This window comes from Pinus tabuliformis, chromosome 2_2 (genome assembly GCF_031772625.1).
Source record: "Pinus tabuliformis cultivar Carrire ecotype Pingquan chromosome 2_2, CPIR1, whole genome shotgun sequence".
Lineage (NCBI taxonomy): Eukaryota > Viridiplantae > Streptophyta > Pinopsida > Pinales > Pinaceae > Pinus > Pinus tabuliformis.
The window spans coordinates 1,039,604,752-1,039,676,840 of record NC_142300.1 but is presented as its reverse complement, the minus strand read 5'-3'; the positions used below and the strand labels follow the sequence as shown (position 1 = coordinate 1,039,676,840).

General features: G+C 37.4%; 1 protein-coding gene across 1 annotated transcript; it reads left to right on the top strand.

Moving 5' to 3' along the window:
* The first annotated feature begins 32,014 nt into the window (after window positions 1-32,014).
* Window positions 32,015-57,157, top strand: LOC149196921 (alpha-bisabolene synthase-like). Its single transcript, XM_089405683.1, has 13 exons — window positions 32,015-32,384; window positions 32,578-32,887; window positions 52,747-52,933; window positions 53,365-53,591; window positions 53,845-53,965; window positions 54,056-54,168; window positions 54,246-54,475; window positions 54,583-54,695; window positions 55,327-55,425; window positions 55,536-55,751; window positions 55,911-56,049; window positions 56,384-56,641; window positions 56,761-57,157. Exons 1-12 carry the CDS (start codon window positions 32,103-32,105, stop codon window positions 56,573-56,575), a joined length of 2,229 nt encoding a protein of 742 aa, XP_089261809.1. The 5' UTR covers window positions 32,015-32,102; the 3' UTR covers window positions 56,576-56,641; window positions 56,761-57,157.
* The last annotated feature ends 14,932 nt before the right edge of the window (window positions 57,158-72,089 follow it).

The window sequence follows — 72,089 nt, the reverse complement described above, 5'->3', positions numbered from 1 at the left end:
TGCAATTAATGTTATTTATCTTTGTTTAAATATTTGTTGCAAAAGTCTCAATTTCTGGTGGTTTGGTGGGACCTGTTAGCCTTGGAGGCGTTTGGCCCAAAAATGGACCCAAAACGCTCCCAAGGTCTCCAAAGTTTGCTTAAAATCATGCCAGAAGATCCAAGTATTCCCCAAAAATCTTCAAAATCCTCTTAAGGATCATTCAAAGTCAAAACCATAGCGTGCCAAGAGCCCTTAGAAGGACAGAAATACACTATCGGGAGGAAAAAACCAAAGAAAAACAGTGAAAAACCAGTATCGGAGGCTTAAAACTCAAGAACTCACAACTGTCGTTAGATCTGGCCGATCAATGGCCCAAATCTAAGTGGAAAATCGCAAATCGGTGGTCACAGGCAGTGGAAATTGGCGTCGGCACCGCCGATCAGCGATCGCTAATGATTGGATCGGCGAGTCATAATTGGCGAAGGCAAATCGGCGGTATCAACGCATACAATATGGAAGTTGCGACTGCGATCAGCGATTAAACGTGGACCATTGATCGCGCATAGATCGACGACCCACGTTATATCGCTGGATTGCTATTGGCGGAAACCAAAGTGGCAGGGCCTTTACATATATATGCATGTGACCCGATAGGCCAAACCCAACGGCATTATAAATGATTTCTAATAAAATTTCAGGTCTGCGCCAAAGCCTTGTTTTAATGCATTTTTATATAAAGAAATACAAAGGAACCTTGAGGCAGCACCGATTGTGATGAAGCCCGGACCCGAAAGGGTCTGAGAAGGAAAATACATAACTTTTGAAGTCCGCCAAGGCCGATTTTTCATGGTTTTTAGTGTTTTTAGCATATTTCATAATATGATGAAAATACACAGGAGTAGGCCGAGTGCGACAGGAGAAAATGACCGAAGGGTGGACCCGATAGAACAAAAATCCATGTTTAAGGACTTTTTAAAGTCTGGAAAAGCAGAGATTAGTGGGTTTTTTGCTATATGCAATGTTTTTCTCTGTTTAACAAAGAAACAGTAGTTCTAAATATTCAAAGGGAGACAAAGACTAGAAAGGAACTAACAAAGGGTGGAAGGGGAATAGAAAGAGCCACAGCACGCGCAGATCACCCCCAAACCGACAAAGCAGTCATGGAGCATCAACAAACAGCGCAACTGGCCCGAAATAGAAAGATCAGGGAGCATAGACAGCGCATCAATAGCCCAGCACAGCCACAACAACGAACATTATGGGGCATCTCTGGCACGAGAGAGCTCCAGATAGCACAGAAAGCTACCCAAAATATTTGAAGGCAATTACTCTGTTGTCAAAAGGATAATCCTCCAAGCCCATGCTTTTCTATAGAGGGAATCAAACAGTTAAGCAATAGATTAAACAAGATTAAGTCTTCGAGCCTCTTAGAGCTCAGGAGCATTGCAAATAGGCTATAAATAGCTTAAAGTAAGATATAATACGCGTTCAACTTCTAGAGATTATTCCTCCTCTGTTCCTTCAAGCTTCTCAACTTCATTCTAGAAATATAAGCTTCTTTTTCGATTATATGTTCATTGTCCATTCTCTTCGCTGTTCTATGCTTGCAATTGAACAATTTGTTCATGTTTTCTTTGTGTCTAAGGCCAAATAACTGTCATCTTATCTCTACTTTGATAAATTAGATTTGCAAGCTTCTTTGCTACCTGTAGCTCACCATCCATATGTGGTCATACATGCATCTACCAATACAGTCAATATTCTCTTTTGCTACCTATATCTAGCCATTCATTTATGTTTATATATACAATATGCTGGTATAGTCAGTATTCTCCATCTATCCACTGACTTTATAATTTATTGAGCATTAGTGGTCTAAAGACTTGTATTGGTGAGAGCGTTCATGCATATCTTGAGTGAAAACAGAGCTGAAATGGTTATCTAACTTGATCCAAACCATCATTTATTCCAATAGTTCAGAGAACAATATTGAAGATTATATGTTACCAGGCATCTCCGAGATACAACCTAGGAGAGTTTCTTGGAGTGTTTAACATAATTGTCGTTGTTGCCGGGGAGAGGAAATTGAAGCTCAGCTTCCCTGGGAAACGACATAGATCCAGCTTTGATGATAGATAAAGTCTAGGCACTTTTTTGGTTGTAATTATCTATCTGATGACTCTAGTGGAGGCTGAACCTCTTGGCGACTCCACATCATAGTTCTGGCTCAGTTTTTGAGGCATACTCGGAGAAATCCTTAGAAGTCACAATCTAACCCAATACCTGACCCTAAAAAGATCATCAAAGAAGGAAAGGTATTGAAAAAATGAGCATCAAGTTCCGGTAAACCTAAATAATCTCCTATATCTCTTTAAGAAAGGCCTGTAATAGAATAAATACATGTTGAGAGTATAGCTTCTAATACTAGCAGTGAAGAAAAACTCTTAGAGATTCATAAAGCTCCTTATTCTCTAGGTTTTCCTTTTGTTGTATGCCCAAAGGAAACCTCACCTCCTATCCATCATACTCCTTTAGTCCTGTTAGTCACTCCTCAGCCCTCTATCATTCAGATTGCTAGTACTCTTTTAGCCACCATAGCTATGGTAGGTCCATAAGAACCTACCAAAATGGAAAGGATCATAGCTGCTAGGTATGGACCTCTAATATTGCCCACTCCTTTGAATGCTATGCCTACTGGAGAATATCAGAAGTATATGCCTAAGTTCACTGGAACTGAAAATGTTTCAGCTAAATAACATCTTGAGTCATTCTATAGCTATGCTGATAATCTGGACACTAGTGAAGATGATGTGTGGATGAGAGTCTTTGTCAAAAGCCTAGATGGAGAGGCTAGAAAATGGTTCAAGGAACTGACCCCAACATCTATAACAGATATTGAGGCCTTAGATGATGCATTCCTAAAGCATTGGGGGGATAAGAAGGATCTCCTTTACTATCACATTGATTTTGGGAACTTACAAAGGGAAAATGGTGAGCTGCTGTCTAATTTTAATAAGAGATTTAACCGCATGTATAGCAAGATACTAGCTGAAGTAAAACCCACCACTACCTCTGCTAGACTCATCTATGCTAATACCATTGATTCTGACATATGTTTATTATTGAGGGAGAGGCGATGTGCTTCTTTGGTTGATATGAAAGATGCATCCCTGGAAGTAGAATCAAACATCATGGTTGTAGAAAATCTCAAAGGTAATGCTGATAGAAGGAGACAGAGGGGTGAGCCTTCATCATCTTCACATCACAAGATCGATAAAATGGCCAAGATGATAGATTCATTAGCCTCTAAAGTTTCCAAATTAAAGGTTGAGCAGCATTCTGGGAAAGGAAGGGTTCCTAATACCTTTGCTCCTCCAAATCCAAATCCATATAGAAGAGCAAATGAGCAGTTGCAGATTTTGCAAAGAAGCAAAGAGGCCAATGAAGACCAAAGGGTGAAGGTCCCTTTTCAGAATACAGTCATGGAAGAAGAGCAGTTTGAAGAAGATGATGAGATCCATTGCATGGAAGACAAAGGCAGTGCCACATTTTTAACCAAAGATGCCTATCATAAGTCATTATTCAGTGACCAGATTAGCCAAGAATGGGATGGTGAAGCTGTTCTACAAACTAAATATCAACACCAATATAATTTGAGGTCAAAAATGAATAATGCCAAGGAGACTTCTGTTTATAAAGATGTTGTCCCTGCAGAACAGTAAGCTAATAAGCAAAAGCAGCCAGCAGTTGATCCTATCATCCTCAAAGCTCCAGCCATAGAGGAAAGAGGCCTTGACAAGTCCCCTTCTTCTTTCAGTTTTCAATTAGAAATTCAGAAGCTAAGAATAACTATGCCTCTGATTGAACCAGTAAATAATGAGTCCTTCAAGAAATCTATCCTTGAGGCTCTTGAGCCTAATGCCATCCAAGCTTCCACTGACTATGTAAATCTGCAAGATGACCAACCAACTGTTATTCTCAGCCCAGTGATTGAAAATTATGAAGACATCTCCCCATCATTCTATGTTTCTCTGTCTATTTATGATAAAATCCTTCATAATTGCCTTCTGGACACTACAGTGAGCCATAATCCAATGCCCAAGGTTGTTATGGATAAGCTCGGTCTTAACATTACCAAGCCTGATCAATTGGGCTCTACATAGCTTAAGAAACTAGTTTTCCAGATCACAGAGGAAGAAGGCCCACAGATTTGGGACATGATCCTTGATGGGGCTGGCTCTAAGGAACTTGTAGGAATAGGTGAAGTCCTTGTGTCCCCCACAGAGGAATACATTGATTCATCTTTTGTATTAACTTTTCAGGTCACAAATGACACAACAGAGTATAAAGCAGACTTTATTATTCAGCAGGTGTGCCAAACCTTCCAAGCAAAACATCCAAGGCTGAAAGCACACAGAGATGAGGTGAAATATAGACCATCTCTGCCTGATAATACCAAATGCTGAAATTTTTTTGAAGTAGGTGATCAAATCAATAGGCTTTTGCAAGTCTTTGATGATTTTGCTGATATGCACATTGACCAAGACAAAGAAACCTTTGATAGAAAGGTAAAAAGGGTCAATTTTCAGTTTGGTGACTGTTTTCTCAAAAGGGATGCATCAAAGGAAGGATATGTTTTTGATGGCCGAGTCAATGTGTTGTTCCTTGAACTTTATTTTAGTTAAGGCTTTCAAGCCTTGGTATTGTAAATATGTTGCTTTCAAGTTTTTATTTCGTGCTAAATAGACTCCATGCCCAATGCAACACTAGGAGGAAGATTTGATCTTGTTTTTTACAAGAAAAGCATTATTTTGTAGTTATTGAAACCTCACAGGGAGGATTTCATCCCCAGAAGGAGCCAGTGTTAGCCTTGGAGGCATTTGGCCCAAAAATAGACCCAAAGCGCTCCCAAAATCTCCAACGTTTGCTTAAAATCATGCCAGAAGATCCATGTATGCCCCAAAAGTCTTTAAAATCCTCTTAAGGATCATCCAAAGTCAAAACCGTAGCATGCCAAGAGCCCTTGGAAGGGCAAAAATACACTATCAGGAGGAAAAAACCAAAGAAAAATAGTGAAAAACTAGTATCGAAGGCTTAAAACTCAAGAACACAAAACTGCCGTTAGATCTGACCAATCAATGGCCCAGATATAAGCGGAAAATCGCAAATCGGCTGTCGTAGGCAGTGGAAATTAGCGTTGGACACCGCCAATCAGCGATCACCGATGATCGGATCGGCGGGTCGCAATCGACTGAGGAAAATTAGCGTTATCAGCGCAGACAATAGGGAAGTTTCGACTGTGATCAGCGATTAAACGTGGAAGATCGATCGCGCACACAGATCGACGACCTACTTTACATTGTTGGATCGCTATCAGTGGAAACCAAAGGGGTGAGGCTTTTACATATATATGCATGCAATCCAATGGGCTGGACCCGACACCATTATAAATGATCTATTATAAAATTTTAGGTTCGTGCCAAAGCCTTGTTTTAATGCATTTTTCGTGTATTTCGTTATACAATGAAATACAAAGGAACCTTGAGGTAGCGTCGATTGAGATGAAGCTTTCGGGTCCGGGAAGGGAAATACATAATTTTTGAGGTCCGCCAAGGCCGATTTTTCATGTTTTTTAGTGTTTTTCGCATATTTCATAATACGAGGAAAATACACAAGAGCAGGCTGAGTGCGACAGGCGACAGTGACCCAAGGGCAGACTCGATAAAACAAAAAGCCATGTTTAAGGACTTTTTAAAGTCTGGAAAACCAGAAATTGGTGGGTTTTTTGCTATATGTAGTGTTTTTCTCTGTTTAATAGAGAAACGATAGTTCTAAATATTAAAAGGGAGACAGAGACCAAAAAGGAAATAACAAAGGCCGTAAGGGGAATAGAAAGAGCCACAGCATGCGCAGCTCACCCCAAAACTGACAAAGCAATCATGGAGCATCAACAGACAGTGCAACTCACCCGAAACAGTAAGATCAGGGAGCATAGACAATGCATCAATAGCCCAACATAGCCGCAAAAACAAACATTATGGGGCATATCTAGCACAAGAGAGTTCCCAGACAGCGCAGCAAGCTACCCAAAATATCTGAAGGTAGTTACTTTGCTGTCAGAAGGACAATCCTCCAAGCCCATGCTTGCCTATAGAGGGAATCAAACAGTTAAGGGACAGATCAGACAAGATTAAGACTCTGAGCCTCTTAGAGCTCAGGATCATTGTAAATAGGCTATAAATCGTTGAATGTAAGATGTAAGACGCGTTCAACTTCTATAGATTATTCCTCCTCTGTTCCTTCAAGATTTTCATCTTCATTCTAGCAATATAAGCTTCTTTTGCCATTATATATTCAATGTCCATTCTCTTCGCTGTTCTATGCTTGCACTTGAACATTTTGTTCATGTTTTCTTTGTGTCTAAGGCTAGATAACTGTCATCTTATCTCTGCTTTGATAAATTAGATTTGCAAGCTTCTTTGTTGCTTGTAGCTAGCCATCCATATGTGGTCATATATGCATCTGCCAATCAGTATTCTCTTTTGCTGCCTGTAGCTAGCTATTCATTTATGTTTATATATGCAATCTACTAGTATTGTCAGTATTCTCCATCTATCCACTGGATTTATAAATTATTGAGCATTAGTGTTGGAAATTTCTGGTAATTTCAAACACAAATTAACTGAACACAGAGCAATGCTCTGTTTTTCTCCTCAGGATCTTTTGCACAGGGAAGCCCCAAAATAATTGAGCAAGACAGAGTTTCTAAGCCAAAACAAACTTGTATTAATTTATAAAAAGCTTAATACAATTTTCTTCCTCTTTCTCAGACGGATTTACACAAGAACTTTCACCAAAACAAAATACTCTGTCCCTCTTTTACAAATGAATTTTACACTGCTGTGTAAAATCTTCATACACTTTTACTGTTGTAAAAGGAGCTTTTACATTTACTGTTGTAGAATAAATTTACATGGATTTACTGTTGTAAAAGAAATCCTTCACATTCACCCCTGTGTGAAATTTTCATTACATTCAAGCGGCTGATCATTCACAATACATATTCAATTAAGAAAAAAATTGCACTAGCACCATACATTTCATTTCAATGCATTTCAATTGTTGTATCTCTGATACCACTTGTTATAGATCTGATCCAAATGATATATGAGAATAGAAATAACCCAAGAATAACAAGATCAAAATAGATAGAAATTCTTCTTTATTATCAAAACCCTTATGGTAGGGAAACACCATACATTCACTCCTTAAGGAAGGAAAACACTCCACAAGCCATATGCCTGTTGTAGCTCTGATACCACTTGTTGTAGCTCTGATACCACTTGTTGTAGCTCTGATTCCAATTGTTGTAGATCTAATCCAAAAATATATGAGAACAGAAATAACCCAAGAACAATAAGAATTGTTGTAGATCTGATCCAAAGATATTATAGCTCTGATACCACTTGTTGTAGATCTAATACCAAAAGATATATGATAATAGAAATAAACCCAAGAAAGAACAAGATCAAAATAGATAGAAATAAGATCTGAATAGATAGAAATGCTTCTTATTATCAAAACCCTTAAGGTAGGGCAACACCATACATTCACTCCTTAAGGAAGGAGAACACTCCACAAGCCATATGCCTGTTCATACAAGAATATTTCTCTTCATCTTCATGTGGAGTCTCTAGCCTTTATATAGGCCTCATACATACAATACCATGTATCATTACCATGGTTTCCTCATACCATCAACTAATACCGTGGGCCCCTTACATTATTATTAACTACTTGTGGTCCCTTACATGACATGGGTTAACCACCTTATTTATTACTATGGCCCATCCCATTATTACATTATTACCTTGGGTACCTCCCTTGGTACCTCATATTATCCCCCCTAGGTACATAACATCAATGCATATGCTTTACAATCATTTTGTTGGCACTGCTGTGCTCTTCTGGTTTGTTATTGGCTGCAGCTGAAAACTCACCTTCATCCCCGTGTGTTTTTTTTCAAGTTACGAAGTCAACACTTCAAAACCAAAACATATCACTTACGATACCTTACCCATACTTCCGTAAATTTAAAAAAACAATAAAATTAAAAACGTTTACCAACTTTTACCTATGACTATGACAGTGCATTAAATACATTAAATAAAAAAACGACGGTAAAAACAAAACTAATGTTCTGGCAGGTTGAATAAGATCTTTGTCTGTTGACCTGATCGGACACAATTCGCACACCAACCTCACACAAGCCAAACAACTTTTAACGTCTGGGGAGTTGGTGGTTTCGGAGTTGTACATTGGACGCGTGGCAGCAACGGATTGTGTCGGAGGCCCTCTGACGAAAACAACCTTTTGCGAATGGTGGTGTGGGGAAGTCTGGGTGGTTTTTCCAAACCACGCTGCAGTAAATGCGGTTGAAATTAATATTTCAACACTCCCCTTTAATTTCAACTGCTGGGTTATCAGTCATACCCAAACATTTTCTCAAAAATTCAAAACTTTTCTGATCCAATGGCTTTGTCAAAATGTCTGCTACCTGTTCTTGAGTCCTGCAATGTTCTAAGATAATTTCTCCATTTTTCACCAATTCTCTGATGTAGTGAAACCTTGTATCAATGTGTTTCGTTCTCTTATGAAACATTGAATTCTTTGACAATGCAATAGTTGAGCTATTGTCACAAAAAATCACTGTTGCTTTTGCCTGCTCTTGGCCTAAACTCCTCAACATTCTTCTCATCCAAACTGCTTGACATGCTGCTGCTGTAGCTACCACATATTCAGCCTCTGCTGTAGACAATGCTACAATGGACTGCTTCTTAGAAGCCCATGAAATGGCTCCTGAACCCATATGAAAAACATAACCAGAAGTGCTTTTCCGATTATCTACACTTCCAGCCCAATCACTATCAGTGTATCCAATTAAATCTGAACTTTCTGAGACACTATATAATATACCAAACATTTTGGTACCTTTGACATACCTTAAAATTCTTTTTGTTGCCCGCCAATGTGTCTCCTTTGGCCTCTCCATGAATCTGGAAATTAAACTAACAGCAAACATAATGTCAGGCCTAATAGCTGTTAAATACATAAGGCTGCCAACAATACTCTTGTACAAACTAGGATCAAAATCCTTGTTGCTGTCCTCTCTGCTGAGTTTTAATCCCATTACTGTGGGAGTGATCGCTGATTTGCATTCTTTCATGTTAAATCTGCCCAACACTTGATTTACATATCTAGCTTGTGAGATAAAAATTCCTTTTTCATTTTGATCTACTTCTATGCCTAAGAAGTATCTCAAGAAACCCATGTCAGTCATTTCAAATTCCTCTTTCATGACTGATTTAAAATTCTCAATGAGCTGATCATCATTACCTGTGAAAATAACATCATCAACATATAAGACAACAATTAAAATTTTACCATCTTTTCCTTTGATGTAGACGGTGGGTTCTCCTTCACACTTGTCAAACTCATTATCCAATAGATAGGAATCTATCCTGTTGTACCATGCTCTTGGCGCTTGCTTCAGCCCATAAAGAGCTTTCTTCAATTTGCACACTTTGTGCTCTTCACCTTTCTTCTCATAGCCTAGAGGTTGTTCAACATAAACCTCTTCCTTTAACACTCCATTTAGAAATGCTGACTTCACGTCCATTTGGTAAACTTTCCATTTGTTTTGAGCTGCTATAGACATCACTACTCTCACGGTTTCCATTCTTGCAACCGGTGCGAAAGTCTCCTCATAATCTCTCCCATATTCCTGCTTGTACCCTTTGACAACCAGCCTTGCCTTGTGCCTTTCTATCTTGCCTTCAGCATTGCTTTTGGTCTTGTAGACCCATTTAACTCCAATGACTTCTTTGCCTTTTGGTAGCTCTACCAAATCCCATGTTTTGTTTCTCTCTATGGCATTCATCTCCTCATCCATAGCTTCTATCCATTTCTTATCTTTAATTGCATCTTCGAAATGAATAGGATCATCAACATGACAATACAAGGCAAATAAGGAATTCATTCCTTCATCATAAATATCACTTAAGTTTCTGAATTTGTTACTGTTATAGCTCCAAATCTCACTCTTATGGTTTGTGATGCTGCACTCATGGCCTAGGGCAACCCCTCCTTCCAGACCTGGTCCAAAAATTTAAAAAACAGTGTTTTATTCCCTATACGCAACATTGCCCTGAGTTAAACGCGTGTACATGCGGGTCTGTGTATACCCAACCCGCGTGTATGTATTAAAACACTTAAAAATATATATAATTCCTTATTTTCAGGCGGTGATCGCGGGTTTTACCTGCTAGATCACCTGTTAGTGCCCGTGGCCCAACTGTTCCCAACCAACTCCTAACTAAAAAACTACTTTGGAGATGGTCTAAAAAGACATCAAAGGGAAGGCCAAAGGGAGAGAGAAAGGAGAGCAAGATTATTATGCTGAGATTTTCCCCTTAGACCAGGTCTGAAGTCCTTGGTGCTTTCTGCACTTCCCCCATTTTGCATGGGAAACCCTTGTTTCCATGTGTATTGGTGATCATTCATCCTTGATATCATCATTGAGTAAGACTTGGAAGGAGCTCTTGTTGGAGGCTTGAGGCTGGAACGAATCCGGGAGGAAGCTTTGCTTGGAGCCTGCTGAAGGTGTTCAGGTGATATCTTTCCGTTATATGTACTTTATTTGCCTTTATATATAAAGAAACACGTCTTTGTTCCCGAAACAATCTTTCTTTATGCTTATGAGATTCTTGTTTTGAATTCTTGTGCAAGTAGTTACTTAAAGGTTTTTATAACTAACTTTATAGCATAAAGATGGTTTATACATAAGTGTTTGTACATGTACTGTTGTGTTCTTTGATTTGTTTGTCTTGCAGGTCAAAGAAAGAAGAAGGGAACTCCAAGAAGGGTTTGGACCCTAAAGGCCTTCTCGAACGTAGGACCTTAGGTACGTACCCTTAACATTAGAATTTGCTTAAAAGTAAAAATGATGGTTGTGTGTGTGTTTCTTTGAATAAGAAATTTTCAGTCTGGTAGAGTCTTAGCCCAAAGGACCCTAGGGGTACTTTCCCTTCAACTAGAATTGGCGACTCCACTGGGGACAACACTCTTGTTGTTCCTAGTTTGGGTAGTCTTCAAGCCAATCAAGGCTCAGCCCCTCTGTTTGTTGGCTCTGACTGTCTGATCTGTTCTTGAACTCCAAGCTTTTCCAGTTTTTCAGTCTGTGTTTTTTATTTTTCTTGAAAGACTTCATATACGCTCTTTTTCTGGATTACAGAAGCGTATATACGCAAGTTGCACTAAGTGAACCCGCGTATACGCAGGTTTCCTTAGTTACAGTCGCGTGTACACGCATTCTGCACATAATTGCAGAAGCGTATATTACATAATTTTCAAGATTTATAAATTTTCTTTTTGATGAATGTTTGTCTGGTGGTTTGGGTCAATTTCAAGCAGTCATTTTCCAGTAACAGTCCTCTTTTTAACAGGGGGCATCTTGTTCTGAAATCTCTCTAGTCATAAGGAGTATTAGTCTTGTTTTCGTTGATTGCAAGCGTCATTGATTTTTGACACACAAGATTTCGGTTTAGAAATCTTGATTGCTCTGTTTCGGCAGAGTAGGAAGATTGGGTTCAATCTTTGTGTCCATTTTGCTTTCATGACACTTTTGTTTGCTTAACGAAATCATTTTTGTGACCATTTGCTCCTTCGTTTCAGGAAAGTTGTTTGTTATCATTTTCTTGAAACTTGTCTTTTGATCTTTTGGACTTTCATTGCTGCCTCTGATTGTCAAAAGCGATTTCAAACACATTTATTTTTGTTGAGTTTTCATCATTTGAAAGGTGTCAATTCACAAAAGTGTTTAGTTGCCTATTTATCAATCATTGGTGTCAGTATTTTTGAGAGCTTTCCTTTGAAAAAGACTTTTTGATTTGATTGAAAGAAAATCTTTTGAAAGTTTTTGAGTTTCGCTTTCTTAAACTTGCTTTTCATTTGATTTCCTTTTTTGCGAAGTGAAAGTGTTTTGTTTTTATCTTAGAACTTGTTTTTATTGTTTGGACGAAATGATTGGTAACACATCATCTTCTATCTAAGCATTTTAGTGGCAAGACAAAATTTGGTAAAGCAGCAACTTTCCTTCTTTGTTTTTAGAAGTAGTCTTTAAATCTTGCATCCACATATAGTTCTTGCATTAGGATAGATTTGCATCTCTTTTTAGGCATATTTAGTTTTGTTAGTTTTTGTGAGTGTGGAGTCTGAAAAGAAAAAGAAAATTTGTTTATATTTAATACCTCTGAACCTCATAGAAATTGCTCTTCATCGAAAACAAAAGTGCATGTGCATGTAGCTAAGTTTTATTAATTTCTTTTGCGTCCATAAAAACACCACAAGTTTCATCTCCATTACCTTGTGACTTAAAGAACAGCCTAATAAAATCAAGCGCTAAATTAAAATCCACTAGAACTTTTTTGTTTTAGTTAGTTACACCAACAAGTTTAGGATTTTAGGGCCTTGGATTAGGCGAGTGGAGAGTTAACTCTCCAAGGCCACATAAAACGTCAAACATAAGAGTCTGATTAACGAGAGTAAATCCAATAGCGTTAGGAAGACCAGGAAAGCTCCGGATCTGGGAGTTAAGCACGAGGGTCTGTGAAGACAGGGAAGAGAGATACCCCCTCTCCTACTTGTCCGAACTTACCTCACGACTGTTTCGCCTGGCTTCTGCGACGAGTTGGTACCCATAGTTGCCTCTCCTAGGGATCTGCATAGGTGGCTGCGGAGGGGAATCCCGTGGCACCTGAGGTCGACGTTGCATCACTCTCGACAGTACTACTGGAGGGCACCCTTGCGAAGCTTGGGGGCTTGCACCGGCGCAGGCTGTTGTTAGGAGGTCAGCGTAACTTCCTCTGATACCTTCGCTGATAGGACTGGGCCCTCATCATCCCAGACTATCTTCGGAAGGCCCTTTGATTCACTTTCTCGTATTTTGGTGTCCGGTCCTAATCACCCGGAGCGGAAATACTTGGAAGTTGTTTGACTGGCTGTATCTTTAGGAACTTTATAGTGTGTGCTCTGTGCTCCTAGTCGGCTTAGCTTTTAATTTTTTGAGTCTTTAGTTAGATCATAACAAGAAATTCAAAGTGGCTGACCGGTCTCCAAGACGGTCTCGAAGACTTCGTGGTCTCTCGCCACCTAGTTTAGAGCCTTCTCCTAGAAGGCGCAGAGGGGATATTACCGGTAGGGTCCGTCCCACGCCGGTTGACGCATCGGGGATTGATCCTCCTCTCGGGGATATTAGCGGCCAAGCAAGGCCTGGCACTTCTGAGCAAGAGAGGGACACTCCAGTCTTTTCTCGAGTTCACTTTCAAGCAGAGAATAACGTAGAGGTAGAAGAACTTTCAGAATCATTAGTGATTCCAAATTCTCCACTACCATCTAGTTATCCAGACGTATTGCAATACGTTGGGACTCCGTCACATAGACCATCGAGTCCAGGTTACGCTACGCGCTTACCATTTATGATCACTACTGGAAGCATGGCTTCTACAAGTGCTGCGACTATGCAAACCCCAACATCGGTGCAAGGGGGAGGAACCATTTCCATCCCCTCCGCTTCCTTGTTCGGATCTTTTGCTAGCACGACTTTAATTGGGTCTACCTCCATTCCGTCCACGAGTGGAAATGCCCAAACCAATGCTTTTAGTACTGGTTCCTTCCATTTTGGCACCCAATCACAGGGTATTCCATCGATTCCGCTTAGTGCCGCTACGTCCATGATGGGCGGATCAGCCTCATTCCAGGGTTTTCCTTTCGGAAGTGGTCATATACCACATTCCAACCCGACGGTAGGATCCATGCCTTTTTCTTCAATAGGACAAAGCAGCAATCCTTTCCAAGGTTGGAATAACCCTGGGGTTAGTAGTGCAGGAACTGGGAATCCATTTATCGGCCAACAAGGGAATAGGCCGTACACCACGGTTAGTTCGTTTCAAAGTATTCCTCCCCTTGCTTCGGCTTGGAACCCATATCAGGGGTTATCAACTCCTTACCATTCTTTAGGAGGAAACTTTGCGGGCTATGGAGGTTATACGGCAGGAGTTGGTCAAACTCCGAATTTTGCTGGACCACAAGGCTTGCCTTTTGGTTCAGCCGGTTCTATTGGTCACTTCGGGCAGCCTGGTGCCTCCCAAATCCCAGGACAATCTTTTCAGAACTTAGGGAGTTCTGCCCAGTCTGGGTGGAATCCCCTAGGTCCTCCTAGGCTTCCATTTCTGGCAACGTTAAACTTGCCAGATCTTACTAAGCTAACAAATGACCCAATCAGGTATAATCCGGCCTGGCCTCCGGTCCCAACCAAACTCCCTTCGGACATTCCAAAATTCGAAGGGAAGAGTGGTGAAGATCCGGGCGATCATGTAACCACATTCCATTTGTGGTGCTCATCCAACTCCCTCATCGAGGATTCGATTAGGTTGAGACTCTTTCAGCGCACCTTGACTGGTAATGCGGCTAAATGGTACATAGAGTTGCCAGGGGGCAGCTTTACATCGTTCGCTGACTTAGCCAATATCTTCTTAAATCACTTCCAGTTGCCTGTCCGCTATGATGCCGGAACTGAACTTCTGGCCACCTTTCGTCAGGATAAGGCAACCCACATTTCTGATCACATTCAGGAATGGAGACGGAGAAAGAGGCTCATCAAAGCCGAAATCCCTCCGGAGTACCGTCTAGAGTGGTTTTTGAAGTCTTTGCAACCTGAGATCTCCAAGGATGTCTCCATGTCTGGGGTCTATTCTGAGGAGCAAGCCATTTTCAGGGCCCAGCAGTTAGAACTGATTTACTCTCAGTCTGGGATCCTCCAAAAATACTTGCCAGATGCTCCTGGGTCTAAGGTTGATTTAGCTAAGCCAAAGCCAGGTCCGCACGCGAACGGTATCGTTGGGTCTGTAGACACATCTACAGTGAACTTGTTGAATCAATTGCAGCAGTTGTCTTTGCAAACTGCTTCTAACAACCAAGTCACATTGTCTAATCCTCCCGCTTCCCAAAATTCTTCCATTAACGCCGTCCAATCCGATAACCCCAAAGGAAATCAAAATTCCAATGGGAAAAAGAAAGGACGTGGTAAGAAGAAGAATTCGGATGGGAAGCCCGATGCAAATAAATCCGGCAACAATGCTAGTGGTGGTAAAGGTGAGTCGAGAAAGAAAGTTAAGTTCCCTTGCAAGTTATGCAGCGGGGACCATCTAACTCATCTTTGCCCTAGAATTGAAGACGCTCAGCGCTTGTTAGGACAGCAAGGGACTTCTAGTTCGCAAGCTGTGTTAACTAACCCGTTTCCCCAAGGGCAGCAACTTCTTGCTGGCGCGAATTCGAATCCTGGGACCTCCTCAGGGGGCAACCAGGAAGGGGAAAAAGCATCAAATGTTTTTATGATGGGTTCAAATGTCCATGTGACTACTCGGTCACGAGATTATGGTGAAGCTGAAACATCTAAGGATAAAACGGTTCCCGGAGGTAATGACCTTCATATTGAGCGACCTCCTGTTGAGACTATACCTAGGATACCGAAAGGTTCCGCCAAACGCGCGACGATTAACCCTAATGCTAAGGCCGCCCAAAATTACTCCATCGTGGAGGATTTGGCTCAAAGCCCGTGTGCTATGTCCGCTTTGGAGGTTCTCCAGTCGTGTCCGTCTCAGAGAAGTGCTTTACTCTCCGCCATTGGAGCAGTCGATCCAGCTAACTCTTTAGTGCTCTCTTTTGACATGTCAAATGTCAAAAAGAGACTCCCTCATCACATGGCTTTTCAGATAAAGTCTACATACCGGAAAATCAATATTTTTCGCACCGTTATAGATGAAGGAGCTTCCACATGTGTCATGTCCATGTCATGTTGGAAGGCTATTGGTTCACCTTCGGCTGTTCCTTCACCAACCGTCTTAACTGCATTTGATGGCCATTCTCACAAGCCGCATGGGATTATCCCGGCCTTTCCTATATGTGTTGGAGGGAAGGTCGTTAATATCGAAGTTGAAGTCGTAGATGCTAACCTAGACTATAATCTCCTATTAGGAAGGAACTGGGTGTACGAGATGGAAGTCGTCGTATCGACTCTGTTTCGTGTCATTTGCTTTCCTCATGAGGGGAAAATCGTTAAGGTTGATCAAATGGACTATTCTCCAATCGATCCTCAAGCAACCTCCGACTCTACTGTTCCTTTGGTGGATAACCCTCGCCCGCCGACTGAGAATTTAGGAGTAGGGATGTATTCCTCATTGATGGGTACGTTTGATCTTCCCTCTCCTTTTGCAAGAATCAATGCTATTTCATCATCCAAGGAGTCTCCTCGAGAAGAGTTCTTCCGAACTCATTATTTTTCTGACCCTTGGACCTTGCCTTCACCTACCACCACATTAGTTGAAGGACAAGTGAATGGAATGGCCTTTCCTATATCTGCAGCTGAGCTTAGATATCAGTCTATCGTAGACTCTGCAGATAACCATTCTACTCCTTTTTTCGAAGAGGAGTTAGATGGTCATGTGGCCCCCGCTTGGAGCTTTGATTCTAACTCTGCCTTGGACTGCTTAGATTCGGTTCTACCTTCTGAAGAAGCAATCCTCGAAGTAATGATGGGTATAGATCGACCTTGGGAAGACTTACACCATCGTTCATATTTTCTTCCTCTATTGCAGGAAGTGGAATCTAAATTCTCCGAGCTCGTTGGTAGTGATGTTTGTACGGTGTCGAACCCTTTGGCTCCAACACACACACGTGCCGAAGGTAATATGTCGGTAATCTCAAAAACGATACCTATAAACATCTCTAAGGATCCTAACATCATCGAGAATATCTTCATCGGAATTGAGTGTTCCCCTGAAGAAATTCAAATTTACACCGACCTATTCAAGGAATATCGTGATGTATTTGCTTGGTCTTATGAGGAAATGCCCGGCATTGATCCTTCTATAGTCCAACATGAGATCAAGATGTACGAAAACGCAAAACCGATTCGTCAAAGGCTTCGGCCGGTTAACCCTAGGAAAGCAGCGGCTATCAAAGCTGAGGTTGAGAAGCTGCTAAGGGCGGGTTTTATATACCCTGTTCCTCTTACGGATTGGGTTTCGAATCCAGTCCCTGTGGACAAAAAGCAAGGAACAATCCGAGTATGCATTGATTTTAGGGACTTAAACAAGGCTTGTCCAAAAGACAATTACCCCACGCCATTCATTGATCAGATTATCGACGAGTGTGCGGGTAATGAAATTTTTTCCTTCATGGATGGTTTTTCGGGTTATAATCAAATCTCTATCCGTCCTGAAGACCAACATAAGACAACCTTCATATGTCCCTGGGGTACCTTTGCATATTGGAAGATGCCTTTTGGTCTTAAAAATGTTGGAGCCACTTTTCAGCGGGCCATGTCATACGCTTTCCACGACATCAAACATGTCATCGAGGCATACTTAGATGATCTCGCTGCTCGCTCTCGAAAGAGAACTGATCATCCGAGTCACCTTCGATTAGTCTTTGAGCGATGTCGTTTCTATAAAATACGGTTGAATCCCAATAAATGCGTTTTCGCGGTTACATCCGGTCGGCTGTTAGGGTTTATTGTGTCCAATGAAGGGATTCGGGTTGATCCCTTCAAGGTTGAGGCAATAGTTCAGTTGCCTCCCCCGTCCTCAATCCGTCAACTTCAAAGTCTTCAAGGGAAGGCTAATTTCTTAAGACGGTTTATAGCAAACTATGCCGAGATCACTAAAGGGTTCATGCGTTTGCTACGAAAAGGAGTTCCATTTGTATGGGACGACTTTGCGCAGCGGTCGTTTGATGCTTTGAAAAAGGCATTAGTCTCTGCCCCGCTTTTGAGTCCACCGGATTATGGTAGAGATTTCCTTTTATATCTCGCTGCAGCAGAATCTACCATTGGTATGGTTCTAGTTCAGGAGGACGATGCTCTTGTCGAGCACGTGATCTATTATTTGAGCCGAGGCTTAATAGGCCCTGAACTCCGCTATTCTCCGGTTGAGAAGTTGGCCTTGGCAGCTGTCCATGCTGTCCAGAGGCTCCGTCATTATATTTTGCTACGCAAAACTTTTGTCTTAGCGGCGGTTAATCCATTCCAATTTGTCCTCAGTAGGCGAGTGATTGGGGGCAAATATAATAAATGGATAGTCATTTTACAAGAATTCGACCTCGAGTTCTTGTCCGCCAAGTCTAAGAAATCTATGGTCTTCGCGGAGCTAATTTCTGAGCTTCCTTGTGGAGAGGATATTGTTTATGAGGAAAGTTTACCCGACGAACATATATTCCTCATCTCTTCACAAGACCCTTGGTATGGAGATATCATTGTTTATCTCCAGACTTCGAAGTTTCCCTCTACTTTCTCCAAGGATGAACGTCGCAAATTACGTCACCTGGCTAAAAACTATGTTATCATTGGTGACACATTATACCGTCGAGGGGTTGATTCAATCCTTCGACGTTGTTTAACCTTAGAGGAAGCAGAGTCTGTGCTTAATGATTGCCACAGTGGAGCTTGTGGTGGTCATCTATCCGGGCTTGCTACAGCCCAGCGCATCTTACGTGCCGGCTATTTTTGGCCTTCACTTTTTAAGGACTGTGTGGAAGCGGTAAAACGCTGTCACCCGTGTCAAATTTTTACTCGCAAGATGCGCGCGCATCCAGCTCCCCTTTTTCCCGTTGTCACCGTCGGTCCCTTCACTAAGTGGGGTATTGATTTTACGACTTGTAATCCGCCTTCAGCGGCGAATCACAAGTACATTATCGTGGCTGTAGACTACTTCATGAAGTGGGCTGAGGCCATGCCTACTTATAAGAACGACAGTGACACGTCAGCTTTGTTTCTTTTCAATCAGGTTATCTCAAGATTCGGTATCCCAAGAGAGATTGTCACTGACCATGGCAGTCATTTCCAAAATCAGCTAATGTCCGAATTGGCCCTTAAATTAGGATTCCGTCAGGAGCATTCGTCCCCTTATTATCCTCAGGCCAATGGACAGGTCGAGGCGGTCAATAAAACTCTTAAGACGATACTCCAACGGACAATCGATAAAAATCGATCCAATTGGCACATTATGTTGTATCCGGCTCTTTGGGCATACCGAACCTCCGTCAAAACGGCTACTGGGTTTACTCCTTTTCAGTTGGTTTACGGGATGGAATCTATCTTTCCGGTCGAATGTGAAATTCCATCTCTGAAATTGGCTGTTGAGCTTCTTCCTGAGACTTCGAGCCTCGAGGAGCGCCTAGTTCACCTGGAACATCTCGATGAGCAGCGTCGAGATGCCGCCACGATGAATGAGGCCCATAAGAAAAGGGTCAAAACTCAGTATGATAAGTCTGTCCGTCCTCGTGTCTTTACTGAAGGTGACCTTGTCTTGGTCTATGACCAAGATAAGGACGCCTTGGGGGCAGGCAAATTCAAGCCTATGTGGTACGGTCCTTTCATTATCAAACGAGTCTTAGAAAAAGGATCGTATGAGTTAATTGATTTCGAAGGAAACAAGCTGGCGGAGCCCCGAAATGGGCTCTATTTAAAGAAGTATTTTGCTTAGTTTTACCAGGCAATGGCTTCTTTGTATTTTATGTATATTTGTACATATATTATCGAGCGTTTTCTGATATCAGCACTTTTTGGTCTGCCTTGGCAGGTGTTGATGGATGAGTTGGTTTATTTTGGGTTCCCCGATGGTGCTAGTCGGCACACTCGGAATCTTGCTTCCGCAGCTTGGGTACTTTATTACCCAACTGGTCAGTTGATGATATCGAGAGGCGTGTGTATCGGTCCTGCTTCAAACAATATGGCCGAGTATACAGCTGTTATCAATTTATTATCCGAGGCAATCTCTTATGGGATCGACTCGTTGGTAGTATATCTTGATTCTCAATTGATAGTGTCTCAGTTAAATAACATTTATCGGGTTAGAGATCCATTATTATATCGCCAATATTTAAGAGTGAGGTTGTTGCAAAGATCATTTATTTACATTAATTATTTGCACATTCCAAGATCTCAAAATTGGTTAGCTGATTCTATCGCTAATCAAGCATTAGACTGGCATATCAATCATTCATCATCATAAAATCATGCATCAAAAAGTCGAACTGTATATATATATATATATATATATATATATATATATATCTCGCAAAGCGTCTCGAGTGTACATATGTGTGTCCAAAAATATACAAAATTGGGACTCAAATGCCCATAATCATGTCAGGCATATCTAACGCCTCGGCTCTGGATGAGCAACTAAATATGTAACTATAGCATTGGCCACGCGCCGAAAGACGCGAACCCAGTCACGTGGCATCCCAACCACATGACGCTGCATATCCGGAGGAAGATCCTCTATCTCGGCCATCGGTACTTGGCAGCTCAGTCTTGCCAAGTGTCGCTGGACGTTGTTGAGGGTCCTTTCCGCATCCGCAGCCGCCTCTTCGGCTCCTCGGCCACGCCGTCCATGCCGCGGGAATCCATCTGGTCGCACGGGCCCAATGTCTGGAACATGATCATCATATTAGTCATTTGAATCTCATCAAAAAATATTTTTCAAAATTTATCATTATATTTGAAAAATCCAAAAAAAATCATAAAATCATAAAAATAAAAAATCTTACCAATCTCGCCCCATGCTGCATCCGGTGGTAACACTAGATCAGGATCTCCTCGGAAATCCAGTCCAGCATAGGGGTAATCATCTATGGCGATGATTTGCTGCTCCCACCAGATAAAGAAATCATCGTCGAATGCATTCCTAGGGACTTCCCCACCCCCCAGACGTTTCATCAAGTCAGCCCACCGGCCCATGCGTGGATCACGTGGACTACTGATGGAAACTGCTACCCTGGGGCGGAGTGCGGGAACCTTCTCGAAGAAGAATGTACATAAGATGGTTCCGAATCCAAAGTTTTTGGTCTGTCCCCTCCTGATAGAAGTAAGTTGTTCCTTCATGTTGGCAAGGAGAGGAGTGCACCAGTCAAACACTGTAGTGAGACAGTCCACTGCCACGCTCATGTTTACTCGTGACGCCTGATGTAGTGAGGATGATCCGTTCACTCGACCTATGGTGAACAAGATTATCCTGAGTGACAAACTCGCCACATGTGGGATAGAGATCTGGCTCCCGACCTTCCGATGACCCGGGCAGTAAATCTGTACATAGTCATCCACACTGAGGCTATTCCGTGTCCTGCCCCGGGAGTGCACTACCTCTCCCCTTCGGGAAAGGCCCGTGATGAAATATATATCTTCCACTTCTACCCTGAGTGGCATCTGATCAATGATGAATGCTTCCTCATCGACATCCCAATAATCAATGAGTCTCTCGAGCAAACGCGTGTTGGCTTTCATGTTTGGCAATTTGAAGAATTTTAGCAACCCGCATCCCCGTAGGGCATCTAATGCCTCATCATTGTTCATAACTTCATTATCTACAGCTGAGTGCTCTCTTTCACGCCATGTGAGAGTCATCCTGGAAGAAAAAATCATTTTCATCCATTAGTTTTGTGTATAAGATTAGTTTGCTGCGCACACGCGGGTTCCTTTGTATACAGTCGCGTGTAGGGCCGTCGTATACGCGAGTTCTATACAGCCAACCCGCGTGTACGCCGCAGAGCAATTTTTTGCAAAAATCTAACGGTGAAACATCAATTAAACTTCCTAAAAACTATCACAATTAATTGCAAGACAAGTTTAGTGCTTACCTGGAAGTTTTCGGCAAGTTTGAACGGTTGAATAAGTCACAGGGAAGTTTGCTCCTTTTGCTCCACAATTTTTGCTCTCCAAGTCGAACGGTGAAAATGGTAAGTCCAAAATTTCTTTTTATAAGTTTTGAAAATGCAAAATTTTTTCAAAATTTTATTTTGTTTGGTTTCATGTCACTTTTAACTTGGGAGCTTGGAATGTCGAGATCGGGTTGTTTTTCAGGACATTTTGGACATTTTTCGACGGTTCGAGACGGTTCTATGACTGCTGACCCGTCATGGCAGGTATCGTGTTCTCACTGGCATATAGGTTAGGGACACCATTTTTCCGTTGCATTATGCATACTAGCCTCCATTTGACCGATACATCTGCCATAGGGTCGACCCCATCGTGTTATGGTTCGTTAGCCATTTTCACTCGCCGATTCTTTAAATCGTGACACGATGGTAGAGCCATCCTTTACATGGGCATCCTAGTTAGCACCTCACTGACATTTTTTGCCCATGCTGCTTCGTTTTGAGTAGGCTCGGGAGTCCTCTGTAGTCCCGCCATGACTTATGCGTTGAAGACTCATTCCTCTTTGCTTCTTCGCTTCGTTCTGGCCTTATACCCTAGAGGCTCCTATGAGTGTCGAGTTGTACTTTTGCATTGCATGTTGGCCATTTGCACCTTTTGGCCTAGAGCCGGCTTCACTTGGACTCGTGTTTAAGCCAACTTTTGACCATGACGTCTGCAAAATCAACCTTGCATACCTTTGACTTCTGCAGCTTGACATACCCAAATCCGTGGAAGGAACATACCTCTGAGTGTCACTGACCAGTTTTCACCTCCCTGCATTGAGCATAGGAACGTTCCTTTCCCAGGAACTAGATCATCTGTTTCACCGACACTCGTTCTTTCCACTGTACCATAGCATTCTTTTATTCTTTTTCCGCTTATCAGAAAAAGACAAAAAAATTAAATATTCCCAAAAAGAGCGGGAACAGGGACATTATTTCCATTTATTGTTGGCAGCTAGAGTCAGTCATGTCGCCCTTGAACAAAGCACTCAAAGCAAAGTCTCCTCCGCATGGGTGGGATTTAGTTTGACTTAGGTATGCCATAACCTTGTTATCGAGTCAGTTCTCCCCCGATTGGTTATCTCTTCCAATCATATGGAGGGTTCGTTCGTGCCTCCTGCATGACGAACTTATACAGATTCATTATATGCTGCCACATAGTCACATTGAGTCGTGCTTTTGTTCAAGGGAAGTTAGCCTGAGTCGGCCTTTCTGCGGTGTCTCTTGACTCATTTTTTAGTCGGCCATCCCTGGTTGTCAGTGTCATGTCTATCATCACATCAGTTATATTGGTCCTTTACTCGTGCCGGTTTGAGAAGGTCCCCATTGACTTCTTGCTGGCGGGTCTTGTCCTTATCGACGACGACACCTTGCTCTGAGGACAGGCCTAGAGCCGCACCCTGGCCCTATTTTCATTATTGATAGGTCACCTTGTGCTCAGCATCGATCAGTATCATGGGTCTTTGACTGAGTGGTTTCCCTTGTGTTCGACGTCAGCATACATTATCACACATTGGGATTCGTGCAGTACCTTGGTTTCCATTTGACCCTATTGGTGGATACCTCGCCTCTGTGTCAGCTTTCATTATTGGTTGGTTCAGAGGGTTTCTGCCGTGCGCTAGCCACATCTTGTGTACGCCGGAAACGTACTTCGGTTGGGTTACTACATCTTTTTCGTCCGATTCCTTCCACATTATTGGCCTACGGGTTACACTCGCACTAGATTGATGGAGGATGCCTTAATGCCTTCCTTCTAGCGGATCTTTCCCTATCGACTCCGACTCATTGCTCTGGGGCAAAGATCTAGAGTCCATTTGGCAGTACCTTGGGGTTTGCAGTCATTAGTGGCAGATCCTTCGCTATCGACAGTGGGAAACCATCATTGTCTCCTGATCGATAGATTCTTACAGGTGTTCGACTTCAGCTCATCTATTCACACTTGTTAGATTGTACTGGGTACCTTGACGCTCATTATCATTATCGGTGAGTAGTCTCGCGTTTGTTAACGGTATACATCAATGACCGGTAATCAAACGATTTCTCACATGGTCGACTTCAGATCGTTTATTCCCATGGTGTAGAAATGTACCACGGCGGTCGGTGAAGACCTCAGGTAGTATCAGCATTCATTGGTTCACTTGACAGTTGCTCTTGTTGCTGCTAGTTGATACCACTCCACCTTATATGTTGCAGTCAGTCATGGCGACATTCTATATGCTGGCACCTGAGTTTGCAGTGTAGTACCATCCTATTCCATCATGTTCAGTTGGTACCTTTTGGGATCAGTCTTTGATATCAGTGATCCGTTGCATCTTTCAGCATCATTGACAGTTTTATATGTGATATTCAGACATGTGCTTACTCATTATGATCAGATGATCCATTATGTATCTTCCAGTCATTTATACTTGTATACTTAGTGGATCCGCTTGTACTTGATATGCGGACATGCTTTACTTTTCCTGAGCATGGGTATGCCCGCCTCAGACAGTGTTTCTTTCTGATCTCCTTTCGGTGGCTTGGCAGGCTGAATTCTGGTGCAGTCCTCCTCGGTTTTTCGACAGAGTTCCTTTCCATGTACTTACATAATATATTTCGGCCATCATGTTCCCCTTCTGACCTCATACATTAGGGGGCATCTGTTATAGCTCCAAATCTCACTCTTATGGTTTGTGATGCTGCACTCATGGCCTAGGGCAACCCCTCCTTCCAGACCTGGTCCAAAAATTTAAAAAACAGTGTTTTATTCCCTATACGCGACATTGCCCTGAGTTAAACGCGTGTACACGCGGGTATGTGTATACCCAACCCGCGTGTATGTATTAAAACACTTAAAAAAATATATAATTCCTTATTTTCGGGCGGTGATCGCGGGTTTTACCTGCTGGATCACCTGTTAGTGCCCGTGGCCCAATTGTTCCCAACCAACTCCTAACTAAAAAACTACTTTGGAGATGGTATAAAAAGACATCAAAGGGAAGGCCAAAGGGAGAGAGAAAGGAGAGCAAGATTATTATGCTGAGATTTTCCCCTTAGACCAGGTCTGAAGTCCTTGGTGCTTTCTGCACTTCCCCCATTTTGCATAGGAAACCCTTGTTTCCATGTGTATTGGTGATCATTCATCCTTGATATCATCATTGAGTAAGACTTGGAAGGAGCTCTTGTTGGAGGCTTGAGGCTGGAACGAATCCGGGAGGAAGCTTTGCTTGGAGCCTGCTGAAGGTGTTCAGGTGATATCTTTCCGTTATATGTACTTTATTTGCCTTTATATATAAAGAAACACGTCTTTGTTCCCGAAACAATCTTTCTTTATGCTTATGAGATTCTTGTTTTGAATTCTTGTGCAAGTAGTTACTTAAAGGTTTTTATAACTAACTTTATAGCATAAAGATGGTTTATACATAAGTGTTTGTACATGTACTGTTGTGTTCTTTGATTTGTTTGTCTTGCAGGTCAAAGAAAGAAGAAGGGAACTCCAAGAAGGGTTTGGACCCTAAAGGCCTTCTCGAAAGTAGGACCTTAGGTACGTACCCTTAACATTAGAATTTGCTTAAAAGTAAAAATGATGGCTGTGTGTGTGTTTCTTTGAATAAGCAATTTTCAGTCTGGTAGAGTCTTAGCCCAAAGGACCCTAGGGGTACTTTCCCTTCAACCACTTACCTCTTTCATTTGGTGTGCTAGTGCTTGAAGATGCACTTGAATTTCCTCATTGTGGTGTGCTTGGAGAAGCACTTTCATTTATCCTCAAGGGTGTTCCTTGCTATCCTTTTGTTGGCGTTGCTGTTTGGGGATGTATTTCAGCCACCTCCTCATCATCTTCATCATGAGACAAACAACTTTTAACATTCACTGTTTTCTCTATGCTTCCATCCCAAGCTTCCTCCTCAATGAATTGAACATCTCTGCTGACAAAAAACTTCTTGGTAGATTGGATATACAACTTGTAAGCTTTGGATTCCTCACTGTATCCAATGAAAATACATTTCTCCCCTTTGCTGTCCAACTTCCTCCTTAGCTGATCCGGAATGTGTGCATAGGCCACACATCCAAAAACTTTCAAGTGGGTGACACCTTGCTTTCTCCCACTCCATGCTTCTTCCGGCACTTTGTTCAACACTGCTTTTGTAGGACACCTGTTCAAAATATACACTACACAATTTACAGCTTCAGCCCAATAATCATTTGGCAAATGCTTTGCCTTCAGCATGCTCCTCGCTATATCCATAATTGTCCTGTTCTTCCTTTCAGCAACTCCATTTTGCTGTGGGGTGTACCTAGCTGTAAACTGTTTGTGAATTCCATTTTCTCTACAAAACCGTAGGAACTCCTTGGAGATATACTCACCTCCTCTGTCAGTTCTCAAAACTTTTATATGCAGCCCGCTTTGGTTCTCCACAAGTGCTTTGAAATTTTGGAATTTTTCAAACGCTTCACTTTTGTTTTTAAGAAAATATACCCAAGTTTTTCTTGTAAAGTCATCAATAAATGTTAGGAAATATTGGCTGCCTGCTAATGATGGATTTTGCATTGGTCCACATAAGTCTGAGTGGACAATCTCTAAGGGTGCCTTTGCCCTTATGCTTTTACCTGATGGAAAACTTTCTCTATGTTGTTTCCCCAAAATGCAACCTTCACAAAGGCTGTCCGGTTTCTCTATCAATGGTAATCCTCTTACCATTCCTTTTCTACTCAACAAGTTAAGGCCTCCAAAGTTGAGATGTCCAAATCTCAAGTGCCACAACCAATTTTCATCCTTTGGCACGCTTTGGAAAGCCTCTTGGGTGACTGCTGCAATTTCTCCTTTGTTTTTCAAATCTGCCCTTATTCTAAGAGGGAACATCCTGTTCCTTGTCATCTTCACTTCAGCAATGCATCGTTTGCTGGGTGCTATATCCATGATGGTGCACACATCATTCACAAAGAAAACATTATAACCCTTTTGAACAAGCTGTCCAATACTCAAGAGGTTACATCTCATTCCAGGGACATAGTAGACATCTGCTATGGTTTTCCTTTCTCCTTGCTTTGTAAATATTTTTACCTCTCCTTTTCCCATAACAGAAATTTTGCTATCAGTTCCTAGTGTGACTTCTGATTTCATATTTTTATCTAGGGCAGAAAAGAGGGATATGTTTCCTGTCATATGGTTGCTGCAACCTGAGTCTAAAAACCATATGTCCTCACTGTTTGTTTCAGCCATGTTACAAGCTAACAACACATTATCTTGGCTGATGTTTTCTCTAGTGACATTTGCATTTTGTCTATTACTCATATCATGTTGCTTCTTCCTACATTCATTGGCATAATGCCCATATTTTTTACAATAATAGCATTGGACATTGGATTTTTCATACCTTTGTCCTTGAGCATGATGTTGTCCTCTTTGTTGGCTGCTGCCTTGGCCTTGGTTCTGATTTGGATTGCTGCCTCTTCCTTGAGCATTTGCTGGACTGTTCCTTCCACCTCTGTTTTGGCTTCTGCCTCTTCCTCTCTTGTTTCCTCTGCCTTGACCTCTTCCTCTTCCAAAAGACATCTGGGTCTTAAAGGCTTGCTCTAGAGATGAGTTTTCATTTCTACTCAACCTCTGCTCATGTGTTACCAGTGATGCATGAAGCTCATCAACTGAAAAGTTTGAGAGATCCTTTGTCTCTTCTATGGTGGTGACAATCACATCAAACTTTGAGGGTAGGATCCTCAACAGTTTCTCCACAATCCTCCTTTCTTCAAGGGTTTCTCCATGAGTCCTCATCTGTGTGACCAGACCAATTACATGTGTGAAAAATGAGTCAATGGTGTCTGACTCCTTCATGCTCAGATTTTCAAAATCTTTCCTCAGCAGTTGTAGTTTTGTTGTCTTCACTTTCTCCATGCCTTGATAGGCTGTTTTGAGGGTTTGCCATGCTTCATTGGATGTCTTAGCTGCTGCTATCCTTGGAAACACACTCTGGTCCACTGCTTGATACAACAATACAATGGCTTTTGCATCCTTCTTCCTATTGCTCTTCAGCAGATCTCTCTCTGCCTGAGTTAAGTTGTTAAATTGATTTTCATCTGCTGGTTCTTCAAACCCAGATTCAACAAGCTCCCATAGATCTTGTGAGACAAATAAAGCTCTCATGTTTATTGACCAGTAGTCATAGTTCTTCCCACTAAACTGTGGGAGTTGGGTATTAAACATACTCATGCTAGTGCTTGTGCTAGCCATTCCTTGCATCCTCAACTATGCCTCTAAATCCTTGACTGTATATTTAAAAAAAACTGACTGTTTCTTCAGCAGTAACACAAAAACTAGTCAGAGAAATAGCTGGATCCTTTTGCCTGAGACTTCACTTTGCTGGAGAGGATTTACTGCTGCAACAAAAGGAACCTTCCTTCAGCTTCTTTATCACATTCAAAGAGCCTGGATCTGCTCTGATACCATGTTGGAAATTTCTGGTAATTTCAAACACAAATTAACTGAACACAGAGCAATGCTCTGTTTTTCTCCTCAGGATCTTTTGCACAGGGAAGCCCCAAAAAAATTGAGCAAGACAGAGTTTCTAAGCCAAAATAAACTTGTATTAGTTTATAAAAAGCTTAATACAATTTTCTTCCTCTTTCTCAGAGGGATTTACACAAGAACTTTCACCAAAACAAAATACTCTGTCTCTCTTTTACAAATGATTTTTACACTGCTGTGTAAAATCTTCATACACTTTTACCGTTGTAAAAGGAGCTTTTACATTTACTGTTGTAGAATAAATTTACATGGATTCACTGTTGTAAAAGAAATCCTTCACATTCACCCCTGTGTGAAATTTTCATTACATTCAAGCGGTTGATCATTCACATTACATATTCAATTAAAAAAAAATTTGCGCTAGCACCATACAGCGGTTGATCATTCACATTACATATTCAATTAAAAAAAAATTTGCGCTAGCACCATACATTTCATTTCATCCCTGTGTGTTTTTTTTCAAGTTAAGAAGTCAACACTTCAAAACCAAAACATATCACTTACTATACCTTACCCATACTTCCGTAAATTTAAAAAAACAATAAAATTAAAAACGTTTACCAACTTTTACCTATGACTATGACAGTGCATTAAATATATTAAATAAAAAACGACGGTAAAAACAAAACTAATGTTCTGGCAGGTTGAATAAGATCTTTGTCTGTTGACCTGATCTGACGCAATTCGCACACCAACCTCACACAATCCAAATGACTTTTAACGTCCGGGGAGTTGGTGGTTTCGGAGTTGTACATTGGACGTGTGGCAGCAACGGATTGTGTCGGAGGCCCTCTGATGAAAACAACCCGGATTGTGTCGGAGGCCCTTTGATGAAAACAACCTTTTGCGAATTTGCGAATGGTGGTGCGGGGAAGTCTGGGTGGTTTTGCCAAACCACGCTGCAGTAAATGCGGTTGAAATTAATATTTCAACAATTAGTGGTCTAAAGCTTTGTATTGGTGAGAGCGTTCATGCATGTCTTGAGTGAAAACAAAGTTGAAATGGTTATTTAACTTGATCCAAACCATAATTTATTCCAATAGTTCAAAGAACAATACTGAATATTATATGTTACGAGTCATCTCCGAGCTACAACCTAGAAGAGTTTCTTGGAGTGTTTAAGAGGACCATACCATATCAATCTCTGGTCCCTGCACAACATTAGACATCTCTTCCTTAATAAGCATCATTGCCAATATTTACCACCCAACAAAAATACTCAAATATGTTTTTAAATATATAAATATATTCAAATTTCCTAACCGCCCAAGATTATACAAATTGACGTGGTCAAGTTTATAATACCACATTACCAAACATTTACTCTGCTATTCAGAATACATCTTTTAATTCTTCATCAGGTTTTTTAGGGTTGTCCTGAAACATCGAATTTATGAATGGGCACATGGGCACGCAGTTCGTGAAAACACTACAAACGTTTTCCACAGTCGTATTCTCTCCATGTGCTATACTTTCCTGTTCGCACCATAAAGTGAGCACATGGGGACGTTTGTGTCCAGTCAGAAGAAGAACACTGGTGAAATTATGTATGGTCGATGACATATGTGTCAGATTACATTAAGTTTCTGTTGAAAAAGTCGAAAACTTTACATTAAATTTCCGTTGAAAAACTCTATACTTCGGTCCAATCACGTGACTCTGGAGGGTAAATTTGATCGTCTACCTCCTAATTGAGAGAAGTTTAAAAATTTAAATTTGTTTTCTCCACATTTTTCGATCAATTTTGTTTAGAATTTGTAATTTGGTTGGATAGGGTTAAAATTGTAATTTTTCACTTTATATTATAGTTATCAAATTGGCTCGAATACCAAATAATTGGATGAAATGAGTAGTAAGTAGTTTATTCGCATGGATTTGTGATTGTTTTGTCTGAATACAAATAGATAACTTTGTGCGAGCAAACCAGGAAAATAAATAAAATAATTTTGAAATTAGAATTTTCCTTATTTTTCAAATTCATTAGGTTCTTGGACTTATGGAAACATCAGAGAAAGAGAATTTGTGAAAGTGGATTAATTAGACTAGTGTTTGATTTTTTTAAATATGTTTTTATTTGGATGTATTTTAGAAAAATAAAATTTGAATATTGATTTTATAAATATATATTTATTTATCAAATTTTTTTAAGATAAATAAGTTTTTGAAATTAAGAAATAATTTTATATTTTAATTTTGGAAAAAAAATCATTAAAATGTGTTTTTTTTTTATAAAAAATTATCTAAAATTGTTATATTATTTATAGTTATTAGAAATTATTTTAAATTTGTTATATTATATAGAGTTATTAGAAGTTATTCAAAATTTAAAATAAATTAGGAAGAAAATAAATAGAAAACATTATTATTAGATGAAAGAAACAATGTATCTCCAAGTTTTTAAAATGTATAATATCAAATTTGAAACATTCCAACTTTTTATTGTATAACTTAGTATTTGAAAATTCAAATTGGAACTTGTTAACTAAGGTTTGTATAATTTAAATATTTGGATTTTTAAGAGTGATTGTGGTCTTTACCCATGGTATAGGCCCATGGTATTTACTTTCGTTTTAGGAAAAACAATAAAATAAGGTTTCTAGAGAAGCCATCCATGTTTTAAAAGATGATAGGAGCTAGGCATTTGGGGCATCCGAAGTTTGTCTATCTTATTATGTTTTGTTGAGAACTTGGCATGGCAACTTCTAGGTTGATCGCGGAACGAAAACCCAGGGTTGCGGTGACATTTGTGTGTGGATTCACAAGTGAGCTTCAGTGTCTTAGATTTGTCATTATTGAGTAGAGTTGCATGCCATTTGCAGGGGTTCCAATCCTATGGTATAGGGGTTCCAATAGTAAACCCAGTGGTGACATTTGTGTGGTGGATCCATCCACGATTCACAAGTGGGCTTTAGTGTCTTAGATTTGTCATTATTGTGGGCTTCAGTGTCTTAGATTTGTCATTATTGAGCAGCTCTGTAGGCCATTTGCAGGGGTTCCAATCCTATGGTACAGGGGTTCCAATCATATGGTATAGGTATGTGTTGTTTTCATCGAATAATATAAATAAAGGGCTGCATTTATTTTAGATCCCTTGTGTTCTATGCTTGGCTTGTTAATGTTTTATTTAGAACACTAAAATACTCTAAATGTGTTTATTATTTGGCGATTTTGGATCTTACAATCTGAAAAAGACTATTTCATCTATACCTTAGACTATAGTATTTTATGATAGCAGGGTATACAACGCTGTCATGTAAACATAGAATGGTTACACATATGTGAAAAAAATGCCTTGATTAGATTTTGCTTGAAAAACAATGAAAATTCTAACATGATTTTGATAAAATTAAGTAGAAATGTTTAAAAATCCTAGTTACAATTGTCATGCTTAAAAATTTGAATGTTTTAAAATTTTTGATAAGGCTGAATCCATTTCCACTATTAAAAACACAACTCAATCACTCATATTATGAAAACAAAATTAATAATAATAATAATAAATAAATAATAATAAAATCAGAATTCCAATTTTTTTTAGCGTCCTAGCTCGCCTTCGTACACAACGGGGGAAAAAATCGCGACACCTGCAAAATGTGGTAGCGTACTGTACCATCACGATGACATCACAGCATCAACTCGTATCTCGTTGTCTAGATCGGATATCTTGTATAATAATAATACGAGTAGATCTTTTATCCTCCAGAAACAGTCTTGGTATTTTAGATACATAAGACGCAGTTTTCTCAGAGAGCACAAACCAAAATACGATTAGAAATTTGCTGGTTCTCGCACATCTTACACACTCAGAATGTCGCCGCCTACAATTTTTGTTCAGTCTTATTTGCAGGGATGCGGTCTTAAAATACGCCCATGGGAATCTTACCTGCGTCGAGATATGTCTCAGCCGTTTCGACTACACTCCAACGGACGATTGGGTGATCTCAATAAAAATAATTTTTTCCCTCTGAAGGTTTGTGCTGTGTCCTCTCGAGTTGAAGATGCGCACAACGATTTTATTCCAACGAGTCCCAGTCCCCATCCTAATGTCTGGGGCTGTGACTATATACAATCTATAAAGTCGTCTTGCACTGTGAGTAATTTCATTTCATGAATTTGAATATTCTATTTGAGTTGTCATAGTTTTGTGGATGTATGTAGGGAGGTTTAGTTTATATTGGTCTATATATATATATATATTACTCGGATCTGCTGTAATTTACAGTTAACAATTGCAGTGATATAATCTGATCCTCGCGTTATATAAGTATTGTTCGTAATTTCAGGATCCTAGGTACATAGAACGTGCGGAGACACTTATTAGCGAGATTAAATGTATGCTTAGCGCGATTGGAGATGGGGAATTAATGAGTCTATCTGCTTATGACACGGCATGGGTGGCGAGGATCCCCGCCATTGATGGCCGTGATCAGCCGCAATTTCCTGAAACAGTGGAATGGATTTTGAAACGCCAATTAAAGGATGGTTCATGGGGAACTGAAGATCACTTTTTACTGTCGGAGCGCCTGCTTGCCACTCTTTCTTGCGTTCTTGCGCTCTGTCAATGGAATGTTGGGGATCTCCAAGTACAGCAAGGTAAGATTTGACAATTAAGCACCATACATCTATTTTAACTTTTAATTTATTTTACTTATATTTGATTATTATTGTTAAATATCTGTTTTAATTTGATTTATTTTATTCATATTAAATTATTATGGTTAAATATTTTTTTATTTTTTTATTTATTTTATTTATTGATAAATATTTATTTTAACTTTAGATTTATTTCACTTTAAAATCTATTTTAATTTTAAATTTATTTCACTTAAATTTGATTATTAAAATTTAAAACTTATTTTCAAGTCATTTTGAATCAAATAATTTTTTAATAATAATTTTTTTTCCAAATCAAATAATTTTTTAATAATATTATTTATTTTTTAATTTGAAAAATTATTATAGTTAAAAATCTATTTTAACTTTTAGATTTACTTCACTCAGATTTGATTATTAAAGTTAAAAACTTATTTTCAAGCCATTTTGATTCAGATAATTTTTAAATAATATTATTTATTTTTTAATTTGAAAAATAATAAACATTGAATGCCATTTATATAGAATTTAATTAATTAATTAATGAAGCTAGCTCATATCATATATTAGATTCGTTTTAGTTTAGGATTTGTAAGGTGGAAAAACTAAAATGGACCATTCTTAATTCTAATAAAAAATATAATTTAGTATGTTTATTAATTTCAGTTATTATTATAAAATTATAATTGAGATTTCTTTTTAGATAATGCTGGTATTAACATTTATTAAAATTATAATTGAGACATTTTTATAAATAATGCTTATATTAACATTTATTAAATTATAATTTTAAAAATAATGAATAATTTCTCATATACATATGAGAAAGAATAAAAAAATATATATAAAAAAATTACTATCTATAAAGATCATAGAATTGTATAAAAATGGTTTAAGTGCAATTTAAAAAGCCATTTGTTTTTGTGTGAATATAGCCTTTTATAGAGAGCTTCTAATATAATAATAATCAAAAGGGCTAAGATGTGAAGATCCTATTAAATTTTTTTAATATCTTAATTATTAAATAGAACGTGCATTAAAGGTGTCAAAGTTCACCCATTATTTTTTTACTTATTCCAATTGCATCCATGGTGTCCATTGGAAAGCTTCTTTGCTTCCTCCAATTATAGGCTTTGTGTCTATTGGAAAAGGCTAAGTGAAAAGACCTTTTTCTTCCTCTAGTTATAGCCTTGGTGTCTATTGGAAAAGGTTAAGTGAAAGGACCCTTGTGTTGTAGGCAATATTGAACATTTGTCCCAAGAATCAATTGTATCTAGTGGTGAACAACTTCAGATATCATGGAGTGGGAATCAACTCAAGTCATTGTGGAAGGCTAGGGTTATTGTTCACAAAAATATTTGACAACCAATTCATGATTGCTTCTATGTTGAAGCAAAGTTTCCATAAAGGTTTCCACCTTTAAATGATTTTCGGTTTCTTGCTAACTTGACTGATCTATGAAGGATTTAATGAATATCTCCGAATTTTCAATAGAATGCTCATGTCTCTATAAGGCAAGGCAAGTTTCACACATATTTTTATAATCCATGTTCCCAAGACAATGAACCATAGCTTTGAGATGGACATCACAAAGGATGAGAGGAAGAGGCTCAATCTGCACAGGAAAATTGAAATGCACAAATTTAGGCTTGTAAAATTATGCACTTGAATTCACTAGGCATTTTTGGGAAAGAAAATTCTATTATAGAATATCTCATTCACATACAAAATATAGAGCTAACAAAGGAATTACCTCCTCTCAGGGAAGGGAATCAAGCCTTGAATCATACCAACAAGAGGGGGGTTGAATGCTAGAAGCCATCGTTCTCATTACACCAATGTCACACAGTCCTAGATAGAGCTTGAAAAAAATAAACTTGTTCTTGTCTAGTCGAGAAGAATCCTAATAATCCTACCTTAATAATAGAGTATCATGAATAGAGCACTCATTAGAATCCATGTAAGGAAAAACAAGCATGTATTAGTGGTGGGAAGGTATTATTCTTGGTTTCCCTTCTTCGTGGGGTGTGAATGTCTTTTAATTCACCATATGTGATGTTAATGGACCATCATGTGGTTGATATAGGGATGGTTTGTGTATAAGCCTTGTTGTTGATAATTGATCCCTGCCAATTTTTCCTTACGAACCAAATTGGTTGGCGAGTCAACCATAGAGTTTTTTTCCCATAAAATATGAAATAGCAAGGCATAATATTCTACCGTGTTAACTAATGAATCCAAGGATCCATGTGAGGAAAAATAGGCATGTATTAGTGGTGGGAAGGTATTATTGTTGGTTTCCCTTCTTCGTGGGGTGTGAATGTCTTTTAATTCACCATATGCGATGTTAATGAACCATCATGTGGTTGATATATTGAATTAAGGGATGGTTTATGTATAACCATTGTTGTTTATAATTGATTCCTGACAATTTTTTCTTATGAACCAAATTGGTTGGAGAGTCAAACATAGAGCTGTTTTCCCATAGAATATGAAATAGCAAGGTATAAGCTTCTATCATGTTAAGTAATTAATCCAAGGATGCATGTGTAGGTATATATAATTGTCCATTTATGGTTGTGGATAGCCCTACCTATACATGTCACCCCTAAAAATTTTAGTTGTATGTTAAAAGTATTAAAAAATAACATTTCTAAATAATTATATTTTTGATAAGTTAAAATGTTATAAATGTAGGTATTCTAACCAACATTTGATACTTTCAATGTGGATGTACTTAGGAAATTTTAAGAAAAAACATTTTTCATATTTAAACTAATGATGGTCACAAATATGTCAATTTCTTTCCGCCCTCTACAAGTTAGGAATTTTTTAATGCTTTGTTTCACTATGTAGCTCATGATATTTTGTTCTTATTTTATCAATGTTGATTTCCTTATTTATGCTAGTCAAAACATGGATACTTTTGGTATTCTAGAATAAGGTTGATCAACTCCTTATAGAATTTTTTATTTGTTATTTTTTTTTCTACACAAATTTGAATGTAACTAGTATAAATCTATCTTAACTCCAAATGTATCATGCTTTGAGAGGGATCAATGCAAACCTTCCTTATAATGTAAAACATATAGAAGATTACACCTTGAGGGATCTCAGCCCATTATAGATTTGAAAGTTCAGGAAACTTGGAAGTGGTAGTTCAAAGTAATATAGAATTTTCTTTCGCTAAAGTATACAAAGACGATTTTGAACATGTGACCCTTTGTGAGGTAGCACATCTTATTAACCATTAGGCCTACTCAAACTACACACACAGTTTAAATGACAGGATTCAACTCCATTTTGAGGGTGTTTTGTTGACTAGTATGCCATTTTTTTCAATTTCTTTAAATATTTTTTCTAATTGCAATGTGTAAACTCCTCGTTCATCATCATCATCATCACATATAAAGTTTCTCTTGAAAATAAAAAAAATACACATTGTACAAGATGCATATCAAGCCAAAATGTGACTGTTGTGTGATCAATAATCATCTAATTGTCTATAATAACTGCCACTATATATATACATATAGTTCCAGTATCTGTGATGTGTCCATCTGCTGAGAAAAGTCTAAAATTATCATATACATATGATATTTTGTCTGATAGTGCAAAAAGGAAAAATATATCAAAAAGGCCCTTGTCGTGATGTGTTGTCCTGTGCTATCTCACTAAATGAATGGCAATAGTACTAATAATGATCGTGCCCATACTTGTCTTTCACATTCCAAGTACCAAACACCTGTTGTGATCCCTCTTTGGATAGCTTGTTGGAAAGTGTATTCCTTCCCTGTAAATATGTTGGCAAGATATGAAGTCACAAAATGAGATTTAAGCATCATGATTTCATCCAATATGTTGCGAAGAGTGTGTGTGTGTGTGTGACATATAGACTATTGATTAAACTAATCCACAACCAAATTTGAATCACCAAAAACCTGTAGATTTCAACAATTCTTTTCAATAGAAAATAATAGGAGCAACTTGAGACTATATAGCTCAACAAAGTTATTAGTGTTGTGTCCCAGTCCTGCTTTGAGTTCAAAATGATGAGATTCTGATAGATGAAGAGTTACTCCTCCACCACATCTTCCATGCTATGAAGCTTCATCAAAATAGGCCGATGGTTTTGAGTGGTCAATGGATTCCTCAGTGATAGTACGAGGACATTGTTATAGATCTTCGTCGCGGAGAAGACTATAAGTGGTAACAATATGTGCACTGATGGCTTCAGATATGAAGCCATTGTCTTGGAATATTTTACGATTTCTTCCTATCCATATACCTCAACAAGTGAGGAGTGGAATGTTCCACAATTTTTTGGAGGTGGCATCATTCCACGATTTCTGCCAAGCCTGACTGATATTTCCCCCTTGGCATTTGATAGTAGTAGAAAGACCTTGATACACCAAATTCCAGACCCAATTGGCTACTTGACAGGATAAAAATAAGTGTCCAACGAATTCCTCAACTTCTCTGCAAGTAAGACACCAAGATGGGCCTTGGGAGGATCGGTTTTTCAAATTTTCACCGGTGGGAATTTTATCTTCTAGAATGCACCATAGTAACGTCCTGGATTTGGCAGGGATCTTAAGTTTCCATAGATGTTAGGCAACCACCAAGGTTTGATTTCAAGTTATTTTGCATGACTGATATATAGGTATCCAAATTTGGGTGTATAAGTGTCGTGCTTTGAGTGTACCCACAATAATTCATCCTCCCGATCAAGTATACTAATATGAGATGCAAACAATGTGCTTATGTAACCTTCCTAGGTCTGTTGCCATTGTACTGGAATATTCAGTGCTCTGGCATATAACCAACGCTAACCCCAGATAGCCATTTGATCCTTGTCTGCAATCTGATTTAAGTATTTGATCATCCGCGAAGAAAATAATGTGATCACCTCTTGGGGAGCTAAGTGTTGGTTAATGCATCCCATGGGTCCATCCTGATTTTGACCTGACAGCCAGATATGTCCCGCCAAGCAAGCCCTGATTCTATGATGATGAAGGATTTCCAGACAACCTTCCAAATTATAGAGATGTTGGGATGATATTTATTTTGTAGCCTAATCCAATCAGCTGTAGAGAGGGAAAAATGTATTTTCTGGTTACCACTTTAGACCAAAGACTGTGACTTGTGATTAATCTCCAACCCACCGTTGCTGCCAAAGCTTGTGAAAAGCAAGATAAATATTTGATTCCCCAACCACCCCACTATTTAGGTAGGTCAATTATGTCCCATTTGACCTAGGAAAAATTCTGGCCTTCTTTAGATCCATGCCAGAGGAATCTACAACATAATCTCTAAATGATATTTGGTATTCTTTTGGGGATCCATGCTAAAGACATCCAAAAAATTGGTATGGCTTTGAGGACGAATTTGACGAGGACCAGTTGACCTGCCCGGGACAACCATTTGTGGCTCCAAATTTTTATTCTTTTCTCAATTTTAGCTACGAGCCATAACCAATCATCTTAGCTGTAGTCATTGGTTTCATATGGAAACCAAGGTATTTTATACCATCATCTAGGGGATTAATTTGAAAGGGAAACAATATGCAAGCATGTATAATTTCATCTACAGTGCATTCAATAGCTATAAGAGTGGATTTTTGGTTGTCAGACACCATACCCATCACCTTACAAAATAAATCCAGTAGTGCTTTGAATTGCGTCGAGTCATTACGCGATCCATAAAGAAAGATAAAAAATCATCTACGAATAATAGATGAGTGAGGAACATCTCCCCTACTATGTGAGCACCTTTTAAGGTACCTCTTATTTTCACATTAGAAATCAATTTGCTCAATCCTTCCATAATAAACAAAAATAATGGAGGGGACAAAGGGAAACCTCGACTAAGTCCCCTCTTAGCATGAAATAAATATAAAGCAACACCATTGATCATAACTACAAAATATGCAAAGGTAATACAACACATAATCCAATTAATAAAAGAAATGTGAAAACCCAGATGTGTAAGTAACAATTTGACGTAAAGCCGACTTTCCCTATGAAAGGCTTTTAAGAGGGCTCTTTTAATGATCAAGCCCTTTAGTTTTTTGGTTTTTAAGATATGTAGTCCCTCTTGAGCTACACCAATGGCTTCCTGGATCTAACAGTCCTCTAGGAAAGCGAACTGATCCTTTGATATGTGGTGAGATAGAATCAATTTGATTCTATTGGAAATTGTCTTTGCCATGATCTTGTATATGACATTACAAAGTGAGATATGACTATATTCTTCAAACATATTTTGATTGTCAGTTTTTGAGATGAGTGCAGTGAATGTGGAATTAAAGGCTTAGTACATCTGACCAGTAGTCTGACATTCCTCAACAAATTTTAACAAGTCATGACTGAGAAGCTTACAGAAATTGGTAAATAATTCGACAGTCCACCCATTAGGACCTCAAATTTTTCCCTTCTTGAACCAGTGTTAGATTTCCTCTAATTCACCTGAAGATACTGGCTGTGACAATTCCTCATTATGCTCCTCACTGACAAAACTAGGAAATATTCGAGTGATGTTCATAATTTACCCGAATGATGCATGCCTGGGTGTAGTGAAGAGGGATTGAAAGTATTGTACACCCATCCTAGCCAGGCCCCTGAAATTGGAAACCCTATGGCTAGATGCATCTTCGAGGGATTAGATGGTGTTGATAGCTTTCCTTCCTTTCACATATTGTTGAAATAATTTAATGTTCTCATCCTCGACTTGTAGCCATAACACCTGAATTTTAAGCCTCGAGGTTTCTTCATTTGCTTACAATAATATTCTTTTGGCCATTTGTAATTATATGAAGTGTTTCTTTGATTCATTAGATACATAACTCTTGCCTCTGGGTTTTTCCAGCTGTTCCACTTTTGCTTCAATATTCTTCAGATCTTCCTCATCTCTTAGTCGTTTACCCCTGATTCATTCCAATGTATTCCTTTTTATTTTATTTAGATTATCATTAAATTGAGATGCCATCGATCGATTGTCCCTATATTCGCAAATAACTAGTTTTCAATGATTAGATTCCTGAAATATTCTTCCTTTAACCAAGTCGCGTTGAATTTGAAGGGGGTGCTTGGCCTATTAATATGACTTGCCAATTGCATGTATATGGGGTAATGATCAGAAAACCCCCTGCCCCTACCCATTGCTTGAACAAAAGGAGGTGGTCCAGCAGGGTTTCCCGAATAAAGAAGCAATCCAACTTTTTAGCGATCATGTTGTCCCCTACTTGACAATTTCTCTAGGTGGGCTGATACCTTTCCAGATCAATGTCAATAATAGGATGTGTTTCAAGTAATTGTGAGAAAAAATCTGAGAGGGTGTCCACTTGTGCATGAATTCCCCAACATTGAGCTCTTCCTAGGGAGAAATTTAGGTCCCTTATGATGATTAGGTGATCTAACTTCATAAAGGATTTTTTCATGAGATCATTCCAGAATATAGCTTGATCATGGCAAGGTCCATATATATTGACAATTCTGAATTGAAACCCAAATTATTTTGAGAGAATATCCATTGCGACATAATTTTGGTGGCCCCAAACATTGATTATTTTTACATTTTTGTAGTTTATACCCATTGATTCCCCCCTGAGTTCCCCTTCACATCAATCGAAAAATAATCCAATTTTTGCATGATCCTTCCATTAATTGTTCGACATCCATGCTTGAGCCCAAAGTTTCCTTTAGGAATATTATATCAAGGCTGTCTGATAAGATCATTTATTTCAAAACTAGCTTCTTGGAGGGGCTAGCTAACCCTCTGCAATTGAAGGATAACCACTTCACGAGTGATCGATAGATGCGGTGTTCCTTTCTCTAAGAACCCATTCTAAGGATAATTGTCTCCCAGTAGTGATGTCAAGGCATGCCCTATTCATGGCTTTGGATATGAGGGATTGTCACCCTCGAGGGATTTTCGGAATCTTATGAGGGGAGAGGGGACCCAAACCTGCCCCAAGACCTCTACGGAGTGCATATACGCAAGAGGATTTTGATAGATATCAGAGGTTGTATTTATGTCCCTTATACGATCCCGAATAGTCACTACTGGGGGCAGGGAAGGATGGGGATGGGGCCAGGAAGCATGCAGGAATGGTGCTTACAGGACAAGATAAGACCCATAATCTGTGTGATGGAGTAGATATACTAGATGCAAAAGAATCAGAAGATAAAGGAAGACACTAAGAAACCATAGATACACTGATACAAGTATGAGGGGGATGGGAGATATAAGTACACGTGTCAGAAGCAACAATAAATCCCCTCCTCAAATCTTCCACACCCGAGTGTAGCCGAGACCCAGGATGTTGTGACCTTGTTCCACATGTAGACCCATCTCTCATAGGAGATCCTAGTCTATTCAGTTGAGGCTATCCTGGGGTACCATTCTCAGCTGACACCAAACACCCTTAAGACTAATTGCCCTCTGAATTTACACCTACATCCTGATCATTCTCTTGAAGCAAGGGGAAGTCCTTGTATACATTCCTGACCTTGTGACAATGTCGACATATGAAAAGTATGCCCTCATAGGCCAATATTTGATTTCAAACACAGCCTTTATAATGTAGGATCAAGTTCACTACCAGGCCCTCCCTTATGTCAAGATATACCAATACTCTAGAGAAATTCATCCTCCTAGTTTCTAGATAAGATATATCATAATCTAGGTACATGCCAAGATCATCTCCAATGAGCCGAAAAATATCCTTCGTCCATAGTTGTAGAGGAAGACCTGGAAGTCTAACCCAAATTGGTCCTGCCTCCAAATGCTCACGTTCCGAGTCAAATAGTGGAGTCCAATACTTCAATAGAACCAATGCCATTTCTATGTTTAAATGACGATATAATATGTAGGTCTCATGTTCATCTGACTTGAATCTAAGAGAAAACTAAACTTTTAACAGAGCACAAACTGATGGCAAGACATTCAAGACATAGCCCCAAATTTCTTGTGCCCATTTATTTAGGCGAGAGGAAAAATAAATTCTTCCCCTAGTTCTTCCGACCAAAACCTGGCCATATGTATCCAAAATTTCATCCAATCTGATACCCTCTCCCAGGACTAGGGCATGATCTTTTTCCTTAATATTGGGACATTTATTTTCTTTGATTTCTTCTTGGAGGCCACCTCCTGCTCATCACTAGATAGAATATTTCCATCGATGGTGTGTTGTTCAGTGTGTGCTATGAGACTCTGTGGACAAAGGGAGGGAGTGTTGTAGATAGGTATTGGACAATTTCTTGAGCTTGTAACTTATTGATTCACAACTCCTCCCTAGGCTTTGTATCTGCCAATGGAAATCTACTGGAACCCAACTGATTCATGATCATAGAAGGATCGACCTGAGACACAACCACCGACATTAATAAAGGGATTCCAAGATGTGGATGGTTTGATTCTTCCGTGTTGCAAGCATGGTGCCATGCTCACTTTTTAATTCCATAACATAACACAAACTACTAGGGTTTAAGCATGTTTCAGAAAAATTTAGGCCTTCAATCGAAAAACTAGTTGAGCTGACAAATTGATCCAGTGAATCTGACCATCCTACCTCAAGCGATACAGGGAGCACCGCTTCAGTTGAAAGGGAGAGAGATGTGTCTACCTATCTAAAATGCTCATGAGGGGAAAAGGGGATCCCTTCTAAAATTTCAAATAATGAGTTAAATATTCCCAAATTGGGAGTTCTAGGTGTCTCCTCCATCTCCATCCCCGGATGCTGAGGTGGAGGGTTTGTCCAGATGGAGATATTCTTAGTGGGATCTTCAGAAAATCAATCATCTCTTCTTCCATGACAATAATCCACCTTGTCATGGTATAAATAAACCCAGAAAAAATATTTAAGCCAAACTTTACCACCGATTGTTGCAAAGACTAGTCCCGCCTACATTTATAGAACCTAAAACCACCCTTCAGAGTGTGAAAGAGAACCGTCCTCGATATCCATGTGAGATTTGAGAACTAGAGGCGACAATGGATGACCAAATGAATTAGTTGAGTCGGGTTAGGTTGAGCAAATAAAACCCTAAACCGATTTCTCAACTAGCCACAAACATGATATCGTCGACTGCAGAGCCCATCTCATTTTTTAAGAGATTTCTCTCTCTGTACCTTTTATCCATATGGAAAAAAACCATTATATTCATGAGTCAAAATACAATTTTTAGTACAAAATATTAGTCCAGAAGGGATGTTTATCTATTAAACCCTACTAGGAGTTATTTTTTGCACATGTTATTATTATCTTTTTAAATGTTATATGTCAAATTCATATTCAACACTTGAGGAATTACACATCTCCCTAATACTAGGCTATAGAAAGCCCCTTTAAGTGCAACAATAATTTTCATCTTATTCGATAACCTTTTTCACCTTTGATTTAATTTCCATAACCTTTATTCTACCAATGTTAATAGTCATACAAATAGAAAACAAAATCCTTGTGAATTTTAGTTTGTTCATATTATAGGGACTCATCATTACTTATCATCATAAGAAAAATATCATTAAGAAGAGTGACTATCATGACTAGCTAAATTCCAATAGAGACAATATTTATCACCTATATTACAATTAGTGCTTTCCAAACCAAATCTACCAATACTACCAATGTAAACATTAATCTACCAAATCTACCAATGTTAATAGTCATACCCATAACAAAAAAATCCTTGAGAATTTTTACTCTTTGAGATCATAGGGACTTATTACTACTATCATCAGAAGAACAATATCATTAAGAAGAGTGACTACTTTACTAGCTATATTAGAGTAGAGACAATCTTATCTATCACTTATATTACAATTAGTGCTTTCGAACCTACTCTCTGTTTGGATTAATGCTTACATTGGTATATTTGATTTCTTAGGTTGTTGGAGATTTTTGAGATATCCTCTCAACCACAATTTCCAAAACTGGAATTAGTTAGATCTAGTTCCAACTATATAATTGTCACATATTTGAGTTTCAAATAGTGAAAAACAATTTATTGTGTGTGAAATTGCATGTTTTGTCATGTTATTTGAGCCGATTTTGGCTTAACTTCCTCACGGGAGGTATGAGAAGATGTGAGAGCCATGCTAGTTAATCCTCTATAAATAAGTAAGCTAGCATAGAAGAATGATTGATTAGCTATGAGTTCTCATTCCGTTGTTTGTTTTTGTAGATAATTTTGTGTGTCTATTCATTGTTTTGCTATGTGAGAGGCACTAATCACTTCTATATGAAGAAATCACACTTATACTATGGTATGAGGATAGAATGTCGTCAATTGGAAATTTGGATGGTGCTTGTTTCACGAGGGGTTTAAGTTCCGTTGCATCAACGCTAATTACACTGGATTACAAAAAATTGATAACGTCATTGTTTCGATAGAAACACTGAGTATGTTGTTTCAAACATTTGGAATAGAAAAAAATAAAGGTCCATCCAGTTTTGAGTTAATTTTTATTAGTGTTGGTAGAGTATTGCATACATGTTTAATTAGAATGTATGAGACTGATGATCCCTTTATCTCTATGAATGAGTTGAGGACCCTCCAAAAAGGAATGTATCCCTAGGGGAACAATGTTGTGGGTATTACTGAGGAAATATGTCAGTGAAAGTTTGTTTCTTAGAAATATTCGTGATAACTTCAACAACATCTTGTATATAGATGTTGATAATTCAAGTATGTACTCAATGTAAGCTATGTGCCCACTTGCTTAAACAATACCAAAAACCTTGTTTCAAATGATGTCATCCAGATGGCATGGGTTACGGATGTGGACTACTTTGAAATCACTCTAAGGACAATATCGTGTCAAAACACACTACTAGTGTTTTATTTTGCAGATTCAAAGCAAGAAACCTAGTGACCAACAACTTTATCTACAAATATGACCCGTTGTCAAGATTTATGGCATTGTCCAACTTGCATGCCAAACGAGACACCTTCCTTTCAAAATAATTTCTATGCCTGTCTTGGAGGGACCTACACGTGGGGACTTGTGTGGAAAGGGCAACCATTTGAAATTTTAAATGCATGACGGATCAGAGGTCAAATTCCTAGTGCTAGAAATTTTAAGTGTAATGCTCACTCATTCAAAGATCCACACATGTGAGGTGCCATATATTTCATGGAAGTCATTCAAGATCCCTTAATGAAGTTGTTGATTCATGCTTAATGGTGAATATGGATGTTCATCATTTGGATATGGAGTAATGCAAGAACTAGGACCTTTTCATGTAAACCTAGATGGAAAAATCGCTTTACTACAAACCCTACAAATAGAACCAAGTGGTGTTATTATTTTTGGAGTCTCCCGTTAGTTTTTTATTCTCATCCATATATATGGCACGTACTAGAGCGTTCACGAAGGATACACTCAATAGCAATAGAGGGAAAGAATCACGAGCAAAGTTTGGAGAATAATGGCTTCGTTCGATATTAAAAATTTCAATTTTGTTTGTCAACAAAATATGGATTGAGGTGGTTGTAGATGGCATAGTGAAGGAAAACTATTAGTTTTTTAATCATGAGTTCATCAACTATGTTGGGTCATTTGTTTCTTTTCTATTGTTTAGTTAAATTGTTGTGTAAAATTAATATGTAGATTCAATTATTGAGCACAGAAGCATAGTTCAAGTTAATGGATCTTGACATTATTCGGTGCCAAGAGAACATATCATTGATTTGGTTATGTTTATGCTTTGTTATATGCCAGTGGTTTGGTTGTTCTTTGATGCTTCAAGATCCACAGTTACAGGTTATCTTTGTGTAAGTTTGTGTATGTGAAAAAGCAGAAGAATGTCAAGTTGTATTATTGACTTCTGAATACACTCAGTACCTAGACCACTTGTAACTACCAAAATTGTAATTTTCCGCATTTTGATAGATGGAAGTAAGTCCATAGAGTGATTCGGTATCAAGAAAAAATTTCAGGGTAGTAAAGAATCGTTGATCCTACAAATACATCAATGATGATCTGAAGCAATCATGTCTTAAATGGATCAAGTGGTAGCTCGAAGATGGTGGTTGAAGAAAGAGTGTTGTTTATGAGATCCCTGAGTGGATGGACGTGCTAATGAAGACCAATCCTAACAAAATTATCAATGTGACTTCAATATTATTGTTTGTAATGTATGCATTACATCTGGAAGGCGTTAGGCTTAATGCTTACATTGGATATTTAGTAGATTTGGTTTGTTGGAGATTGTTGAAATATTCTATCAACCGCAATGTCCGAAATTAGAATTATTTGGATTTAGTTATAGCCATATAAATTTAACATATTTAAATTTAAAGCGGTGATTTTTTGTTATTGTGTATACAATTGCATATTCTGTCACTCTCTCAATTTTTTAAACTTAACACAAGAAATCAATTTTATTGTTGTCACACCCCTTTTCAATATTCAAAAGTGTAACAATGTGGTTCATAGTTAAATAATTATAACTACTAATTCTCATTAAAGCTAACATATAAATTATATTAAATAATAATTATTATATATATATATATATATATATATATATATATATATAAAATATCTAATAATTTATAAATTATTAATAATGAAATTAACTCTAGCTTGCTTTTTAATTAAATAATAATAATAAAAAATATAAATAATGGTGTAAACACCAGATGATGTGATGTCATGTTAAAAATAATAAATAAATTTAAAAATAAAAAATTTAAAACAATACTGACCATTTGAAAAAAAATTATAATTTAATTTTAAGGTATAAGTCAATTTTATAATAAAAGATATATAAATCAATTTTAAAATTTAAATTTAGGTCTATGGATTTAAATTTAAAAATAAAAAAAATATTGCTATAAATAATGGTACTAACAACGATTTACTTTGACTTTTAGAAACAAAAATTAAAAATATTTTATCTAATTATTTTTAATTAAAAAGAGTAATGAAGTATTTACTTTGATTTTTAAAAACAAAAACAAAAAATATTTTATTTAATTATTTTGTAATTAAAAAGAGTAATGAAGTAGATTTTATTTAATTATTTGTAATTAAAAAGAGTAATGAAGTAATTAAAAAAATAGAAAAATGATTGTATTTTAATAATTGACCGTTAAAAAAATGATGAAACTTTATTCATTGGCATTTTGAGGATGTTGTCAACTAAGATGTATTACATTATATTAAGTAAAGATACAAAAAATAAATAAGTATGTATATATGTATATTGCAACATCTAAAATCAAATTAGATCCATCTAACTCATGATCCATCATTTTAAAAGAAGAGATTTTTGCTTTTGATTCTTGTTGGTGCTTTATAGATCCTTAGTTAAGATGAATATATGTATATAGGCATTTAAGAAAACAATCCATCACTTTAAAAGAGTTGTTAGATCAGAGCATACATAACACAAAACGGATTCATACTCAGAGACTTAGACATCAATAGCAGAGAATAATTCACTGGAGAAACAACAAGATTACTTAGTCAGAAACAGCGGAATAGATAAAACAATCACTGGAGAACAAAAATCACTTTTCATTACATAACAGGCTTGGGCCTTGGCTTACTTTCCTTGGCCAGAGAAATTACAAATTTATAGAGGTAGAAGAAGGATCTAGAATTCTGTATGTGATTCAAATGGAGATTTGGAATGATCTAGAAACTAATGGCGGTGTAGAAAGATCTAGAATCCTGGAGATCTAGAAAGATATGATCTAGAAGAATCTAAAATCCTGCGTGAATTTGGCTTGACACTTAACATTCTCCCACTTGAAGCCAAATAAGAGTCATCAAGTCACGCCGAGTCCTATGATGCCTCTACATAACTCATGTTTATTTCGTGGTAGAATCTTAGTGGGCATATAAGCAGGGTTCCTATTTGTATGGATCTTTTCCAAGGATAATTGTTCTTCCTTCAACACATGCTAGATCCAATGGTACCTTAAGTCAATGTGCTTGGTTTTTGAATGAAATGTTGGGTTTTTCGCCAAGTGAATGGCACTCTGACTATCGCAATAAAACACATACTTGTCCTGCTTTATTCCTATCTCTCCTAGGAATTGCTGCATCCACAACATCTCTTTACAAGCTTCTGTTGTAGCTATGTACTTTGCTTCTATTGTAGAGAGGGCTATTATTCTTTGTAGCCTTGACACCCAAGATACTGCTGCACCTACAAATGTATACAAATAACCTGTAGTGGACTTTCTGGTATCCATATCTCTAGCCATATCTGCATCTGTAAATCCTTCAAGCACGGTCTTATTATGACCAAAACATAAACAATAATGACTAGTACCCTTGAGATACCTCAAAATCAATTTTACTACTTGCCAATGTTGTTTGCCTGGATTGGCAAGGAACCTACTCACTACTTCCACTGAATATGCAATGTCTGGTCGTGTGCATACCATGGCATACATCAAACTGCCAACTGCTGAAGCATAAGGAATCTTGCTCATCTCTTCTTTCTTCTTGTCATCATTAGGACATAATTCAGTACTCATCTTGAAGTGGGCTGCAAGGGGTGTACCAACTGGCTTGGCATCCTTCATATTAAACCTGTCAAGCACCTTCTTGATATATTTTTCTTGTGACAGACACAACCTTTTGTTTTTCCTGTCACGCATAATCCGCATGCCCGATATTTGTTGTGCCGGTCCCAAATCCTTCATTGCAAATTAGCTACCCAAATCTTTCTTCAACCTATTGATCTTATTCTTATCATGCCCAACAATCAACATGTTATCCACATATAACAATAATATGATATACTTTCCTTGATCATACCTCTTGATATAGACACAATGGTCAGCTTCCAACCTCTGAAACCCATGTTCCAACATGAATGAATCAAATTTATTGTACCATTGTCGAGGTGCCTGTTTCAACCCATAGAGACTCTTCTTCAACCTACAAACAAGGCCTTCTTTGCCTTTTTCTATGAAGCCTTTTGGCTGCTCCATATAAATTCTTCTTCCAATTCACCATGAAGGAAAGCAGTTTTTACATCTATCTGTTCACATTCTAGGTCTAAAGCAACAACTAGACCAAGAATGACTCTAATGGATGACATTTTAACAATAGGTGAGAAAATTTCAGTGAAGTCAATACCTTGGTTTTGGGCAAAACCTTTCACCACCAGCCTTGCTTTATACCTCTCCTTCTTTTCGTCACCTTCATGCTTAATCCTGTACACCCATTTGTTTTGTAGAGCCTTTCTACCTTTTGGGAGGTTTACCAACTCCCAAGTTTTATTTTCCTGCAAAGAATTCATTTCTTCTTCCATTTCTTTCTTCCATTCTTTACTATTCTCGACTTTACAAGCTTCTTGAAAACAATTGGGTTCACCTTCATCAGTCAACAAAATATAGTTTGAAGGAGGATACCTTTGTGAAGGCATATGAGGCCTAGAAGATCTGCGAACCAACTGTGGTGGTGTATTATGAGGTTGAATCTCCTGTAAAGGTTCTTGCAAGATTCCTTCTTCTTGTTGTTCATCATTTTCCACTTGTTGTTCTTCATGCTCCTAAATTTGCTGTTCATTTTCTTGTATTGGTGGTATGTTTTCCTGCTGCTCTTCAAACCTGTCAATAACCTTTTTGACCTCCAACTCACCTACAGTCCTCTTGAACATTTTTGACTCATTAAATATAACATCCCTACTTCTAACAATTTTATGGTTGACTGGATCCCATAGACGATAACCAAAATCTTCATCCGCATATCCCAAAAAAATGCATTTCATAGATTTATCATCTAGCTTAGTTCTATTTTCTTTGGGAATATGTAAGAATGTTTCACATCCAAAGATTTTCAAGTGAGAATAATTCAAATTCTTACCAGTCCAAACTTCTTCAGGGATACCGCCATCCAAGGCTATTGTTGGAGATCTATTTATGAGGTAGGAAGTGGTCCTGACTGCTTCAGACCAAAAATTCTTCTCCAAACTAGAATTGGACAACATACTTCGCACCTTTTCCATAATGGTGCGATTCGTCCTTTCTGCGACACCATTCTGTTGAGGAGTACCAAGCACAATCTTCTCATGCTTTATGCCAAACTAGTTACAATATTCCTTAAATGCATTTGAGCAATATTCTCCACCATTATCTGTTCTTAAACACTTCAGTAATTTGTTAGTCTCTCTTTCAACAGCAACATGGAGTTTTTGAAATATTCCAAACACTTCACTTTTATTTTTCATAGGATATGCCCAAACCTTCCTAGATGCATCATCTATAAATGTTACAAAATATGATGCTCCTCCTAATGATTTGATGTTAACAGGCTTAAACACATCTGAGTGTACTAATTCTAACACATTTTTCTTTTTGTCATGGACACCTCTAAGGAATGAAACCCTCCTTTGTCTATCATATATACAATGCTCACAAATATCAAGATTGTAGGATTTCAAACCTGGCAATAAATTTTTACCAACAAGGATTTTTAAGCCCTTCTCGCTCATGTGACCCAAATGCTTATGCCACAGATCTACTGAATTTCCTTCTTTTGTGACAACAACCAAATCTGATTTTCCTATCAGTGTCTTCAATGTGTATAATGTTCCTGTCTTGGGTCCTTTGGCCACGACCAATGCACCTTTGCTAATTTTCTAGCCTCCTTTTCCAAAGCTTGTCGAATAGCCTTCATCATCCAGTCATCCCATAGAGATTAAACTCATGCGCATTTCTGGTACATGCCTGACCTGTTTCAACAATATATCTTGTCCATCTTTCATCTTGATCTGGACATATCCCACTCCAACAATACTGCAAAAATGATTATTCCCCAAATGCACTCTACCATAATCACCAGGATTATATGAAACAAAACTATCTTTGCATGGGGTTACATGGTGAGATGCCCCAGAGTCAAGGATCCAATCAAAGCTACTACTAGATGTATATACACATGCATCCTCTACTGAAACAGTAAACAACACATCACCATCTATGGCTACAACAGTAGTCTCACCTTCATTTGTGCTGGATGACTTGTGATTTGTACTAGACGGTCTCTGATCCTTTTGTCCTTTCTTCCAGAATCGACATTCTTTCTTCATGTGCCCGAGTTTGCCACAATGAAAGCAGATGATTCTGCCTCTCCTTGATTTTGATTGGCCTCTCGATCTTGATCGCCCTTGCCGGCCTCGATCCATTCTCCTACCACGATCAGCTAGAGCTAGATCTTCTCCTCCCTAGTTTTCCGCAATTGACTTGCATCGCAGTTCCTCATTCATTAAACTACTGCTGACATCATCAAACTTCAGGGTCCTTGTAGTTGTTGAAGTGCTCATAGCTACAATTAAATTTTCCCAGTTGTCTGGCATAGAACACATTAGCAAAATAGCTCTAATTTCTTCATCTAAAATAATTTTAACAGAGGCAAGCTGATTAGTAATAATATTAAATGCATTCAAGTGCTCAGCAACGGAAGCACCCTCTTTCATCTTGAGATCATAAAGTTTCTTCATCAAGAACACTTTGTTTGATGCCGTGTTCTTCTCATATAGATCATGGAGCTTCTTCCATAATCCTTCAGCCGTCTTTTCTCCGAACACATTGAAATACACATTCTTTGCTAAATATTGGCAGATTGTTGCAATCTCCTTTCTATCTAGCTTATTCCCCTCTTCATTTGTCATCGATGAGGGTTTCTTTGTTGTGCCCTCAATCGGCAAATACTGATCCTTTAAAATCAATATATCCTCCATCTGTGATTTCCATAGGGCAAATTTAGCCCCACTCAACTTCTCCATATCTGTAACTGTTGTCTCCATTTTCAATCAAATTCACGCCCCAAAACACAAAAACTCCACTTAAAAATAAAACTTTAATTATTACTTTTTAAAATTTAGTAATAATGACCTTCCTCCTTTTAAAATACCCTTTTCAAAACTCCTGCTCCTTTTAAAATATACTTTTCAAAATTCCAACATATAAAAACATATATAATGTTTTAACCTTTTCACATTTCACACATACATATGTTGGTTTGAGAAAAAACTTGACGTATACGTGCAAGCTTGATGTAAAAAAAAAAACTTACGAACACCACGTTTCAACTCCAAACTCCACGGATCTCCACGTTTCAAACTCCAGCAACACGTTTCAACATAGATCCACGACCTTGTTTTTCTTGCAGCAACTGTCTTTTAGTTCCAACGTTCCTCAGCTATTTCCTGGACAGATCCTTCAACAGCTCCAGGGGTAACAACCAACGTTTTAACGAACGCTGCCAGAGTAAGGCGATGGCACTAAGCGACTTGCACAGTGGATATTCGACCCTAGCTCTGATACCAGTTGTTAGATCAGAGCATACATAACACACAGCGGATTCATACTCAGAGACTTAGACAACAATAGCAGAGAATAATTCACAGAGACAGACAAATGGAGAAACAACAAGATTACTCAGTCAGAAACAGCGGAATAGATAAAACAATCACTGGAGAATAGAAATCACTTTGCATTACATAACAAGCTTGGGCTTTGGCTTACTTTCCTTGGCCAGAGAAATTACAAATTTATAGAGGCAGAAGAAGGATCTAGAATCCTGTATGTGATTCAGATGGAGATCTGGAATGATCTAGAAACTAATGGTGGTGTAGAAAGATCTAGAATCCTGGAGATCTAGAAAGATTTGATCTAGAAGGATCTAGAATCTTGGGTGAATTTGGCTTCACACTTAACAAGAGTTTCACTCTAAAAGGTTTGATTCTTTTGGTGTTTTATAGATTTTTAATTAAAATAAATCTAAATCTAATATTGTGTTTGAAAATGTGTGCTAGGCATTAAATTCATGAAAAAACAATATAAAGTTTCAGAGATAATAATATTGTGTTTGAAAATCTGTGGTAGGCATCGAATTCATACAGAGCAATATAGGGTCACTGAAGGCCGAAAGTGATCAAGACACTCTCGTAACGGACTTTCAACTCATCTTTCCATCGTTGTTAAAGGAGGCTCAATCTCTCACCCTCCCACTTCCGTACGACTTGCCATTTGTGAATCTGATGAGGACTAGGTGGCAGGACACATTAACGAAGTACGAACTCTGAAAATTTCTATTATGTGATTTTAATTCAAAGACTTTTTTTAAATCATTTTATATTATTCATTTTTTGTTCTTAAAAAGATGTCATTACATATATTTTGAAGTAGTTTGGACATTTTATAATGTTGATTGCGAATTTCCAAAATATTCAGGGATTTGATGGAGATATATTTAGGAATGGATTTGGGTATTTTTATGATATCCATTGAGAGTTTCAAAATATTCTGGGATGGAGATGAGAGAGTTAAACTATTTGATTTGTTCATATGTTTGTTGGATCCTAAAATATTTTAAAAATCTCCGATTAAAATCTGATTTTTTTATTAGAAATTTGATTTAACCATGAAAACATCAATAGTACAAACTATTTTATTTATTTTAAATACCATTTAATTTAATTTATAGAACTGATCATTTTATAGTTATCTCGGCTTCCACAGGGAGGAAATTCCACATGGTCCATCATCGTTGAAGTACCCGCTGGAAAGCATCCAGGACATTGTGGACTGGAAAAAAATAATGGAACTTCAAAGCCAGGATGGGTCTTTCTTAGGCTCACCTGCCTCTACTGCCTGCGTCTTCTTGCACACAGGAGACATGAGATGCCTTGAATACCTGAAAACCGTGTTGGCAAAATTTGGCAGCTTTGGTATCGACACGTTAATCTTAAACCTTTTTACTGGCCTCTGTGTAGAAGTAATTTATTATTTGTGCCTTGCGTTTTTTCTTTGGTTGTTGTCAGACTTTTGGTTTGGAGATTTTTTCTTTTGGTTGTTGTCAGACTTTTGGGTTAGGTATGGCTGATTCAATTCAGGAGTGTGAATTTAAAATTAAATAAAAAGAAATGATTAATGAATACATCCCTGTGGATATAATAAGTAATGATTAATGAATACATCCAGTGCCTTGTATGTATCCTGTGGATATCATTGAACGTCTTCTGGTCGTCGACAATATTGAACGCCTTGGTATCGATAGACACTTTCGAAAGGAAATCAACGAATTTCTTGATTTCGTTTACAGGTAATTGAACAAAATCCATACACAACAAAAGTGTAATTCGATTGCATTATAACTTCTTCTGCACAATGAAGCTTGTAATATTGTATGCAGCCACTGGAACGAAAGAGGAATAGGGTATAACATTTTCAACTCCGTAGCTGATCTTGAAATCACTGCCATGGCCTTTCGATTGCTTCGCTTGCATCTATACAATGTAACTCCAGGTATACATCATACGATACTAGTTTGCTGCTTCTCTCTCTGTTGGTTTATTGTGACATTTATACACTTTCATAAACAGTGGCTTTCAAGAACTTCAAGGAGGACAATGGACACTTCCTTGGCTCGGAAGGTCAATTTAACAAACAAGGAGGAAGCATGCTGAACCTTTATAAAGCTTCGGAAGTTGCATTTCCTGGAGAAAATATTCTGGATGAAGCCAAAGGCTACGCTACTAAATATTTAGGAGAAGCCTTAACCAGAAACGAAACTTACAGCGCATGGAACTGCAAACAGAATCTTAACCGAGAGGTAAACAGGAAACATATAATTTCTCAGTGAACTGAATTTTATTTATTTGATAGTAAATTTATTTTTCTGAATACCACGAGATTCAATTCAATCTTTTCCATTGTTAGATTGAATACACGCTGGAGACTTCTTGGCACACCAGTCTTCCAAGAGTCGAAACAAGGAGATATTGTGAAGTGTATCGACCAGATTATGTACGGTTAGCCAAAGGGATTTACAGGTAATACCTCCAGCTTTTTGTTTTTCATCCCCACACCCTGGGATTCATCCCCACACCCTGGGAGGTCTTCAGATCATTTTTTTCCAATGTTGTTTCTTCCTGTTATTTGAACTTCTTTTTTTTTGTTTGGTAGGTATTCAAATTTTCATTTATATTTTTTATACTCCTTTAATATATATATTCCCTGATATGAATCTATCTCATATATATCTCTCAATATATTATATCATTTTTTCTTTAATATATATCCCAATATAAATCCACCTATTATAATATTGCTGAGCCAGTAAAACCTTGTACTTATGTATTTATATTATTTTAAATGAAAACTACCAATATCAATTTTTGTAATCGTAAGAAAACTATACTCCATGCTCTTCTATTATATTCTATATGTTGATTTTTACTATGAATAAGTATAAATATGTGCTGCCATACTGGACTGACTTATGACAGTTACCACTCCTACCCACAGTGACCAAGGGATGACACATACTTCCTTAATAGAGTTTTAACTAGTTTATTATTACTGCTATGCTTATAACCACTTGTGTCTTCGCTGATAATATTTTGGGTCTGGGTATGCTCCTTATTTCATTGGGTACTGCTCGTCTTATTGTTTTTCTTTCAGACTGCCTTCTGTAGACAATGAAAAGGTTTTAGAGCTGGCAAAATTGGACTTCAACATTGTCCAATGCATTCACCAGGAAGAGATGAAAAATATCATGAGGTAATGAATCGTGTCTAACTGTTCAAAACTACGTGATTTAAATTCTGAAATGAATTCATATAAATGGTAACCATGAGTTGTTCGGACAATAACGTTATATTCCTGCACAGTTGGTTTAGAGTTTCAGGGTTAAGCCAGTTCACATTTGCCAGGGAGAGGCCCATGGAATATTATTTGATAATAGCCGCGGGGACGTATGAACCCCAATATGCCAAATGCAGAGCCACCTTTACCAAGCTCACGTGCTTGGAAACTGTTCTGGACGACATGTATGATGCTTACGGAACCCTTGAAGATTCGAGGCTGTTCACAGAAGCTGTCCGAAGGTACATATGATTGCAGCGAAACAAAAGCTGTTTGGAATATCAGCATGTTGATAATGTAACATTTATTATATAACAGATGAAATAGGTTATACAAGAGTTCTTTGGAGTATTAAGATGTTGATATTGTAAATGTTATTATAAACATTTTTTTGGTTTCAGATGGGACCTCGCATTGGCAGAAAATCTTCCAGATTATATGAATGCGTGTTACACAATCTATTACAACATGATTCATGAAGTGGCTTGGGAGTTGGAGAAGGAACAAGGGGGCGAATGGCTTACATATTTTCGGAATCTAGTGAGTAATCTTCTTTAAACAAGGCAACAACAACACCCACACGCATACCCATAGGTTTTGGACAAACATAGATAACCAGCCAGAGGATTGCAAATTTATTTCAGAATTTGATAGATAAAAGTTATATTCCTAAAACTCCAAAATAATTTCATATCTAACAATTTTTTTTTCGTTTTTGTCAAATCTACCATCCAAAGAAATTTGTAATTGTAATGTTATAAATTTAATTTAAGAGTATGCAACCAAATTCTTGGAGTTAGTAGTTCCGATTAAGCCTTTCCTACCGGTGCATAATCAATTAATATCTAATCGTAAATTTCTTCAAATTGAACAGCAAGAGCAGTATCTACTGAGTTATTTGCGAGAATCTGAATGGCAAGCGGCTAAGCACGTGCCCAGCTTCGATGAGTACATAAAAAACGGGATTATTTCGAGCGCCACGCGTCCAGTGCTGCTGAGTGCAGTGTTGTTGATGGGCCAACGCCTTCCGCGAGAGGTTTTAGAACAAATCGACAATCCTGGATGAAAAAATGCGTTCATAGAGCAGACTGGCTACTTCACCAGGCTAATCGACGACATGATGACATATAAGGTAGGTTGACTTGGGTATTATAATTATGTCTATCTGGTTATATTTTTTTTCTGTAGCTTTGGTTACTGGTACTACAAGTCATTTTGGAGAACCGATCAATTATTTTTCGATGAATGCAGAGTGAGAAGGATCGTGGAGAATTGACATCCAGTATCGAATGTTATATGAGAGAGCATCTTCCTGAATGTACAGAGGAAGAAGCCCTGAATCACATTGAATGTCTCATGAATGCCAAATTGAAGGAGCTGAGGGAGTTTCTGAAGCCGGACAGCAGCAGTACCCACGTACTGCTGACTCCAGCATTCATGAACGACGGTACGATTATTTTGATATTTTATTTACACCACGGAACCAGATTAATCCTACTATTCCTGGTTTTCTTGAACTTTTCTGTACGCATGATGTATTTAGTCTTTCCATGCTATGTGATGCAACAAGTTAATTACCCAGGTTATTAAATGTACTGTAATTTAAATTTTCCCTGCCATGTGATGCGACAAGCAAATAAATGTACAGCTCTCTCGTATATATTCTATTAAGATTTAATACCATGTTACTTTAATCTAATACTTTTTATTGGCGGGTAAGTGAAATTTGATTTCAGTGCTCATACGGTTGGAGCTTTTGTATTATTAAATTAATGGAAGTGTATTAATGATTTTATTTAGTATATTCGGTGATTTTTGGGTTGAATATATATAACGAAAATATGGTGGCAATATCACTGAGCTTTTTTTTTTCCGAAGGTGGTAAAACCTATCAACTCAGGTGTCAAACCAACAGTGAGGACAGCCATCTCTGGCTGCTATCCGCAAATGCTGGGTTTGACTCATCACTGTTAAATAGGAAAACCACGCCACCTGGCATAACCCTGCTGGTGGTCCGTAATCGGGAGCAGGGTCTCACTCCTGCCAGATGCCTCTGGGTCTTGGGCCGTTAACCTGTTTCCTTACGTCCGAGGAAGACGAGCTCTTAGCCAAGCAGAAGCAGTTTTACGGCATACTCCAGGGCGAGGCAATATCACTGAGCTTGCTCATGTGACTTGTTTTTATTTTTGTAATTGGTTGATTTTTGGAAATATAACCCTAGAAAATCCACACAAATTATATATTTAAAATTAGTAGCAAGTTTATATTTATTGCAAATGTTTAATTACCATTAAATAAATATAAGTGGAGATCTTGCAAGATAATTACCATTAAATAAATATAAGTGGAGACCTTGCAAGATACTTATCGCAAATGTTTAATTACCATTAAATAAATATAAGTGGAGACCTTGCAAGATAATTACCATTAAATAAATATAAGTGGAGACCTTGCAAGATACTTAGTACTGATAGCACAAATATACATGAGACGAAATAGAGACTTTGGCTTTGTGGTTCCCATTAGTCCCACCCGAAGCACAGACCTCTACAAAAGTTAACAAATTTATTTCCACACGCCGAAGTTAATGATTATATTCCACAAAGAAAAATGTGGGACCCACAATGGAAGCTTTTTATTCATACATTAAAGTACGTTCCCATCGTCATATTGAGACTAGTAACACAACCATCACATAGAGCTCAACACCTGAATCAAACTCCTACTCCACTCAAAATATTTTATAGATGATAAAATATTAAAAATGGGAATGGGGTGAGTTGACCTACTTGTCTGGTGCACTTCTGGTTACTTAAAACTTACTTGTCATTAGCATGGACGTGAATAGGAGACTTTCCGCCAACTGACAAAAATGTCACTTATTGGAGCCCCTAGTCTTCTGTCAATCGCTCTGCGTTTCGCCAAAACACCACTCCATGTGTGGGAGCTCCTTTGGCATTGGCGGCTTGGGCAATAAAAGTCTAATAGCTGTAATTGACCTTAACTTTGTGGTCAAATCTGTTTATGTAACTGTTTAGGTCTGATTATAGAGATTTGGACTACAACACTCAAACGGCTCTTTATTTCGACCACCCATCAAAACTCAAGTGTCTCCAAATTTGATCCAATTCTTATTTGCTACATTCAACACAAGATTGACCCCATATATATCTACATTCAACACAAGATTGACCCCATATATATCTAAATTTTATGATTGTTTGGGATAATTTTTGGCGGTTTATTGTTTTCCCTTTAAACCCATCTTCATAGCGGAGCTTTTTTTATTATGAATTGAACAACATCAATTACACCAACGAATTCCTTGTAAGATGAACTTGATTACTGCATCTTATCGGCACATATTCTACAATAGAGACACTAAATTTGCTTGCTACAACATTACCAACACATAATCTACAACTTATACAGAAAGATCTTGAATAATTCCCCTAGAGCTAGTGAAGTGCTTGAACATTAGCCGCCATGTCACGTGATTCTTGATTATCATTTGCATGGTTATAACTGTTAAATAATATTCCTTTGAGGTCCCAATTTCATTAGAAGGAAGTCAAATTAAAGCTTGCCGTTGAATATCTAAAGTCATACATGAAGATACAATGTACAAACATCATAGAACAACTCAATAACTGCCTCTTTTGAAGAACCACAATGTCTCTTCCATGAACGAACAACCATGAAATATGTAAAAGTAAAAACCATAACCATCCCTGTTAAATTGATTTTGAAAATACTTCAGAGGTAGCTACAGTTTTCTCATGATGATCAGAATGATATTTGAAGCTACCCTGTTCACATTTCCCCAAAAATTTCAAAGTTGACGCAAAATCCTTCATAACTCATGGATGTCTTGCAACAACCTCTAATATTATCCTTTTCTTTGGATCCTTGCAAAGAAGGCCTTCGAGTAAGTTTGCAAGTGTTGGATTCAAATCCTCTACATCATTAACACCAGAAGATTGCACATATGAAATATAGCACGAACGTACGTAGCTCCTTGTATTTTTAAGCATGTTCATGTTCATAAGAAAAGAAAAGTGAAACACTCGAAGATTATGCACTTGAAATATAGCACGAATGTAGTTTTACGTTCAGCTCTAGAGCAAAGTTGTGCATGAAAAATGTAGATGACACATTGATACGAGGGAAAATGTGTTGGAAATAATAATCGCAATCACCACAATAAACAACCTCACAACAGTCATACATGTCAGACGTAATTTTTGTAGGTTGTGTTTCTGTTTGAAGATTGGAACGATATTCTGAAACTTAGCCACGTCTCTATTTGGAGATGGAAGCACTGAAGCCAGGTGTGAACCATTTCCAACAAGGAACTTAAAGAAGTCAATGTACTTTGGTAAATAGATATGAGCAAGCATTTATTCAACAACTATTGCCCACACTCCAGAAACACCCACGCGATTCTAATCACACTCAACAACAACATCATATTAATTTGCTCTGTCATCAATTAAATGTAAAAATTGTATGTTGAGTTAAATATGAATGTAAAATTCATTTTGACAAGTTAGAGAGGTTAGAGAGGAAGAGAGTTAGAGAAAAAGTGAGCTCAAGTCTATGGGGAGAAAATGTTGGAGCAAATTTTGGTGGGCGCATGAAAACAACAGTTACAATATTTTAGTGTGTGTTATTCCGCATGAAATCATAGTTTTTACTTAGTGAATGAGCCACAGCCTCATGTGAATATATTTTCATGTTTTATAATTTAATACTAAGTTTTATTGTGTTGCTCCAACCTTATCTTGTTGATCTTTGAGTCTGTGTAATAGCTCTGCGGTGCGTGAAATCCAAGTTTGTGAAAGCAGTGTAGGAAATCAGCTCCGCAGTGTATGAAATCAACTCAGCCGTGGGCGAAGGTAGCTGGGCGAAATCAACGCCTCCGCGAAGCTAGCTATGAAAAAATAGCTTCGCAGTGCACAAAATCAGCTCAGCCGTGCACGAAGGTAGCTCGGAAAAATCAGCGCCTCCGCGAAGCTAGCTACGCAAAAGTAACTTCGCGAGAGTCATAATTCTGTGCCCTTCCACGAAAATTAAATTTCCTAAATATTTCTAACAAAATGGTGGGTTGGGTGAGTATTACAGCAACACAAAAAGGGAAACTGGTTTAGCATTAATTCAAAGACATCACTGAGGCTTTGGTGGTGTGCTGATGTCACCTCGACGAAACTCCAAAACCAAAAGTTAAACCATGTAAAAAAATGTTTTTTAATTTTTATAGTAAAATATGGTCACTATGGATAACTGCTAATGTAGTGATATAATATTCTCAACAAATCTAGACTTTTGCATCCCTCAAATTGCTTACTTGCGGCTTAATAATTGCAAGGCGATATGAATATTTATTAGAATTTATATAGCACTGTGACTATATAGTCGGCACCGAAAGAGGCTTCTAGTTGACTTTGGAATTTGCATAGCATAAATTAATGTCAAAAATCATTCTTCTTAATAATTATTTTGCATTTTAAAGTTTATATTTAATTTCAATTTTTAAAATAATACAGTTATAAAATTACCATATAAACTATCAAATAATATATTACAATATATAAAAAATAAATTATCAAATAACAAATTACATCATATAAAATAATAAATTACTTCATATAAAAAATAATATCAATTAAAATATATTAACTACATTTACTAACCACATTTCCTAATATATTTACGCCGATAGGCATCTCTTTTTGAAAATGGTCACGCTAAGCATTGTCTACCCTTTTGTCTCTAGGTTGACATCTATCTCGTTGGTCTGAGAATGACATTTATCCTCGTCTAAATGCATACCATCTGTCCATAGTTGAAATGTGTTACATAGTTACACTGGTCTTTTAGTGTGGTCGTCCAATGAAACACATGGACTACTGGGAGGGTCTTTGATGACCCTTAGGGTTTTGGTATTTGAAAATATGCTTATGGACAAGAGAGATATAGTTTATTCACGACCTCTTGTTGAAATTATTTTCCCATCCATCTATTCATTTATTCAATCTTTCTTTTGTTTTCTCTGCATTTTGGTGGGATGCTCTGCGCGAGTGCAGTCTACAACCACTCATCTTGACATGATATGGTGAGTTCAATCTTGTCTCGAATCATGTCTGCCTTTAATTCTAGATGTTTTTTATTCACTTCTTTGCAATTTATTTCATGGATGCTGCGATGGTGGTGAAGGAAATTCAGTCTGAATTTCGTTGTTCCTAGGATTCGAATTGTATTTAATTTTTAGTTCATTGCTCCAGTATTTGCACTAGTTATCCTGTCAAGCCTACACTATCTTCCCTTTTGAGCTTTCTTTGATGTTTATTGCAGTTTGAACAAGAGACAGGCGAAGGGTATGCAAATTTTACTTAGGTTCAAGCAAATGAGGTAGTATGCTTTGTTATTATCGGTGAACATACATGGAATAACTAGATCTCAGGTGTAGATTCATTGTTCCAGGTATCATGCAGTGATGTGGGTCCTCCCCCTCTACTCAAGCCAAAAACGAATGTGCATTCATTTTGCAAGAATCTCACTACCTCAGACACAAGAACTCAATGGGGCTTCTTTCATTTTAGGAGGGTCCTCCTCCTCTGCTCAAGCCAAAAACGAATGTGCATTCGTTTTGCAAGACTGTCACTACCTCAGACACAAGCACTCACAAGGGCTTCTCTATTCTTAGAAGGCATGCTGTTGAGTCTCTTCCACCTCTGGTTTGTTGTTCTTTCTTGAGCCCATGCTCTATAGATTTCAATGAGGGTTTCTAGAAAATAATGTTTACTTTTGTTTTTCAACCAAGGTTTCTAGAAAATAATGTTTATTTTAGTTATGTTTTCTTTTTATGTGCAGGACATGTCACAAAAACACTCAAGTTTCAGATAATTTTTCACTTGCTAAACCACCCTCCCCAATTCTTTCCAAAATGTCACTTTAAATTGAGAGGGGCGCTAACTCCATTTCATCTATTTTTGACCGACTTACACTGATTTGAAGTGAATTGTGGTGATTTTTTTGAGGCCTGTTTGAATTTAAAATATGTTGTTTTAAATGAGTTCAATTTAGCCGAGATGATACTTGTGTAAGCTTAAGTGTGGTAATTTTTATGAGTTATGTTCTACTTAAAATTTTTCCTTTTGAATCCCATAATATTGTTAAATGTAGTCACTAATGAGATAGACGGGTGTTAAATCTGCTATTGTCGCCAAGGAATGTATAGTTCAATGGTGAGAGCATTAAATCCGCTATTGTCGCCAAGGAGTTTGTAGTTCAATGGTGACAACAATGGAATTTCAAGACAACAAGTAGGGTTCCAATATCGTTGGGCATTTTCATATCCTCACTCTGCATGTACCAAAGCACAAACATAATTTAGAGACAATTGTTGTAGATAAGGAGACATTTTGAATTTTGAAGGGATGAAATTTCGGTAGTGGGATTTCCTGTTCAGTGAGGAAAGAAATTTTTATGAAATTCAAGAGAAATGCTTTAATTGGACTATTACTACAAATCAAAATATGCATTGTAACATTAGCAGGTTTGTGAAAATGCCACTCTCATATTTTAGTTAACATAGGTTCAAACAAATGAGTTTTTGTCATTAATATGTTTTCACTTTTCACTGAGACAACTGTGAATCATTCTTTGGGAGACGAAAGAGCTACCTAGATAATGAGTTTATGTTGTCTTCTCTTAATTGTTAATATTTCTTTTTGGAACAATCAAAGTGAGTGCTTTATTCTCACTAGAAATAGGAAAATATGTAAAATATAAAATCTAGAGACTACTGTGAATCCTTTTTTGGGAGACGAAAGAGTGGCCCAACTAATGAGTTTATGATGTCCTCTCTTAATGATTAACCTTTCTTTTTGGAATAAACAACGTGACGATCTTCCCAGATAATGAGTTTATGTTGTCCTCTCTTAATTGTTCACATTTCCTTTTGGAATAAATAACGTGAGTGCCTTATTCTCACTAGAAATAGGAAAATATGTAAAATATAAAATCTACAAACAATTGTGAGTCCTTCTTTGGGAGACGAAAGAGATGCCTAGCTAATGAGTTGATGATGTTGTCTCTTAATTGTTAACCTTTCTTTTTGGAATAAACAACGTGAGTTATTTATTCTCACCAGAAATAGGAAAATATGTAACTTATTTTCTCAAAGCTTACATCCATGAATCTAGTATTCAAAGAAAGATCTAAAGAAGCACTGGATTTAAACAAAAATATCACTGAAGCCACATAGGAATCTGTAAGTAGTGCTGCAAATCTATTGAGTCATATCTTAGATTTACAAATCTTCAAATTTTATGTAAGACTGGATATATATAGTTTTTTCTACACTTTCACCTAATGTTTAAATACACTTGAATGCATCTATACATGAGATTTTTTGGAAATATAATTTTAACCATCAGTATTACTGTAAGTTTATTTATTTAATGTAATTGTTGGGATATAACAATTTGAATTTAAAAGAACTACTTTGGCATTTTTTTGCAAAATGCATCTTAATTTTCATTATGTGCAATAAAAAATACATTAAACTATATACATAATGTTGACAGAGCTTGAACATACATGTTATACCTCCTAAGTAGACAAGGAAAGGTAGCATGTTAATTTTAGTTTCAACCCAAAGAAAATCTACATTTTTTCTGAAATGTCAATCTTATTCAAATATGAACAACCAATTGTCATCTAAATGTTGTAACTTCTTCCAAATCAAATAAAGTAGTGGCACCAAGTCACTCTTACTTTTCCTCATGCATATTTCCTTCTATTTTAACTTACAAGAAATTAGAATGCTTCTTAAACAAATTCTTTTGGCAAGCAGGGTGGGAAGTAGAGTCCATTAAGAAAAAATAAAAAAATCATTGCTTGGTCGATGGCCCTCATCTAACAATTTCTTGTAAATCATGCGAGCTTTATCAAGTTTACCAAACTTACATAGGCCACCAATTAGAGTGCCATAAATGGTAGAGTCAGGGGCAATCCAGTCAAAGATATGGAGAGCATCCTTAAAGTTATTTATCTTGTATAATCGAACAATTAGAGTAGTAGTATTTCTCAAAATGACAAACTGGCTTCAATCATATTAAGATAGATTTGAAAGGATTTATCTATCCCATTGAACTTTAATGGTTCATTGACAATTTCACCAAGAATGGATTGATCAGCAAAATACCCTTCATCAAGCATCCATGTCAACTATTCTTTAGAATCCATAGTTTTCCCTGATCTCAGATATCCATAAACTAAAGTTTTAAAAGTAAATAAGTCTAGATGGAATTGTTCTTTTACCATTTCATTATACATATCACATGCTAGATCCAACAATTTTTTTATGGAGAAAGCATCAATCAAAGTTGTATATGTCACCAAATTAGGAGAATTACCATTCTATATTATCTCCTTCAATAACCCAATAGCAGATTCTGTATGTTCGACCTTAAAAAAAAATCCAACCATTTGATTGTAGGTTACCAGGACAGGATTGAAACCTTTCTCTATAGTGATTTTGATTACAAAGAAAAAATTGAAAGAGAATGATTTCTAATGTACTTCTTCCCACTGAGCTCGGATGCTCCTTGCAAAGAAAAATAATCAATGTATTTCAAGAAAAACTGTATGTGGTAAATCCCACACGTTTAATACATGAGTAAATATCACAAGCTTTTTGCAATCTGCCAATAATACAATAAACATCAATTCATTGGCTGTAATTGACTAGACACGGGTCATATCCTCGATCTTTCATTTCCTTCTCAAGTTTATGTGCAAGATAGGAATTGTCATCCTTGTGGTTCGCTTCAATTAAGGTCTTGTAAAAATGACAAAATCGGGTACAAGTTTCCTCTTAATTTGCAACATCCCTCTATGGAGATTTGACTTTTATCTTTGATGACATTTGTTAAATATGGATAATTTTGAAGGGCCATGTTGGATTGTGACATTTATTAATGGTTATGCCTTATTTTGGCATTCATTTTGGTTGACTTATGATGCTTTTATTTGCCCTTTAATGTTTATATTGTATTGTAATGTTCATCAATGATTATGTCATAATTTTACATTAAAAGGTTGACTTTAATTTCATGCCACATTGTGACACTAAGATTCCTATAATATAGTTATATCTATCTGATGTTCATATTAGTTGAGTCAATTCATATTATTATGTTCCTTAATTATTATGTCACATTGTGACATTGAGTTATGCCAACTTACTATGTTTCTCAATGGTCATGTTGAATTGTGACATTGTCTTAAATTTGTTATGTTTCTCAATGGTTATATTGCATTGTGATATGCACCAAGGGGTATGTTGTATTAAAATGTTCCACAATAGTATTGTGAAATTGGGACATTCACCTTGGTTGATGTATTTGATTTTTCTATATTCCTAAATTGTTATGTTGAAGTTCTATGCAACATTTTTTTTTTTTTTTTTTTACTATGGTTGAAGTAATGCACCTATGTTTGAAACTAACACCTCTAAGATTTTGCATTGATAATGGGAAGCTAAATAAACTATGGTGTTGTTTGTAAGGAAGAAATATGGCACCCTAAGACTCTCCATTGATAATATGCAGCTAAATTAACTAACTATTAAGAATGAATACTCGCTGCCTCGAATTGATCATCTATGTAACAACCCTGGTGAAAATTCAATTTAATAAAAGTTAATAAAGGAAAAATAATAACCACAATTATGGGACACTTAGTCCAAGCTGAATGTTGGAAAGACATCCTAGTGTGGGTGTTCATTTGGTTTATTATGGCTAAGGAAATTGGCAAAGGTAATGGCAAAGGCTATGGAAAGGAAAAATGACATTTTTGGCAAATTATTTATGAAAATAAAGGAAATTAGGAGAAAAGGAAGGTGAAAGGTCACATGTTGCATGTGAGGAGGAAAATGAAGGAAAATAATGGAAAATGAAGAAAATAAAGGCCTCATTATTAAAAAGGCTTATGAGGATCAGTTTATACCTTTTGTCATTTCAGTTTTGGAGCTCTCTCTCTATTCTCTCTCTCTCACACTCTTGGAAACTTAGAACTTTCTTGGAGCACTTCAGCATTGGATCAAGAGAAGCAAAGAATGCAAGAGGAAGCAAAGATCAAGCAGGTAAGAGAAGGATCTAGTAGCTACAACGAGATTATCTGCAGGTATCGATTTACATATGTGATTTCCTTGCTATCATGGTTACACATGTGAGTTCTTGGTTTTGTTGATATCACGGGCATGGGTTTTTCCATGTGTGACAAGGTTTTTCAGCCTAGCCTTGCCATTTTTGGATAGCCATGGTGTGGTGGGTTCTTTTGTATGTGGTTGAGTTGGATTGTCGGATGGACTCGAAGCTAAGTGGGGTGGTCTCAAGATTATTCACAAGGCCTAAGAATCCCAGGATGGCATACATGGTAAAGCTTGAATGTGAACACCTTGATTGAGCCTAGGAATCCCTTGATCGGTGAATGACGAGATACATGGTAAAGCTCAGTGGTGAGTACCCTTGATTGGGCCTAGGAATCCTAGGATGAGATGCACGGTAACTTCCGAGAGGGTGGAGACCTCGTAGGCTTAGGAATCCCTTGAATGGTAATGGTGAGATACACGATAAAGCTGAGAGGTTGGGACAAACAAATAACTCATGGTGTAGGTGGAGAGAATCGGTGGCATCCATTCTTGTTTTTGGCCTAGTGATCGTGTGAGGATTGCGGTAAACCCTAGTATTGTATGTTTATTGTTTATGGCCTAGCGATCCGGTGGGGATTGTGGTAAAGTTTGGTTCTATTGTTGAGGGTGAGGTGGTGTAGCTTTAGGAAGCCCTAATTGATTTTGGTTGTAAGTCCCACATCATGATTGGAATATGGCATGAGGGTGATTGGATGAATGAAATATTTGGTTCAACCAATCTATGGTCAGGTGGTACGTGGAAGTCATGAACCTGGTTGGCTTAATCATTCATTAATAAGAACTATTTATCCTTCATATTTTATGAGCAAATGTACTGGTTCATATGAGGCATTTATGGTTGATGTATCCTTGTTATTTCTATTGGTTATATGCTAGTTATGAGCATGTTTTATGATAGTGATGATGTTTGGCTCTCATCATGTTTTGATTTGTAAATAAATGTACAATGAATATATGACCTAATATATGATAATGCAACTAATGTGATAATGCATCGATTCTTATTAGTGGTTATCAGATAAGTATGAGACCCCTATGCTCAAATATGTTGTTATGACCTGTATAGTGCATATTTGTGACATGTTTGCCGAAATGCTTGTCATGGCTAATAGGGGTCCAAAAAATTCTTTGTTCAAGTATTTGCATTTGTATCATTGTTTCGATGTTACTTTTCAATATTGAAAGTTTCATGGAGTTCTCGATTGTGGCTTGAGTATTGACCTTGAAAAATTGGCACAGAATCTGGGGTCACAAGCTCAGAAATAGCTAAAAAAAACCCTAGTCGCTTGCATGCCCATGTTGTGAGAGCAGCTAGAGGGCCCCAATTGCATGCATGCCCATGTCATGGGAGCGAATGGGGCTCTAGGACAGTGAAGTGTCAAGTTGTCATAGGGGTTGATCACCTGAAAGGGTTGGTTGGCTCATGTAGGTTCTATGGTTTGTGCAGAAGATCAAATTGGTTGTGTTGTGTTAGTTCCACTTCCTTAACTGTACATGGGAGTTGAATCAAATTGTAGTAGCATATCCTCACATGTTTACCCTAGCAGATTGGTTAACTTGGGTAAACGTGGGACTCGACCCTACTGGGTTCACTCGACCCTACCAAGATGCTAACTCATCCACGACTAGGGTTCTAAACAACCCATTACCAAATTGTTGTCAGGTTCTTTCCTTTATTATAAGGATAAGTCAAGACCCCTATATTATTAACAATTTACCTTTTATTTATAATATCACTTCTCGTTTCCAACCAAGAACATAGAACAAGGTTTTTGTTTCTATTAGTTACATCTGTAAGAGAAGATTCATAGACTATCTTAGATACTAATTTTCACAATTTTTATATACCACAACACAACATAAAAACAATCAAAGGAAGAGTAGAACATATGCAATGAGTCTAACTCATTTTCTAATCAGAACCAACCTTTATTCCAAGCCCACTCTGTGTTTAACAGACACACTACTTTACTGATCTTTAACAATATTCTTCAACTTGTTTTTCCCTATGCCAAGAACTGCCAAAATACTTATCTATGGTACTAAGCTATTCGATAAGCCACTGGAGAGACCACAAATACCTGACCTTGAGAATGAAAATGACGTCTGTTCCTCTCCCTTGCGCTTCTTTGATACCAGAACAATCCTTAAGAAATCACCCTTCCAGGTAATTCTCGGGCATCAAGACTCCTCCAAGGTCCAACTCGAGCTATTTTACACTCATAAAAACTCTGAGGTTTCCACTGGCTCTCTATCCAACTCAAGAACACCTCATGGGAAGCGTCCTACCCCTCACACAACGTCCCGTGTAAGTTTTCAATATTTTCCTCTTCCCTATTACGAGATGCCTCAAAGTTTTCCTCCTTTTATGCCTTCCTGGCTCTATCTTTATGAGAGAGTCTTTCATAGAAAGGGAAGGTAACTGACTCTTCACTATTCTGGTAAAAGAATTTACTCAAGTTTTTTCCAATAAGTTTTCAAGATTCACCTTTTCCCAAGATAAAGAAAATTAGTTTTAACATCAAAATTCCTAAAGACAATCTCATTATCAAAATTCCCTTAGGGTCTTTTATGTCACTTATTTATATATTTGTAAGTCTTTAAACAATAATATAAATGAAAATAACTTCACAAATATTTACATTAACCAAGGGTGTTATAATATGTCTTAGCCGTTTCGACTCCAGCACTCACTACTACTCCAGTGGAAGATTGGGCGATCTCAATAAAAATATTTTTTTTTCTCTAAAGGTTTGTGTTGTGTCCTCTCGAGTTGAATATGCGCACACCAATCTTATTCCAATGAATCCTAGTCCCCATCCTAATGCCTGGGTTGTGACTATATACAATCTATAAAATTGTCTTGCATAGTGAGTAATTTCATTTCATGAATTTGAATATTCTATTTTAGTGGTGAGAGTGCAGTTTTGTGTAACTGAATCTAGTATCTATATATATATTAGATTCAGTTAAACAAAACTGCACTCATATATATATATATATATATATATATATAGACACTGATTCTTGAAATAAATAATTTAAAGCTACTTTTTTCAAATTTTGATATTTTTTCCTCTTCCATCTAATTATTCTATATTTTTTTATCAATTTAATTATTCTATTTTGATTTTCAAAATTAGAAGTTGTTTTTGTCATCTTGGAAAATTGAAAATCTAATAATACTTAGATGATGTATATCTAACTATGTATATACTTAGATTATGCATATCTAATAATACTTAGTTCTTGTGCAAGGTAAGAAGATTTTCTCATTTGAAAAATAATTCATGGATCCATTACAATGGTACATTTTTTAAGCAGAAATATTTTGTTCGGTAAAAACAATAAAATGAAATAGTTTCATTTTGATGCTTCAACATTTTACATTTATTTTTTTCACCTTGATTTGACTATCACAGTTAAAATCTTACCTCCAAACTTTCTAGTGCGCTAAAAAAAGATCTGGATAAAGATGAATCTTCCTAATATTATAAATTGATTTGTTCCGCTTTGATTTGATTATTAGAACCAATTTTTTACATCCAAACTTTCAAGTAAGCTGAGAAAGGTTTTGAATAAAGCTGAGAAAGTTTTTTATGGTATTAGTATAGATTCATTTTAAAAGCACGTATGTAGTATAGTATGTATTTAGAGGTATCAAATTTATTTAGGCACTAGTCTTTTTTAGAGTGTAAAATTTGAAAAGAGGAATTTAATCCCACACATCCCTTAGAGATCCAAATAAGTATAAATTTGTATTGTTTCTATCTATATTTACTAGAAATTGCACCACATGTTACAAAAGAAAGAGTGTAAGACGATAACAACATAGGAAACCATAGCATGGAAGAAATAAATTTTTTTTTTATGCAATTTGTTTCTTTGTTAGCGTTTGTTTTTTATCATATGTTATGTTTTAGGGAGATTCTAACTAGACCAATATTCCAAAATATGTTAAAAAAATGTAATGCACAACACCTTAACTCCAAAGGATTTATGAAAATGCTCATCATTAAGATTCATGAACCGCACCCTGTTATAAGTAAGTGATTTAAATCAAACATTTCATAGCACAAGTAATCTCATACCACCATTAATTTACGATGCAATGGATAATAGTTTTTGTTAGAAGGGATTCAAGATAATGTATGTGCATTTTGAGTCATTCTTTATATCAATTCCAACATGTTGTGACAATTTTGTTTTTGTGATGAAAAGTATAGAATTTTTAAGGTGGTGTTCAATGTGCACTAAAATACCTATGAGGTCAAACAAAACTCTTTCAAGGTAGTTGCTGTGTTTTTCCTTCTATGATGTTTTTGAAATTGTTGGTGTATAAAACATAATCAATGACTAATGGTTGTATCTTTTAATCAGTTGTAGTAAATGCCACTTAATGAATTAAGTTATAAGTCATAAATGATTATAGATTAATTTACTTATTTTTCCGATTTTCAACTTGTAATGGTTGTATCTTATGCTCAGTTTTGAGAGAATAATTTACTTAGTCTTCCAGGTTTCAACTTGTAATGGTTATATGTTATGCACAGATTTTGATCAACACCATCCCGATGGAGGATGTATCATGTAAAATTTAGTCTATGCAGAACCTGGTTATGCGTATTCTTTCAAGCAAAGCTTGACAATGGAATTTTAGACGGTTTCTATATGTATTTTGTTGAAGCTTGACATTGATTTTTTTTATGGTTTCTATTTGTATTCAAGTGATGTGTTGTGTGATGCTAATTTTTGCCTCACTTTTAAAACAATAATGTTGCATAAGTTTCTGTATGAGCTCATTTTAGCTCTTTGAGTGTTATTATTTTTGGGACATTTACATTTTTGATGGTTTCTAACTTATTCTAGTGATGTGTTGTGTGATGCTAATTTTCACATCATGTTTAAAACAATTATGTTGCATAAGTTTATGTATGACCAAGCTCATTTCAGCGCTTTGTGTGTTACTATTTTTGCAATTTTGATGCTAGGTGACTACATCTATGGTGTGTTTAGGAAAGTTTCTTTCAAAATTCTGTGAAAAAACCATAGATGAAGAGTGCAGTATTAATTTTTTTTTTCTTTGTTTACATTGTTTTCAAGATCAAAGGTAATTAAACTCGAATCGGTAGGATCAACGACACCTATAGTAGACAACAATGATTTTCGTTGCATTAGACATGTCTACAGAACTTCCAAAACAGACATTGCTGAAGGCGCTTGAGCTAAATCTTCGACTATATTATAATGTTGTGTAGCTCTAGTGTTCGAATTATAGGATGATTTCCGAAGCAGACGTTTGGGAGGTTGTTGGATGAGAGATTCATTGTTAGGTCACTCAATATGGAGCAGACCAGAA

Excerpts from the sequence above, each read along its gene's own strand:
- LOC149196921 (XM_089405683.1), top strand. The coding sequence starts at position 32,103 with ATGTCGCCGCCTACAATTTTTGTTCAGTCTTATTTGCAGGGATGCGGT. Across the intron at positions 52,934-53,364 it reads TGGCAGGACACATTAACGAA|TTATCTCGGCTTCCACAGGG; the intron begins GTACGAACTCTG and ends ATCATTTTATAG. Across the intron at positions 53,966-54,055 it reads TTTCTTGATTTCGTTTACAG|CCACTGGAACGAAAGAGGAA; the intron begins GTAATTGAACAA and ends TATTGTATGCAG.